This window comes from Lycium barbarum, chromosome 1 (assembly GCF_019175385.1).
Source record: "Lycium barbarum isolate Lr01 chromosome 1, ASM1917538v2, whole genome shotgun sequence".
In the NCBI taxonomy this organism is placed as follows: domain Eukaryota; kingdom Viridiplantae; phylum Streptophyta; class Magnoliopsida; order Solanales; family Solanaceae; genus Lycium; species Lycium barbarum.
Window position 1 is genome coordinate 131,584,504 of NC_083337.1, and position 64,771 is coordinate 131,649,274.

A 64,771-nucleotide genomic window follows, 5' to 3' on the forward strand; every position below is an offset into this window, starting at 1 on the left:
AAGTAGTCACTACACATATCGGATGGCATTGAAAGTATGGCTTGAGCTTCCTAGAGGCACTTACCAGTGCCAATGCCAACTTTTCCAAGTGGGGATAACGGATCTCCGCATCCCCTAAACTTCTACTCACATAATATATAGGGAATTGTGTACCTGATTCTTCTCGGACCAAAACACCACTTACCGCTACCTCGGAGACGACAAGGTAAAGAAAAAGTTGCTCGTCCATTTTTGGTGTGTGCAGTAGCGGCGGGCTGGACAAGTACCTTTTCAATTCTTGCAAAGCTCTTTGATACTCTGTTATCCAAACGAAGACATTCTTCTTCTTTATTAAGGAGAAAAAGCGGTAACTCTTATCCGAGGACCTCGATAAGAAACGACTCAGAGCCGCTATCCTTGTTATATCCCGTAATTTTATACGTCGAGTTATTCGCAAGAGAATCGACTCAAGTTAAAGATGGGATCATTTTCGGGCACGAAACAGAAATCTTTAATTTCCGGTCTCTATTAGAAAATGAATTGCTTATGAATTTTACTTAGTGTAAAAATATTAATGGAAAGTTGGGATTAATTTACCATGATTAGATTATTAAGTGGGGATTAGTGATTAATTAATCTAATTATCGAAAAGTTGGCCCCACGACACGTGGCGAGATTTGGTTGGACTTGAATAAAGATGGACACATGTCATGAAAATTGACACATGTCCACTTTGTAAAGATAATATATAAGTATAAGTGGATGACTAAGTCATCACATATTCCACAAATTAATCTTGCAAATTAGGTTTTAGAGAGAAGGGCTCTCAAGCCTAGAGAGAGAAAGAAGTTCCCGCGCGCACTATTCACGGGCGGCGTTACTGTTCACGGCGCACTATTCACGGCGGCGCTACTGTTCACGCCGCCACTGTTCACGGCCAGCCCGTTTTTGCCCCCTTCTACACAATTAATTGGAAAGATTTGAAGATTAAGAGGAGGAAAAAGATGGAGCTCATGGTAGCCATGGCAACTCACGACCATGGCTTTCTTGAAGACATTTCATGGTGAAAAATTAGAGCTTGTCTCTAAGGTAAGATTTAATTCTTTTCTACATGTTTTGGAGGTAGTTTAGACTTGTATAGCTTGGTAGATGTGTGTTGAATACAAACGGGTTATGTATGTTGATGTTGAATTATAAATTGAGTCGTGTAAGGGGGGTGTTTTGAGTAAGAATGAGGAATTGATTTTAGTAGCATTATGTAGGAATTAAATGGTTAAATTTAAAGTTGTGTTGTTTTATGGACATATTGCTATCCTTGCTAAATTGAAAGGATTGAGGGTATGATTATGTTCATATGATTATTGTTGTTGTTATCATGGGTTATGTGATGAGAATGAAGGAAATTAATGGTTAGAAACTTTATAGAGGTCGTGTGGGTGTGTGAAGAGGAGTGTGGCTGTGAGCCATAGTAATGAAAGAGAATGGTGAATTAAAATTTATTTAGCTTGTTAGAGGTGTCGTTGTGACATTGATGACGTAGATAAAGGGTTAACGAGATGAGTTGGTGTTGAAATTGGTTGTATGTTGTTATGAGAAATTATGTGATTTTTATATAATTTTTATGCAATTATGAAAGTAAGATGCTAAATGTGAACTATGGTTGTTATTAATGAATTTGGAAGAAAACAATGCGATTTGGTAGTTTCGTTGCAATTGTAGAAGTTTCGAATGGAATATGGAAATGGGCGGAATGGTTCGAATCCTTGGATATTGTTTAAAATGTTATTGAAATATGTTTGGGTAATCTTGAGTTAGTTAATGAATATGGAAAAAAATGTTGATATTAGTTGGATGGTGTGAAGTTAGAATGGAAGAGTTACATTATGTGGAAAGGAAGGGAAATTTTTTTGGATTGTTGGAAATGTTGTATGAATTGCTTAGAATGTCTTTAAGTATTGTTGGTATGGATTCGGGTTAGTATTTAAATATATAAGCATCGATGTTGGCTTGAAGGTAAGTCGTCGAGTTGAATTTATGAAAGTTGTTGAATGATGTAAAAGAGAGTTACTATTATTATTTTGCCTTTCGAATTGGTTATCAATGTTACTAGGTTGGTTATTGTGGTTGTTGTTGTTGATTTTGGACGAGTTAAATTCTCGGGTTGGCCTATTTACATGGGAAATGCTGCCCAAATTTCTGTAGAATTTAGAATTAGTTTGGAATAAATGGCTTAAGTACCTATGGCTAATGTTTGATATTCGTTGGCGTATTCATAGGCCTTGGGGAGCCCGAGACGTAGGTTGGGATTAACTTTAGTTGGGCAAACTTGGAGCGCGTACGAGGTATGTAAAGCAATCTTTCTTTCTTTTGGCATGCCTTAGTTTTGGATAGGCTAGATTACGAGCCTTTAGGAAAATCCTATGATTCGAAATCCGAGCATGATATGATCTATATATATTCCTTGGCACTCTTATGTTTGATTTGATAAAAGTATGAACCATTACGTCTTTGAAATAATCGCTTTCCGAACTTTGCATAAAAAGGTTTCACTTTAAAGAATTTCGTAATTTGTGAACGCCATATGTTTCACAGAAAGGCTCGGATTGCTTCAATATTTTTATAGAAGTTTATATGGCATATAATGAGTATATTTTCTATAGGCGGGCCCGACTCGGGTCAATGCCCGTCCGTGGATCCCGCGACTTTCCTTTATGTAATTCAGACGACTTTTGAAAGAATTTGGCATGATTAACATTTCGAATTTCAAGTATGGTCATTTACTTATATTTGAGTCTATGATAATGGTTTTATGCATATGGTTACTCATGACTCTGCTCGTGCATTCTGTTATATCTTTCGCCGGTTCCCGGGCCGGTTCTGTTATCGTGCGCACTTTGATATACTCCGGAGTTATGCTGTGTTTATGGTTCACCGAGCTACTCGCAAAAGAGGGTCGGGTTCCACCTATATTTGGTGTTATGCTGTGTATGGCGTTATGTGGTGATGTGATATGTGACGGGGATACGGAGATTTGAAACTTTCTGGTGTTATGCTGTGTTATGGCGTCATCGACGGGTGGGCGACCATATTCTTCTGTATCCTATGCATTACTTACATATTTTTGAAAGTAAGCAAATTTTGATATGTTGGATTTGCACTTATGTTTGGTACTTCCATTTCGTTTATGTCTCAGATTTGCTTTCTGTATATTCTACTTTGCATACTCAGTACATATTTCGTACTGACCCCCTTTCTTCGGGGGGCTGCGTTTCATGCCCGCAGGTACAGACGCACAGTTTGGTGATCTACCCATTTAGGACACCCTCTTCTGCTGTTTGGAGTGCTCTTCTCATTTCAGAGCACACATTTTGGTATATATTCGTTCGCTATGTATATATGTATTTGTTCAGGGGCACGGCGGGGCCTTGTCCCGCCATATGATTCGGTTTGTCTGTTTAGAGATCTGTAGACGTATTTGTGGGTGTGTGTGCCTACTTCTGTACGGATGTGTTTGCATGACTCTATTCGTTATGGCAGCCTTGTCGGCTCGCACATGTATATGTTGTTCTGTTGGCCCTGTGTGGCCTTTGTTGGTATTTGCTGTGTACAGGGTTATTTTGGATAGTCCGAAAAACAAAGGAAACTCTGCCGAAATTTTCTTTGAAAATCTTATAAATTTGAAACACCGCCTTGTCGACTTCTGTTATATACCTGGATGGGTTTGATATAATCTGAGGCAGTGTTTGATATTTGTGTCGGTATAAGTTATCTGTTTGCCACTCGGATTTGTGATTGTGTTCGGGTGCCCAATTCGGGCACTAGTCACGGCCCACGGGGTTGGGTCGTGACAGAAGTGGTATCAGAGCGGTTTGTCCTCGGAATGTCTACAGACCGTGTCTAGTAGAGTCTTGTTTATCGGTGTGTTGTGCACCACATCTATAAACATGAGGCTACAGGACATTTAGGATGTTACCTTTCTTTGGATCTTAGATCGTGCGATAGAGCCAGCCGTAGGAAATGAATTCCTTTTTTGTTACTAACCCTTGATTTCAGCCGAAGAACGGTATCGACAGAAGACAGTGACTGATGATATGGGAAGCTACACAGTACACAGGTAAGTAATGGTGCGAAAAAGGTGTATTGGGGAAGTTATTTGAAGTATGATTAAAAATGTAAAGTGAAGATCGAAAAGGGCAATAAATAGGAAAATGCCACCGGTGTCATTTGAGTTATGTATGTAAGGTAAGTCTCGACATCTGTATACTTTTACTTGAAATTGGGAGCCCTGTGCAGCTATGATACGATATAATGTATACATATATATATATATATATATATATATATATATATATATATATATATATATATATATGTTGGCCCTGTGAGGCATTGTTGGTATTTCCTGCGTCCAGGTTTTGGGATAGTAAGAAATACAGAGGAAATACTGCCAAAATTTTCCTAGAAATAAAAGGAGGATGAGATATGAAAAGCAGAATGAACCAAGAGAAGGAAAGACTACGACTAAGATTGGATATATTTTATACAAGGTGTACAAGAATATTGGTATGCTAAGAAAGAGACTACATGTGATAGCAATGAAAGAGATTCCCCCGAAATTTTTGTAAGACCCTATGGGACAAGTTTAACATTCGAGGACGAATGTTCTAAAGGGGGGGAGGATGTTATATCCCGTAATTTTATACGTCGAGTTATTCGCAAGAGAATCGACTCAAGTTAAAGACGGGATCATTTTCGGGCACGAAACAGAAATCTTTAATTTCCGGTCTCTATTAGAAAATGAATTGCTTATGAATTTTACTTAGTGTAAAAATATTAATGGAAAGTTGGGATTAATTTACCATGATTAGATTATTAAGTGGGGATTAGTGATTAATTAATCTAATTATCGAAAAGTTGGCCCCACGACACGTGGCGAGATTTGGTTGGACTTGAATAAAGATGGACACATGTCATGAAAATTGACACATGTCCACTTTGTAAAGATAATATATAAGTATAAGTGGATGACTAAGTCATCACATATTCCACAAATTAATCTTGCAAATTAGGTTTTAGAGAGAAGGGCTCTCAAGCCTAGAGAGAGAAAGAAGTTCCCGCGCACTATTCACGGGCGGCGTTACTGTTCACGGCGCACTATTCACGGCGGCGCTACTGTTCACGCTGCCACTGTTCACGGCCAGCCCGTTTTTGCCCCCTTCTACACAATTAATTGGAAAGATTTGAAGATTAAGAGGAGGAAAAAGATGGAGCTCATGGTAGCCATGGCAACTCACGGCCATGGCTTTCTTGAAGACATTTCATGGTGAAAAATTAGAGCTTGTCTCTAAGGTAAGATTTAATTCTTTTCTACATGTTTTGGAGGTAGTTTAGACTTGTATAGCTTGGTAGATGTGTGTTGAATACAAACGGGTTATGTATGTTGATGTTGAATTATAAATTGAGCCGTGTAAGGGGGGTGTTTTGAGTAAGAATGAGGAATTGATTTTAGTAGCATTATGTAGGAATTAAATGGTTAAATTTAAAGTTGTGTTGTTTTATGGACATATTGCTATCCTTGCTAAATTGAAAGGATTGAGGGTATGATTATGTTCATATGATTATTGTTGTTGTTATCATGGGTTATGTGATGAGAATGAAGGAAATTAATGGTTAGAAACTTTATAGAGGTCGTGTGGGTGTGTGAAGAGGAGTGTGGCTGTGAGCCATAGTAATGAAAGAGAATGGTGAATTAAAATTTATTTAGCTTGTTAGAGGTGTCGTTGTGACATTGATGACGTAGATAAAGGGTTAATGAGATGAGTTGGTGTTGAAATTGGTTGTATGTTGTTATGAGAAATTATGTGATTTTTATATAATTTTTATGCAATTATGAAAGTAAGATGCTAAATGTGAACTATGGTTGTTATTAATGAATTTGGAAGAAAACAATGCGATTTGGTAGTTTCGTTGCAATTGTAGAAGTTTCGAATGGAATATGGAAATGGGCGGAATGGTTCGAATCCTTGGATATTGTTTAAAATGTTATTGAAATATGTTTGGGTAATCTTGAGTTAGTTAATGAATATGGAAAAAAATGTTGATATTAGTTGGATGGTGTGAAGTTAGAATGGAAGAGTTACATTATGTGGAAAGGAAGGGAAATTTTTTGGATTGTTGGAAATGTTGTATGAATTGCTTAGAATGTCTTTAAGTATTGTTGGTATGGATTCGGGTTAGTATTTAAATATATAAGCATCGATGTTGGCTTGAAGGTAAGTCGTCGAGTTGAATTTATGAAAGTTGTTGAATGATGTAAAAGAGAGTTACTATTATTATTTTGCCTTTCGAATTGGTTATCAATGTTACTAGGTTGGTTATTGTGGTTGTTGTTGTTGATTTTGGAAGAGTTAAATTCTCGGGTTGGCCTATTTACAGGGGAAATGCTGCCCAAATTTCTGTAGAATTTAGAATTAGTTTGGAATAAATGGCTTAAGTACCTATGGCTAATGTTTGATATTCGTTGGCGTATTCATAGGCCTTGGGGAGCCCGAGACGTAGGTTGGGATTAACTTTAGTTGGGCAAACTTGGAGCGCGTACGAGGTATGTAAAGCAATCTTTCTTTCTTTTGGCATGCCTTAGTTTTGGATAGGCTAGATTACGAGCCTTTAGGAAAATCCTATGATTCGAAATCCGAGCATGATATGATCTATATATATTCCTTGGCACTCTTATGTTTGATTTGATAAAAGTATGAACCATTACGTCTTTGAAATAATCGCTTTCCTAACTTTGCATAAAAAGGTTTCACTTTAAAGAATTTCGTAATTTGTGAACGTCATATCTTTCACAGAAAGGCTCGGATTGCTTCAATATTTTTATAGAAGTTTATATGGCATATAATGAGTATATTTTCCATAGGCGGGCCCGACTCGGGTCAATGCCCGTCCGTGGGTCCCGCGACTTTCCTTTATGTAATTCGGACGACTTTTGAAAGAATTTGGCATGATTAACATTTCGAATTTCAAGTATGGTCATTTACTTATATTTGAGTCTATGATAATGGTTTTATGCATATGGTTACTCATGACTCTGCTCGTGCGTTCTGTTATATCTTTCGCCGGTTCCCGGGCCGGTTCTGTTATCGTGCGCACTTTGATATACTCCGGAGTTATGCTGTGTTTATGGTTCACCGAGCTACTCGCAAAAGAGGGTCGGGTTCCACCTATATTTGGTGTTATGCTGTGTATGGCGTTATGTGGTGATGTGATATGTGACGGGGATACGGAGATTTGAAACTTTCTGGTGTTATGCTGTGTTATGGCGTCATCGACGGGTGGGCGACCATATTCTTCTGTATCCTATGCATTACTTACATATTTTTGAAAGTAAGCAAATTTTGATATGTTGGATTTGCACTTATGTTTGGTACTTCCATTTCGTTTATGTCTCAGATTTGCTTTCTGTATATTCTACTTTGCATACTCAGTACATATTTCGTACTGACCCCCTTTCTTCGGGGGGCTGCGTTTCATGCCCGCAGGTACAGACGCACAGTTTGGTGATCTACCCATTTAGGACACCCTCTTCTGCTGTTTGGAGTGCTCTTCTCATTTCAGAGCACACATTTTGGTATATATTCGTTCGCTATGTATATATGTATTTGTTCAGGGGCACGGCGGGGCCTTTTCCCGCCATATGATTCGGTTTGTCTGTTTAGAGGTCTGTAGACGTATTTGTGGGTGTGTGTGCCTACTTCTGTACGGATGTGTTTGCATGACTCTATTCGTTATGGCAGCCTTGTCGGCTCGCACATGTATATGTTGTTCTGTTGGCCCTGTGTGGCCTTTGTTGGTATTTGCTGTGTACAGGGTTATTTTGGATAGTCCGAAAAACAAAGGAAACTCTGCCGAAATTTTCTTTGAAAATCTTATAAATTTGAAACACCGCCTTGTCGGCTTCTGTTATATACCTGGATGGGTTTGATATAATCTGAGGCAGTGTTTGATATTTGTGTCGGTATAAGTTATCTGTTTGCCACTCGGATTTGTGATTGTGTTCGGGTGCCCAATTCGGGCACTAGTCACGGCCCACGGGGTTGGGTCGTGACAATCCTTCCGGTAAGCCTCTACACTCCTTTGACGTTATTCACCACCTCGATATCCTCAATGGTTTTGATCTTATCCGGGTTGATTTCAATCCCTCGGTTTGACACCATGAAACCCAAAAAATTTCCAGAACAGATACCGAAGGCACATTTTTTCGGGTTAAGCTTCATGTTGTACTTGCGGAGTACATCGAAAGTTTCCTGCAAATGCTTTAAATGGTCCTCTGTTTCCAGGGACTTGACCACCATGTCGTCAATATAAACTTCTATTGTTTTCCCTATTTGTTCTTCGAAAATTCCGTTAACTTGGCGTTGGTAAGTTGCACCGGCATTTTTTAATCCGAAAGGCATGACATTGTAACAGTAAGTCCCATACCGGGTAATAAAGGATGTTTTCTCTCAATCCTCCGGGTGCATCCGGATTTGGTTATACCCAGAGTATGCATCGAGAAAACTTAACATCTCATGCCCGGCCGTCGCATCGATTATTCTATCGATGTGAGGCAATGGAAAAGAATCCTTCGGGCATGCTTTGTTTAGATCTTTATAATCAACGCACATTCGAAATTTATTACCCTTTTTCGGCACCACTACTACGTTAGCTAGCCAGTCCGGGTACTTTACCTCCCGGATAGAGCCTATTTTCAAAAGCTTCGTTACCTCATCCTTTACGAAGGTGTGTTTTGCCTCTGCCATGGGCCTTCTCTTCTGCTTCACCGGGGGGAAACTCCCGTCTCGGCTGAGCTTGTGAGTTGTTACCTCCGGTGGCACACCTGTCATATCTATATGGGACCATACAAAGCAATCGGCATTAGCTTAAAGGAATTTAATTAACTTGTTCCTGAGCTCCGAAGTTAACCCCGTGCCCAGGTATACCTTTCTATCCGGTAGATATTCGAACAAGATGATTTGCTCCAACTCCTCTACTGTTGACTTGGTTGCATCCGAGTCATCCAGCAGGACAAACGATCTGGGTACACCGAAATCATCCTCTTCATACCCCGGGTCCAACCCCTTCTGCTCCGTTGTCGAACCCGTGTACTTTAGTTGCTATTTGGAGTCCTTGCCCCCAGTTGACTCATCTTCTTTTTTATCCAGTTTTTTGGGAAGAGGCGATGCTCCTTCGACCGCGAACATCTCCCTTACAGCGGGTTGTTCGCCTCGGATGGTTTTTATCCCCTCCGGGGTCGGGAATTTCAGCAGCTGATGTAATGTCGATGGCACGGCCCTCATGCTATGTATCCAAGGTCTACCCAGCAATGCATTATACTTCATATCTCCTTCGATTACATAGAACACCGTTTGTTGGATAGTGCCATCAATGTTGACCGGCAAAGAGATCTCCCCCTTCGTGGTTTCACTCGCTATGTTGAACCCCCTGAGCACTCGGGTCACCGGTACGATCTGATCGTGTAGCCTTGGCTGTTCAACCACTCTCCACCGGATGATATTGGCCGAGCTACCTGGGTCAATAAAAATACGTTTAACTTGTGATTTAAAAATAAGAATAGAGATTACCAATGCATCATTGTGCGGTTGAATGATGCCTTCTACATCCTCGTTGTTGAAAGAGATGGAACCCTCAGGTAAGTAATCCCGGCTGCGCTTCTCACGCACAATAGAAACCTTCGTCCATTTCATCACCGGACCTCGAGGGGTATCGGTACCTCCGATTATCATGTTGATTATATGGTGAGGTTCTACTGGTTCGGCCCGTTTATGAGATTCCCTTTCCTTGTAGTGGCCTTTAGCCCGTTCACTTAGCAGTTCTCGGAGGTGGCCATTCTTCAGTAACCGAGCCACCTCCTCTCTTAGCTGGCGACAGTCTTTAATTCTGTGTCCGTGGGTTCCGTGATATTCACACATCACGCTCCGGTCCCGTTGGCCCGGGTCTGACCTTAGTGGTCTCGGCCATCTCGCTTCCCCGATACAACCAACAGCTGAGACGAGGTCCGAAGTGTTGATGTTGAAGTTGTACTCCGATATCCTTGGCAAGTCTTTGTTGCTGGCCGATCTTCCGGCATCGCTCCTAAATGAGAGACCTCGACTGTTCGACGAGCGCTCGGCCCGTTTATCACCCCGACCGGAGAATTGACTCGGGCCAACCCTTGATTTTTCCAACCTGAAGCTTGGCTTTTCCAAATGAGAGTATGGCCGATACCTTTCCCTCGATGGTCTGGACTCCGACTCGTAATTCTTTCGCGATCTCTCCGAGCATTTTCTCATATTCACGGGCCCCGGGGGAAGCTCGAGTTGATCATCTTCTACCCGAATCTTTGACTCGTATCTGTTATGGACATCCGCCCAGGTCACAGCCTTGTATTCCAGCAAGTTTTCTTTTAGTTTAAATGAGGCCGTTGAGCTCCGAGGATTGAGCCCTTTGGTAAAAGGTTGTGCAGCCCATTCCTCCGGAACCGGAGGGAGCTCCATTCGTTCCCTCTGGAATCGGTTGACAAATTCACGAAATAACTCATCATCCCTTTGGGCTATGCGAAAAATATCTGCCTTACGGGCCTGCACCTTTTTGGCATCGGCATGAGCTTTTATGAACGCATCGGCGAGCATTTCGATGGAAGTGATTGAATGCTCGGGCAGATGGTCGTACCAAGTCAATGCTCCCTTTGACAGAGTTTTCCCAAACTTTTTCAGCAACACGGATTCAATTTCATCCTCTTCAACATCATTGCCTTTTATAGCACAGGTGTATGAAGTCACATGTTCCTGAGGGTCCGTTGTGCCGTCATATTTCTGGATATCCGGCATTTTGAACCTCTTCGGGATTAATTTTGGAGCTGCACTCGGAGGAAAAGGCCTCTGAATGTACCTCTTCAAATCCGGTCCTTTCAGAATAAGCGGAGCCCCCGGGATTTGGTCCACTCAAGAGTTATATGTTTCCACCCTCTTCTCGGTCGAGTCTACCCGCTTCGCCAATGTTTCGAGCATTCTCATAACTTCGTTGGATGAACCAGCTCCGGACCCATTGCTCTTGACCATCCGCGTCTCGTCCCTTCTGAGTTCAGCAACACCTTTCGTCCTCTCCGGGGTCGTTTTATCACTTTTGCTTTGCAGCTGGGCTATTGCGACTCCTTGTTCGGTAATAGCTGCTCTCTGTTCCTGCAACATTTCAAAAATTAAACGTAAGTCAATATTATCATCTGGACAAAGTAATTGAATTGTGAGTATTTAAAGGATCGGTGGCCGGCGGGGCGGCGTTCTCCTGATTCACGGTGTTTTGCCGGTTGAGGCCCTCCCTCGAATTAACGGGGTTTGGATCGGCGGGATTTGCTGGTAATCCTCATGGCCCACTGTCTTTATTTTCAGCCACAGTCTCGTTGTTGTTGACGTGACCAGATTGTCCACTGTTAACCATTTGGTCCATTTTTTACGAACAAAAGATTTTTTCGATCCTAGCGAGTAAGTGATAGAAACCAAGGTCAAAGACCACTATCATCCTAGCCCAACGGTAGGCGCCAAACTGTTTATCCCGAATTTAGGTAATCAATTGAATTTGTGAGTGAGCTTTAATTTATTTGGTTGGAAGAGAATATATATATATGGATCTGCTGCGAGCAAATGAATAATAATCGATGATTTACACTAAATGTATATATTAAATAAAGTATGAATATTGTTTGATTGAATAAAGCTAAAGAAGAACACACTAAATCCGGACCAAAATCAGGGAATGAGAGGGAGATATTTTATATATTTTGCTATTACAATGTTCTAGATCTGAAGAAGCCAACCCCCAAAAGTAGGGAAATGTCCCCTATTTATAGTTTTTCCTTGTCGGCCTTATACAACATCAAGCCCATTTGAATAAAGGAAACCCTAAAAGGATAAGGTTGAGTCGTACGGTCTGACACCCGTACGACTGGCAGTACAATGTGGCAGAATGGTCTTGACGCGTGGCATTTATGTAACGGATTACCCGGACCAACGGCCACAATCTACCCGGCTATGGAAAAACCGGACCAAACGATTTCCTTCGTTTTCTTCGGATCAGCCACTCCTAGTGCGATACCTCCGGTCCGAAAGAAAGTCTTCATGCTCTTGCTTGTTTCTTTCTTCCCTCGATTCCCGGTCTCACCGGTCTAGAATAAGTCCGATTTTTACCGTATACACTAACAGTTTTTATACCTAGTCAAAATGTTACACCTCGGAAATTTCTCCGTGAACGTAAAATGAATTGACCAACGAAGAGTATGAGTGTACGATGTTTTACTTAGTAGGGAATGACTATTCATGAATTTTTGGAAATAAGAAAGTTGTAGAATTTCAATTCAGCAAGTGGTCGTAAAACAGAATACGGCCCGTAAAGTGATTTACGTACCGTATACTGCCATCGTCCTCCAACGTTCCAAAAATTTCAACTTTCCGTCCAAAGTTTAAATGGTAAAATACGACCCAGTTTATGGACCATAAACTGAAATACGGCCCGTAAACTGTGGCCGTAAACCATCATGACCTCCAGCAAACCTTTCTGTTTTTGATATGCTTAAATACGACCACGTTATATGTCCCGTAAACTAGTATACGGTCCGTAAACTGTGGTTTACGACCACTGTACACCCCGACGACTGTTCATTAAAAATCAGATTTTGTGATTATTATAAGTGACTTTCTCATTCATTTTCATTCATACTTCATCTATAACCTTCAAGAAATCTCTAGAACACTCCAAACACTTCAACCACAAGAATACCAAGGAAATCAATGATCATCAACACCAAATCTATGAAACAAAGTGTATGAAACCTAATTGGAAGTCATCTCATTCCAAAAGAGGTGAAGAAGGGTTTTGGTGCTAAAGAAGTGATTCCACTCTAGGCTTGTTCCACCACCATCTAAGGTAAGTTTTATGACTTTAGCATGTTGTTTAAGGTATTAAAAAGCTAAGATGCTTGAATTGTAGAAAGACATGGAAAATGGGTCATAAAATGTGAATAGTGCCATAGTTGAATGATAGTTGGATTGAATTATGAATGTTGATGAGTTGGGAGTATAAATATGTTATAAATGACGTGTAGACCATAAAATAGGTGTGATGTATGAGAAAATGTGATGGTGAGCAAAAACCCGTAAATGTGGAGAAATTGGAAAAAAATGGTGGAATGTGGTAAATGTAGATAAATGACGATTGTTGATACAATATTGTGAGTGTTGTTGTGAATGTTTGGTAGTTGAAATGAGACATGGGAAAAGTAGTAGAAACAAAGGAAGTTCTGCCAATTTTCTCTAGAAATAGTAGTGCGTTCTTATGGTTGATTGACTAATGTTAGTACGGATCCTCTTTTGAAGGTAGAGGCGTGACATCGAAGGGGAAAAAGCGAACGCTAGATTGCTTAAATGAAAAAGTTATGTAAGGCTAGTCCCTTCTTTCCAAGGCATGAATCCCATGATATGATATTCCTTCCTTCTTCCTGATTTTCCCTACGCATCAGAAACTATGAGTCTACGATTATAAAGAGCATCACAAGATAAAGAAAAGAGACATGTTACGAGCATGACGATGTTGATAATGAATCTAAGTCTAGAAGTCATAAATCTCGTGATATGATATTCCTACGAAGTTAATGATCCTTATATGATTCCTATGATAGTATTTTCCTTACCTCTCCATGACTTTCCTACTTTTCGGAAAACTAAGAGCCTATGTTTATGAATAGCCATATGGGATAAGATAAGAGGCATGTTACGAATGCAGTACTGACGATGATGAGTCTAAGTCTAAAGATACTAAGGCCTACAATATCATAGTTCTACAAGGCTGATGATCCATATTATGCTCCATTGATATTGTCCATTGACTACACTCACCTTATATGTTAATTCCTTCAAGGTGAGGCATAATGCTTATGAATGCTCCATAATGGACTCGGGGGTTCTCGACCTTATGTCACCCCGCCATTGTTATAGATTGTCTATAAGCCTTAATGCGTGTTCTATGACCAATGTTCCGTAAAGTTATGAGTCTATGTTTATAGAAGATTTCATATGAGATAAAGGTAAGAGATATGCTATATAAACGATAGTGGTAATGCTGAGCTTAAGCCTTAAGATTATGAAGACTAACATACGATAATTATATGAAATTCATGCTACGAATACGATGTGACTTTCATAAATTGTCTTTGAATTTAAATGTGTGCATTAATGAAAGGTTACGATAAGCTTATGAGATGTATACGAGGACCATGATAATAATGAGATATATTGATCCTTGTGTGATGCATGTGACATGGTCGAGCCACTATGTGGCCGAATATGGAAGATATGTATGGGATACTATCGAGCCACTACGTGGCCGAATACGGATACTGTCGAGCCACCATGTGGCCGAATACGGATACTGTCGAGCCACCATGTGGCCGAATACGGATATTGTCGAGCCCTAAGTGGCCGAATACGGATAACGTTTTATGTTTATGAGTAGATACAGTATTATGATGATGAATTATATGACGTGATGATGTATACGCTATGATGATTCATGTACGACGATTATGTATATGTGGTATATGTATGAAATGCATTCATCCTTTAAGGTCGCGCAGGTTTTGCCTTCACCTCATGACTTATGATTTCTCTATTATGTTTGTTTCATTCATGCCTTACATACTCAGTACAATATTCGTACTGACGCCCGTTTTCTTTAGACGCTGTGTTCATGCCCACAGGGAGACAGTGCATACCTTTAGGAGCTATCAGCAGATTTGCAGAAGCACTCCATTATTCCGGAGGTGTTAATCGGGCTTATACTTTTGTGTATATACATATGTATAAATATATTGGGCACGACGGGGTCTTGTCTCATCCATATGTCTAGTACTCTAGTAGAGGCTCGTAGGTACGTATGTGTGGGTTATATGGTCTCACAAGGTCACTATTGTATATACGTAGATATGTGTACATTATCTTTTGATAGCAAAAGGGCTTATGTATATAAAAGTATTTATGTGCTGTAATGAAAATGATTTTCTTATGATTATAAGTTTATGAACGGAAAAAAAAGAGGTTTAATGAGTATGATGAGTAGTAGAACGAGCGGTGCTCGGTGGTCAGCCCCGGGTACCCGTCACGGCCCCTAGCTGGGTCGTGACAAAATATTAATCAAAGTTACCATTTTAAACGAGCCAATATTTCAAAAATATGCAATAGATGGTACAACATGATCGCAAGTAATGAATGGAGTATAAAGTGACTCACCTTCTAACCTTAGTTTCCATAAAGCAAGGTTTCGACATTTAAAGCGGCATCGAAAACAAAGGAGTTTTGTAGAGTGGTTTGTTTTCTCCGGCCTTTGCATTGTAAAATGTAAATATCTCTTTTCTTTTCTTTGGTCGTCAAAGCAAACAATTATATAAATATAACCCCAGAATTAAAAAAAAAAAAAAAAAAAGGTTTCTCCCGCATGAATTTAGAGACTACAATGTTGCAAGCAATCTAGAGTATGATGAATTCATCAATTAAGCATTGGTCACTGACCATGTTTTTTTTTTTCAATACATTCCACTAGGCTTGTGAGCCTAGGGCTGATTTTATAAATTTTCTCAAAGCAACAAATTAAGGAGTCTTTACAAAGATTGACAAAGTGGCTAATAAAAATGCAAGAATTAAACTAAGGACCAACCTAAGTCTTATAGGATGACTTAAGTTGGAAATACAAATTGCTAAAATAAGAAAGTGGTAAAAGACTAAAACTTGAGTAGATGAACTGCTAATCCCATTTATTATTCATATGTGAATGTTGTTCTTCCTCTTGTCAACCAAAATATGTCCCAAGTTAGATCCATTGATGCATAAGTTGGCCAACACTCCAATATCAGTTGTATATCTTTGTATATCAGCAATGTAGTTGTGTATATCAGGGCCTGCAATCCTGTAGAAACTCATGAATGCACATGTATGTCCTTTGTCTATCAGTAACACAAGAGTTATCCTCCAAAACTCAGGTAGTATACTGCAATATACATATGATATACTGCTGGATACTAACTGCCTGAGATTTTGCATGCATGATCCCAACTTGCTACATGATGATTTGAGTGATCTTAACACTGAATTTGTTCCTTTCCTGCTTGAAACTATCTGCCATATATAACTTGAACATCTGATACAGCCACACCAGCTTCCATATAATGTCATCTCCTCTGCAGATTGAGCACAAAGTGCTAATACCACTGCATAAGGATTTGTCATCATATAGGAACTGATTGTCACTGTAAGGATTTGCCTTACTTCCCATAACAGCAATTCTGGAAATTCCTGACTACCTACCATCCTCAAGTGATCACTGTGCAGAATCATGGTATTCCCAAGAAATAGTCTTACAAAGCCATCTTGATTTCTTCTTGTCTCTCTGCTGTATGAGTCCAGTACCATCATCCAATCAACTTCTGATGTTCCCATATCATGTCCTATGTGAATAGGATCAATAGGACAAAGCATGTGATCAGCTTTGTTTATAACTTGAAATTTATCCTTAGAGTTCCAAGTTAGCCTCAGAAAGTTGATCTTCTGGTGAATGTAATCTAACAGATGGACCATGTCATCTCCTATGTGAATAGGATCAATGGTGCTAAGTATTTGAATAACTTGGGAAAAATGAAAATTCAACTCAGTATGTATTATATCCTTTCCAATTTTAATAGGATCAATGATACAAAAACCAGTAGAATTTCCAGAAAACTTGTAGACTTCCAGTTTCCATGCATAATGTGTACCTGCAAAATGGAAACAACTGTTAGTGTATGAGACCTCATCATGTTCTCCCCCAAAAGGACTTGAACATGATGAGTGATATTTATCAGTACAGGACCAACTCCAACTCAGATCTGCAGCTTCATCATCCATCGGCAATATCTTTTGACAGTTCTAATTCTCAAGTAGGGACACTGCAATTTGTCACTATTGAGAATCCTCCTTCCTGTTGAGTCTAGTTCTGCAAAAGAGGCTACATTCACTTCTCCATTATCCAGTGCATAATTAGCAAGATGATCTGCTAATTGGTTTCCTTCCCTCATTGTGTGCAGTACTTGAACATCTGCATTGTGCATTATATCCCAAATCTCCTCTACTGCATGAATAATATTCCATGGAGGCTTCCATTCTCTATCCAGAATCTTTTTCATCAGTAAAGAATCAGTTTCAAGAATAAAGGAGTACACATGTTTTGCCAGAGAAAATCTTGCAGCACTAAGCAAAGCCATTGCTTCAGATACTGTGTTAGTGGTTTCCTCCATTTCCTTGGCCCTTGCATAAACCAAGTCTCCATCAGAATTTCTTACACAAAAAGCATAAGCACTCCTGCCAGGATTCCCTCTAGTGGCCCCATCAGTATTGCACTTCCAAATTCCTGCAGCAGGTAAAGTCCACAGAACTTTTGTAATTTGTAGTTTTGGCACAACATTCTCCAGAATCTTCAACATTTCCAACCATCTATGAGGGACAGATCTTATGCTTGGTTTTCTTAATTTTACTAATTGTTGGATGTTGTTTGATGCTTGATATATCCCCCTGCTAGTAGAAACCTTATTTTCATGCTTGTCCCCATTTCTTTTCTTCCACAACTCCCACATGATTATAGAAGGGATAGCATAAAAAATAGGCTTCAGTCTAGCTAGTGTATCAGTAGTCCACCATTTTGTAATCACTTGATGCAAGTTCAAGTCTGCAATGTTGATACCAGCAGCAGCAGAGAAATAAGACCAAGCCCTTTGAGCAGTTTGGCATTTCAAAAAAATATGTGGTACTGATTCTTCTTTAGGTTCTGCACAGCAAAAACATTTTGATGGCATATGGTATACCCAGCTTCTAATCACATCATCCAGAGGTATTTTGAAGTGCCACACCCTCCACGTCAAGAAGGCTATTTTGAAAGGAAGGCCTTTCACCCAAATCTTCTTGTATGCATCCCTAGGCTGGCCTCTAGACCTTAAATATTCCCAAGCTGATTTCACAGAAAACTCACCCCTAGCTTCCAGTGTCCACCATGGCTTGTCAAGTTCATCAGGACTACTTGGAGGGTGTACTTCATGCAGTATATGTTCAGCAAGTTCCTCAGGTAAACAGTTCCTCAGAATATTTTCATTCCACCTGCCATCTATAACCACATCAGCAACATTATTGATGTTTTCATCACAGTAGAAATCAGGAGGAGTAAGAAAATAGAGTGGTCCCAATCCAGACCAATTGTCAAACCAAAATAAAGAAGAACCCATTCTAAGTTGCCACCAAATGAGATGATCAATTGCATCCCTTGCTCTCAACATTTTTCTCCAAACATGAGAGCCTCGTTTCCAAGGTACCAGAATTGGATTGTTCCTTTTTAGGTATTTGTTGCTCATAAATGAACTCCATAAAGAAGGCATGGTTCTGAAGTTCCACCAGAGTTTTGAAAACAAGGCCATAGACATATCCTCCAACCTTCTAAAACCAAGTCCACCTTCTTCCTTAGGCATACAGACCTTATGCCATTTAGCCCAGTGTCTGTTAACCTCACCAACAGAATTGCTCCAAAAGAATTGAGCAAATATCTTGTTTAACTTATTAATCACAAAGGAAGGAGCATCCATAGCAGATAGTAGATGGATTGGCATTGCCTGTAATACATGAGCCAACAAAGTGGCTCTTCCACCAAATGAAAGCAATTTGCCTTTCCATCCCTGAAGCTTGTTCCTTACTTTGGTGATCAGATCATAGTAAAAGGCCAAGCATGCTCTACTATAGTAAATAGGACAGCCTAAGTACATTAAAGGAAAAGCGTGTCTGCTGATGCCAGTAACTCTCTTAACTTTTAAAACAATTGCCTCATCAACCTTGTCATGTAAATATACTGAGCTTTTTTCCTTGTTTATCAGCTGACCAGATGCATTTTCATATTGAGTTAGGACATCCATTATTAAAGCCAAAGAGATCTCACAAGAAGATATAAATATTATGGTATCATCTGCATATGCTAGATGATTTATTTTTGGACTCCACTTAGGCAAACCAAAGCCAGTATACCACAGATTATCATGAACTGCATTCAAACCTCTTGACAATACTTCAGCAACAAGAATAAACAAGGTTGGTGATAAAGGATCACCTTGCTTGACCCCTCTGGTAGAATGGAAGAAACCATGTGGCTGACCATTTATAAGGACTGAATACCAATTGTTACCTATGAGCTCATGGATCAGACCTATGAATCTTTCACAAAACCCTATTTTCCTCAGTACTTTAGTAAGAAACAGCCATGACAGCCTATCATAGGCCTTTGTCATGTCTAGTTTCATGACCACATTTGGCACTACAGCAATTCCATTCTTCTTGCCTTTGTTAGTTCTCAGCCTTATATCAGTTATGATCTCTTGAGTTAGTAGAATGTTTTCTCCTATACTGCTGCCTCTCACAAAACCTGCCTGATTCTGAGAAATCAAGTCTGGTAACAGATGCACCATTCTTTCATGTATAACTCTAGAGATTACCTTGTTCACAAAGTTGCTCAAACTTATTGGTCTCATGTCACCAAAAGTTTGAACATCTTTCTTTTTAGGCAGAAGAACAAGGTGTGTGTGAGTTATGTATCTAGGCAAGTCAACACCTCTGAGAAAATCCCATACTATGTTGAATAAATCATCACCAACAACATTCCAGCATGTTTGAAAGAACAGACCTGTGAAACCATCAGGTCCTCCTGCACTAGTACTACTCAGACCAAAAACTGCCAGTTGCACTTCCTCTTTGGTAGGACCTGCAACCAAGTCCTCATTTTGTTCCCTTGTGATCATAGAAGGGACATGATGCAAGATATCAAATCTTGCAGGATCTCTATTTTCAGGTTGCTGATGGAATTGATCCTGGAAAAATCTCAAAGCCTCCTCTGCAATATCATTTTCATCATCTAACCATTGCCCTTGATTATTTTGAATCCTTTTCAGCTGAAGCATTTTCTTCCTACCATTAACATAATTGTGAAAGTATTTAGAATTCTTATCACCATCTTGGAACCACTCCATACCTGCCTTCTGTTTCCAGTATTCCTCTTCTAGAGCATATACTCTAGTCAGCTCAGCCTCCACCTGTCTCAACTTTTCTCTATTCTGCAGAGTTGGATTCTCCTCAAACAGACCTTCATGAACTTTGATCACTTCTTCAAGATTGGAGATTTGCTGGAAAAATGTCTCCAAATGTTGCTCTACTACATTGGGACAGTGCCTTCCTCATATTTTTCAACTTGGAATTGAATTTCATGAAGGCATTGCCTTCCACCTCAGTTATCCAGTTTGTTTTGACTATATCCATGAAAGTTTCATGTTTGGCCCAGAAATTGAGAAATTTGAAAGATTTTCTCACTTTTGGAACCTGGTCCTTGCATTCTATGAAAAGTGGGGAATGATCTGATCCTTGCTTGATCAGATGAGTTATCTGCAGGCCTGGAAATAGCTGCTGAAACTCAATATTTCCCAAGCACCTATCCAACCTTTTAAACACACAATCTCCATAACCTCTCCCATTCCACCAAGTGAACACACTGCCCTTGTAACCCAAGTCTGTAAGGTTACATGTATTTATGCAGTGTCTAAAGTCCTCCACTTCATTCAAAGACACTGGCAGGCCACCATACTTCTCCTCTTCATCACATATGACATTAAAGTCTCCACCAACAAGCCATGGCAATGTCATATCAGAAGCCAGATAATACAAAGAGTCCCAAAGTTCAATTCTTTCCATTCTGTCACATTTTGCATATACAAGTGTGACAATCATCTCTTCTTCGGAATTCACATTGTGCAGTTTTAGAGTAAGCTAGTGCACACTATCAATCATAACTGTGACTTGGTAATCTTCATTGACAAAAGCCCATATTTTCCCAGAGACATTACACAAAGCAGTGTCAATTCCTTAAGAATTGACCATGTTGGAGGTAGCGTTATGTAGTAAATTGCTTAAGAATTTTCTAGAAATGGATATTGCAACTAAATGTTTGATGAATGTGATTTGAAATAGAGGGATAGCGAGGGGAAAAGAAATGGATCGGATGGCTTTTAACTGATGCCAAATGAAATTGATGCGACCGTTCAGATTGGTAGTTTAAGTAGGACTTCAGTTAGGAGTTTTAGAGCACTTAATTAAGGGTTTTAAAAGTAAAATTCTAAGAAAATAGATAAATGCAAATGCTGGAGACATGCCACATCACCAAGCCTATGTCCTGATATATATTTTAAATTTTTTAGTTACACATATCTTTTACCATGTATTGGGATGAAGGGTGAAGTGTTGTATTTTGATGATCAAACTTACTTTAAGCAAATTTAAGAAAACAAGCGTCAAGTCTTCCTAACTTGACTTTGGACATCCTCTTTTTACCGTGGTACACATAGATCATATGAACATGTGAAAATCATCTATGTAGCTCAATCTATATACTCCTTGGGGTCTATTTTAGTTAGCGTGTTTTTATTTTACATGTCTCTTAAAAAATTATTAATAAGAAGAGCTTTTATTCATATCTTTAATAAGTACTCCTAGTAAATATTCATAAAAGTACAGCAAGGTTGAGATAATCTAAACAACTAGTATAACATTATGTGTATAAACTCTTCACATAGGTTTTCTACTTTAAGGATGTGTTTAGTATGATGGAAAATGTTTTTCTGGAAAATGATTTCTTGGAAAACAAGAGATTTTCTTATTTATTTTTTTGTGTTTGGTTGGATGTGGAAAAAAACTTTTTCCGGAAAACATTTCTAGTGTTTGGTTTGATGGAAATACCAATCCAACCCCCTAACCACACGCACCTCCAAACCTCCAACCCCCCCCCCCCCCTCCCGCGCCAAACCTTCCTTACTACCCCCACCCCGTATTTTGGAAAAGATGCTACTTTCACAAAGTGGCTATTTTATAAGATAATCAAATATGTGCATACCTTTGCATAGGGGTGTGCATGGACCGGGTTGATTCGGGTTATTCAAATACCAAACTAAACTAATTGCATCGGATTTTAAAATTTATAAACCAACAAAAGTCAGATTTTTCAATATCGGATTTTCTTGGTTTATTCGGGTTGCTCGGGTTTTTTGGATTTTTTCGGTAAAGTCTTTATACAAAACATATACTTGTACTTCAAATATTTCTCTAGTCCTAGTAAAATACGACTATCTAATAAAGATATTTTTGAAAATAACACAATATGAGATGAGAGATGACATTGTACAAAAATATTCAATAAAAAAGTTAACGAAATCATATAAAATAAAATGATCATAATCTAAAAAGCACCAATTCATGCTATAATAAATACGGATAATTTATAAGGCATATAGAAAATGATCATACTCTAAGTACTAAGTCATGCTAAAATAAGTACTGCTCATAAGTATTAATTACATGACTAGATAAGAAAAAGGTAAAATTAAGTTATGTATTTTTATTGTCTAAACTAATATAAAACTAAAGAACAAATGTCCAATATTATTGTCATTCCTAGTGTTAGAGTATTAGTATTGATTTGATTTTTGTTGGTTTCATTTGAATTACTAACATCCCGGGGCTATAAAACTCATTGGATCATTCAAAATTCTAAATCCAAATTTGAAATAATATGTTAAAAAAAAAAAAAACTATGAAAAAAATTAAGAAATATTTATTACATTATAAATAAATATTTTTGTATATAAAATATTTTTGAAATTATATACACGTAATGTCGGTTCGGTTTGGTTTGGTTCGATTTGACTTTTTTTAGTTAAAACCAAATCAAACCAATGGCGGTCGGGTTTTTCTTTTTAAGACCAAACCAAGTTGAACCAAACTACTAGTTGAATTTTTTTCTCGGTTTGATTCGGATTATCGGTTTGGTGCGGTTTGCCAATTTCCTCCGTACACCCTACCTTTGCAAGTGGCCTTTTTCTAAGACAACAACAAAAAAAGACTACTTTGCACTTTGAAAGACAACCCAAAAAAATAACTATGTTTTTAAACTAATAATTTTTTAAAAGTGACACAAAAAATGTTATTTTTGTAAATTGGCCATTTTTTTAAAAGTGACATAAAATGGCTATTTTTGCAAAAATATATTTCTTGAAAAACAACTGAAAATACAAATTTGCAAAAATATCAACCTTTTGTCTCTTTTCAAAAAAAGGACCACTTTACAAAAGTAGCCATTTTGTGTCACTTTTAAAAAATGGCTAGTTTACAAAAGTGGCCACTATCTTAGAAGGGACACATTGCAAAAATGGTTATTTTAGTACTTTCACAAAGAGGTTAGTTTTAAAAATCGCTACATTTGCAAAGAAATTAGTTTTAAAAAGTAACTACTTCACAAAATGACTATTTATAAAAATTGGCTACTTTTTAAAAGTGACTAATTTTACAAAGTGACTATTTTCTTAAGTGACTACTTTTGCAAAATGACTATTTTTGAAAAGTAGCTGCTTTTCGCAAGTAATGTTTTTAAAAAGTTGCTACTTTTGTAAAGTGATTACATTTGTAGAGTGGCTATTTTTTAAAGTCCCTACTTTCACAAAGTGCCTAGTTTTGTAAAGTTGAGAGATAGGGGGGAGGGGGTTGGTAGGGAGGTGAGAGGTAGGGGTTTGGGGTAGGTCGTGATAGGAGTAGGGGGTGCGGTAGGTGGTTATAGGGGTGGAGAGAGAGGTAGTGGGGGTGGGGTAGGAGGGGATGGTTAAGTGGTGGGGTGGGGCGGGGGTGTAGGGGTGGTTAGGTGATAGGGTGGGGGATAGTTTGGGTGGTGTATGGGGTGGGGAGTGGGGGTTCGGAAGTGTGGAAAGGCCGAGGAGTATGGGTTTGGGGTGTTGGGTGGGTGGAGAGGAGACAATGAACTTGCAATGTTATTTGTGAAACTTATTTTCCCTACTTATATTAAGGAAGTCATTTTCAAGGAACTTGTTTTCCTAGAGAACATTTTCCAAGACATTTTGACTAACCAAACATGAGGAAATTGGAAAGCCACCTGGTAATTGGAATTGGTGTAATAACTAAGGTAGTAATTACACACCTTGGTAATTACACAATATAGTAATTATGACGACCTGCTTGTTTGTCAGAACGTAATTACACGTGTATTGTTTGGTTGCACAAGTATACTTACACAATTTGACAAATATGTGCCTTTATAAAGATATTAAATTAGATATTAATTATCATATATTTGTAACTAATTGTGAAAAATAATTGAGTATATATTTCTCAAAGTAACTTTAATTTAAGTAATTACAAAAACTAAAAGCATGTATTTTGTAAAAATCATGGATGGCATGTTTGAGAAAAAGATTAATATTATAAATATAATGTCATGACATTATTCAAATGTTTGACAAAAAAACAATATATCAATTCTAATTGAAAAAAGAACAGCATACGATGTGAAATAACAAGTCAATTCTACTAAAATAAGTAATTGGAACCGAAAATATAACATAGATTCAAAAACTACTTCTTTTTTTTTTTTTAATATAATACTCTTATGTCAACTTCCAATATAACATAAAATAAATTCCAACATTACTTAAGTAAATAAATATAATTAAAAAGAAAAGGAAAATATAAGTCTATAACCTCATTTCAACAACGAAATTCTACTTTGATGTCATCACTTGTAATATGCCACGTTGTTAATGAATAATTTTTTCTAATATTAGGAGGCGTAGTTTCAAAAACTAAACTAATAATGTAGTTATCCCAAATGAAGAAAATAAAGAAAAATAAATAAAAAATTAAAATATACGAGCAATTACGTGGAATCACAAGAAGAAAATTTTGAAAAATGAAAGATAAATAATGTGAAAATAAAAAGGAAATTAAAATTCTATAAATAAAAAATAAATTGAAAAGGAAAGAAATTAGAATAAAAACAAAAAAGAAAGAAATTAAGAAGTAACCTTGTAATTACACACAATAACCCCCCCCCCCCCCCCCCCCCCCACAAAGAATTGAAGAGTGTAATTACTACCTTTCAATTACACTCAATTACATGCTGACCATGTAATTATTTGGCCGGACATTCATGTCAAACTGTGTAATTACACTCAATTGCAATTACTTCCTCTGTTCACTTTTACTTGTCCACTTTGGACTTTTCAAGTTGTTTAAGAAATAATAAATGAAATGCATAATTTGCCAATGTACCCATATTAATTGGTGCATATTTTTATTGGATTTCAAAAATGATTTGAAGTGAGTAATTGATACTATGGGTAAAACAGGAAAAAATAAATTGCCTTATCTTGATATGCTAAACGTGACAAGTAAAAGTGAAAATCTATTTATGAAATACTGAATAAGTAAAAGTGAACGGAGGGAGTACATGGGTGACTTTCGAAACAAGCCCTAAGTAATCAATATTGATTACTCACATGAGCTATTAATACCATGGATAAAATAGGGAAAAATACTTAATTATATTTTGATTTGATTTCTAAAATGATAGTAATTATTTTGGACCACTAATTTTTAGTAAACACGATAACTAAAATGGACCGAAGAGAGTATTAACGTCCTCAAGACGTTGATTCATGACTACATATACTACCTCCTAGATAGTGTCATAATTAAATCCTAATTATCGATTTCTATTGATTAACAACTTAACACTTTGACAATTTTGTGGGATACATTTAGTAAACAAAATTGGCCATTCATGTTGCATTTTAGTTACACAGGGTATGTTGTTGTTGTTAAATCTAGATGTTGGAGGGAGTGATTGGGAAAATGATGAATATTGATGTCCAATTTTGTCCATTCTTAACTCAATATATTTTAAGAATGTTGTTTTATTTAAACTTATCTAAAATGTATTTTCAGTTTTTTACATATATTACAAGTATTAGCACTTTATTTTCTAATTGTGCACCATAAATTTTTCTAAGCCAAATCCATCGACAGACACCTATGGTCGTCCACTTCTTTCACTTGAACATCTCAAGTGCCTTTTGTTCCTATTAAGCACTTAGACTACTCGAGTTTTGCTTCAATTAGGCACTTTTTGCTGAGTTGACAAGTAGCGTGGGTTTCACATCAAACAAGTGCGTGAAGGGTTTCAATTTTACTATTTTTTTATTTTTTTTAATCTCTTCCTCCTTCCACACTTCCTCCACCATAAATCACCACTCTGCCACTGCAATGCCACCAACATCCAACCTTCCCTTCTCTCTTAATAACATGGCCAACTTCTCAGCAATCCCTTTCTTTACTCCCACCATTTTTAGTTTCAAAATTAATGAAGAGGGGAGATGGTGAACAAATTATTGGCCAAATTGAGTTCAACAATGGAGATTTAAAGGGCAATGGTGGGTATGGACGGCAGCAGCAAATTGGTGTTTCTAATGGACAATGGTGGTTCTTATTCCAATTGATCCTTACGACCTAAATCTTTAATCCAATACTACTTCCACTAAATTTTACGGATTGATCATTTCAAGCAAGGATAACAGTGGCAGTAACTTCAAAATGCTCACTTAAAAAGAATATAACAAAAATTCAAGCAATATAACACCAACAAGAATGGCCAATTCATATGGACCTTCAATTAATTCCTCCCCTTTAAATTGAATAGGAACCTCTAAATTAGGTGTACAGCAATAAATTGTTTAAAGCTCGTGAATCCAGACTGGCGACCTCAAATGGTAAATCCCAAAACAGATGCGTCTCGCCTGAATTTAAAAAGGAGATGTCGCCGGATTCAGAGCTCATTTCGGGTGCTTGTGGTGGTTCTCATATGGTGGTTGTCAGAGAAGATGTGAGGCAGTAGTAGAGGATAGAAAGGAGAAGGAGGGTGGGGTAGGTGGGGCTGTGGTGGGTTTAGAAAATAGGTATTTTTTTTTATGATTTTGCTAAAAATAGTTTTTTCCTTTTCTTTTTTTCTTATAATTTATTTTTAAATTATTATTTTGCACCAAATGCCACACGTCCTCTTTTAATTAGTCATCATGCCACGTCACCACGAGTGTCTTTCACACACTTTGTAAATTAGTTAATTATCAAAAAAGTGCCTAATTAGAACAAAATTCGGATAGTCTAAGTGTTCCATAGGAACAAGGAGCACTTGAGGTGTTCAAGTGAAAGAAGTGGACGATCACAGGTGTCTGCCGATGGGTTTGGCCTAAATTTAATTATGAATCAGACTAGATGTCATGAATTGGCTACTTGACCACATTCAATAGGTCCTCTATAAAATATGAAGCGTGAATCGAAAAACCCAGCAAATTTATATACCCGCTCTCTCAGCTTACCCCTAGGACAAGTCTTTAAAAAATTAAAGTTCTAAATATATAACAGATTTAGACATCAATATATGGTCATGCAACTGAAATAGAAGTCATGAACATAATCACACAAAAGAATCATGATGATACTGATGCAAAAAAACTATTTATAACTGATATGAACTTTTATGGTACATTCATCCATGTATCTTACCTATTTTCGGAGCGTTGGTTGTCTTTTGGCAGACCCGTCTGGCGCGGTACGTCATTCATCTGTCTTATCTGGTACTAGTTCAATAACATATAGCTACTATTTGGACAAGATCTAGACACATTGTGCCAAGGATGTGTGTGATGCTGACAATGCGATAAATATTCTAAACAACGAAAGAAATCACATATACATCAAGAGTCCGCTAACTATTATATCAAATAATTTTGTTACACATCCTGGGACACTGACCTCGATGTTGAAACATGCACGCCCTCCATACAAACTAGATACTTTACATGCATACAAACAATGCATAAGTCATGCTCTCGAAGAAATGCAAGCAATTAATATAAGAGTTAAAAGTCTCACTTGCTTTAAATACAACAAGCTCTACTTCACTTGAATCGCTCAAAACTGCTCAAATGAATTCCAATGACCTCAATCTATTAAAAGCCATAAATAATGGACCCAGATTAATCTAAGAAGACTAATCTCATAATTTTAGAATACCAAAAATCAAAGTTAAATGTCGATCAACTAAAAAGTTACCCCTCGAATCAACAGATTAATTTCGAAACAAATTATATTGAGACATAACGCATAAGCTTGGAAATATAATTCTTTTGGAATCCAAGATAGAGAGCCCATTCTCCATTGTTTGTCAAAAATAATTAATGTCCCGAAAATTAGGATTTAAATGTCTGATGTCTCATGGCAATTGCGAAATATTCATTGCATTTGCGGACGAAGCTTAGGCTGAGGTCTCACATTTAAAACCTATACTTCACTTTTGCGTCTACCACTTTTTTGGACTTTGCTTCGATTTTAGGAAGTCAAGCCTGGTGCCTTGATCATAAATATGACTCATGTGGTTGCAAATGAGACGTACCGAAACCTAAAACACTCAAGAAATGTTGAAACGTAAAATGTACCAAAACACCCCTGGGCCCTTCAGATTTCATCCCAATATGGCCGCAAGTCCCGGAATACTAAGGTAATTGTAACGACCCGTTTAGTTATAATAGTGTATTGACCCATTTAACCTTGTTGACCCTTCCCCAAGTCCCATTAGTATGATCTATGACTTACTGAAGTCATTGGGTTGATTTCCGCAAGGTTCGAGTGTAAATTGAGTCATTGATGGAGAAGCTAGTTAAGTTAGCGAGTTAGAGTTGACCCTGGTCAACGCCGGGTTAGGATGATCCCGTGTCAATGTTTTGGAAGTTCCAACATGTTAATATGATGATTTTGAACTTGTCCACAAGTTTTGGTGAGGTTCCGAAGAGTTCCAGATGAGTTTGGGTTTTGTCGTGCTCGTATTCGATGTTTTCGCCATAGGTCTGTGGATAGAAACGGATCCATATTGATCAAATGACCTTTGTTTTGAGTGATTTTTGAACCATTAGATCCGATTAAAATTACAAAGCCATAGCAAAAAGAATCGTCACGTTTGGCCTCCGTATGAGGGAGTTATGCCCGTTTTCGTTCGAGCTGTTCCAACTGACGGTGGCAGCGACTAAAGGGTCACCATAGAGGGACCGCTGCAGCGACCAACGGGGGGGGGGGGGGGGCAAAAATCCCTATTTTAATACCCCAACTCCTACCCATTACCCCCAAGACCCCAAAGTCAGTTTTCAAGAGAGAGAGAGAGAGGCAAAATTCATTCCATTATTTGGTAAAAGCATGTTAGAGGGTAAGTCCCCATCTTTATTTGTTCCTTTTCCTTTCTTCTTCAAGTTTCATGATTATTTTAAGGTCCATCAATGATGGGTGAAAATCCTAGAACCCTAGAATTAGTAAACTCTTAAATAATTGGTGGGTTGTTGATTAATCATCTAGGAGTATAGATTATCACTTTCTAGGAAGGGAATTTGATTTCTTATGGTTGAAATTGCATATTGAGACTTAGGGTTCTAATAAAAATGGAAATTTTGTCCTAAAATCTGTATTAAAGGGTAAAATTGATTAGAAACCCATGAATTGAAGGTTAATGATTGTAGAGATAGAAGTTATAATAAATTCACCATTAAATCATGGTTTCACCAATTGAAAAGGGTAGAAGTAAGTGAGTCTTCTTCCCTAAATTATTGTTCTTGTTTAAATACATGGTTTGTTGCTTACTTAGCATCATATTGTTAGACTTTGATCGTTATGAGGCGCTTCGGAAATAGAAGACTCGGGTGGAGTAGTTCGTGGCTCTTGTTCTGCATTCCACGTAAGTTATGGCTTACTTTAGTTAGATTTTGATTAGCGAAGCATATGTATTGTGTAGAATTGATGGGAGAAAGCATGATTAGGTCTTCGAACATGGTGTTTTGGTTAGATATTAGCTAGGTTGATATGACTTCTGATTTTGTGGGCTCACCGCCATTACGTTATGTATTGAAATATGAGGTGTAGTTGTATTCATACTGCGGTGATTCGGGATGGATTTCTATTAGGTTGATTGTTGTTAAGGGTGGCTTGTTGCCCTGTTATTGTGATTGGACTTATTGCCTAAATTGTCGTGTTGTACTCAGTTCTCTCTTATTGTGACATATTATCGGAGAAAGGAAGGATAATGAGTTTCGGCTTGAATTGTGATATAAAATTATGACAGTGCGTAGATGGAAACTTGATGTATGATTTACTGTTGATGATAATATATAGAAAAGTGGAGCTTCTTGGTGATACGTGACAGAGTTGTGAGGCGTACTTGCTACATGTGGAAGTAAAGAGGGACATAGACTATTATGTTGGTTGAGACGGTTTGTATGATTCATTTCATGGCTGAGTTGATATAAGTCTTGATATGGCTTGTGACTTGTATCTTCGTTGTTGCTTTATTGTTTTGCATTGATTTACCACGTTTACACTCATTTATGCATTCATACACTCATACATGATGGAAATAGTTTGGAAGACTTGTGACATAATGTCTTGTGTTTGACATTGATATTGCTAATTGTTCATAGTCCATACATACTAGTGAATTGGAATACGTTGAGACATACATTGTGATGTGAAATTAGTGAAGAAGTTAATATAATCTTCTTGTTGCACTTGTGATACTATTTGATACATCGTACATGATGAATTGATCATTGAGAGTGATGTGACAGTGTTACTATGCATATGAAAAGGCACATTTGACCGGGGGTGAGGATGTGGTTGTGAGCTCGTAGTCCAAAGTTCATTCCGGAAACGAGTGGTACATGATGTGGATCCGGGTCCAAGGTTCTTTCAAGAGCGGAGGTTTATGCTAAGGTCCGATGAGTGAATCCGGAGCGAGTGGTACATAGACCCGTGGGTCCCCTGCAGGTCATGACTACTGAGCAATGACATCAGTTAGTATGTGTGTACAGTTCGAGTGATTGGCCAGTGCATGGCATTGCATTGCATTTCACATCATCATATTTTGCATTGCACATCATTACATTTTATTCTGCATTATTATATGCTCGTTTGTTTCTAATTTTGGTATGGATGTTGAATGCCTATTGTAATATAATGATGACCATTGACTGAGTTAAATTGTGGATTAGTGACCCTATCTGGGGAAGGAACTTGAACTTGTGATTATCAGGTGAGATTATTGAAACCTGACAGACTTGTGGGTTAGAAGCTTCATCTTAGGTTGTGACTCCATTATGGGATATTCTGTGACTTGGATTTGAGTGTTAAGTGTCTATCTGATATTACCTTGCTGCACCCTTTTTGAGTGCAGATTGTGTTCCAGAGATTTCATCCAGATTACATCTCTAGCTTGAAGCTAGTTTGCTCGATCAGATCCGAGGGTGAGCTTCTATCCATGCCATGCTACCTGAAGATCTCTCTTTCCAAATGTCTATTTTTATTCCAGACAATCTTTGTTATTATATTTGAGATAAACTTCATTCTTTAGACATTGTTAGTTAGAGTTCTTGTACGATGACTTTCAAATTTTGGGGGTGTAATAGTTAGAATTCCACACTTATATTATCTATTAATTATGACTTGCTTTATTTATTCATTCATTCACTTATCTTTTGACTGCTAATAAATGATTAAAGGAGTTAAAATTGGCTAGTGATTAATGGGTTAACGGTTAAGGGTTCGCCTACTAGTGATAATAAAGTAGGTGCCCGCACGATCGGTAATTAGGGTCGTGACAGTAACATAAACAAGCATTAAAACATGCAATAGAATACAAATGCTTAGAAAAGGTTGAATTTTTACAGCATATCAGCAATGACACACTTTTCATCACTGCTACTATCTCGACATTGTGATATCAACCACTATACGACTAATGTTCATGGATGCACTTTCATTATTGCTTTACCATGATTAAATTATTACTGCTATCATGTTGTCATTACTACTATTCTCGTTGAATCTCTATTTGCTATAATAGAAAAATAACGTATTTTAAGCGTAAAATAGCGCAGTATACTGGACTCATATCGAAGAACTGAGCCGAACAAGAAAAATCAAATCGAAAAATTACGAGTTAGCATTCGATATAAACACTCAAAATTGAAGACCAAAGTATTGAACGAAATTACTAAAAACCGAATCGAAGTGTCGGAGCATCAAACAATGTTGCAAATTAGACAAAGAAAGGGTATTAAAGTTTTAACATAATGAAGATCATACCAAATCATACAAATCCGACTTACTCGTGAACAATTTAACAAGATAGGTATTTTAATAATAACTAGTCTCTATAAACGTGCAGTTGCGCATTATTCCCAAACAATCTAATGGAATGCTTGAATATAATTAGTCGTCATACATATTTGCACACCAATTCCTACTCACTGCCTTATGTAATCAGTCATTGATTCTAAAGCTTCGTGCATAATTGTAGTAAAAGAAATATTATTAGAAAAAATAGTAAACAGTTAAGGATAGAAAAGGAGATCAATTTACTTAAATTAATATGATAATTGGTATGTTAATAAACGTACATTAATAAGATTAGGCCTTATTACATGAGTTAGTTGTAGTAGTAACAGAACTACTAAAGAATATTCCTAACGTTCTAGTAGTAATAGGGTTAAGTTTTTTATTTACTAAAATAGACAATAGAAATATGATAGAATTATGCTAAAAAGGTACAAAAGTTATTCAATATTTGAAGGGTATTTTGATCAACCAACATTTATATTCATGCTTTTAAAATAGTATAGATTTATAGATCTAAAAATTAATCAAAGAAAAGAATTTCACTAACAACAAGGAACTTCATCCACTTTTAGGATCTTTCTCTCTTCTTTTATATGTGCAAGAAAGAGCGTTGGTAAATCCATAATTGTAATGAGTAATGACCAAATTTAAAACTATTAATAACTATCCCACCCCTCACCCCAACGTATATGGAGCCCTTTGAACATGATATCAAATCAATGATTTTAAATCATGATGATTTGAAGTTGAAATTTTGTTTAAAAACGCAATTTGGATTTCTTAAGTTAGATTTATTCTCATAGACATCGACAAATTTCCGAATTCTTATATAATCTTACTAAATGAGCAAATCATAGTTCATAACAAAAATAAGACACCACTAGAAGACCTTTCTAAAAAATACAATATCAATTGATCGTACTTTAATTCAATAAAAAGGAAAAAATGAAAATGAGTTGTAGTGTAACTACTCTTAATATAATCCTCCTACATGGTATGAACAATCTCTTCATGTCGAGCACGCATTTCCCAATCAGATGACCGAGAAAATGAACCAACATTGTTACTTTTAATATTTTGTGAACACCTAATTTTTGACCGAACACAAGTTTTTACACCATTTTTAGCGTTTAAATATTTCTTTTAGGTTTAGTTAGATATTTTAATTTTTATCTCATTTTTTAGTAAGTTTTGCATTTAAAGATCGAAAGATACAAAAAATAGTCACATTTTAGGGTAAGTTTTGCCCTCATTTCCAAAGAATAGAAAATTTACAAAAAATATATTTTTCTTCTAATTTAGGTTTTAATAAATAATCTAGTGATTTTCCATTTTTCTTAGCTTAATTTTATCTTAGTTTAGTTATTTAAAGTTCTTTTTTATATATATTACAAAAAAAAAAAGGGAAAGGAAAGAAAATTACTAACCTAATACTAACCTGCAAACCCAAAAACCAATTCCCCGAACCCCTACAAATTCTCAGAAAAACAAAATACTCCCTCTTCCTCACGTCCTCTCTCCCCACTTTTTTTCTAACTACCCTCAAATCCCATCCCTTATCCGCTCACGTTTTTTTTCTTTCTCTTAACAAATCCTTATCCCAAAACCAATCCTCCCAATTCTTTTAAACCCCTCACCCCTTTAAACTCTCCCCAAACATTATCCTCTAACCTTCCACTCCCACACGTCCCTTTAATTATGCAGAACACCCACACACATACACTATAAATAAGGCAACACAACACACACGAACATAGAAAAAGGAAGAACAATAGAGAGTAGAGAAAAACACATCAGAAGCAGTAGAAAAAAAAAACACAGTAAGCAAAGAGAGCAAAATACACAGTAAAAAAATACATTGAGAGCAAAGAGACAAAAAAAATACCAATTTCGAAAAGGTTTGGTTTGAATGCTAAGTTGGAGTTCGAGGTTTCTGCTCACGGTTTTGCGTTTGTGGACCAGAAAGTTAGCACTGTTAACTTTGAAAATCGTTAGAGTATAGCCGTTTTCTTGTTGCGAATTAATCTACGCAAAGGTAACAGTCCATCTTCCTTGTATGATTAAATATCATGATTATATGAGACCTTATTTCAATATTATGAAGTTTGCAAATTTCATATGTGTCTAACTGTTCTTCTTTGATGTAAAATGTGAAGTATATTCAGATTTTTGTATTGTTAAATATGGTACAAAATCGGTATAGCATATGTGACTATTTCTTGCGTGTTAAATGGTTGGTTGAAATCCATGCTTAGTTAAAATAGAGAGGAATAAGTTTATAATGAAACTAACATCGATTCAACTAAGTTAGACCAAGTATATAGTATTTTGACTCACTGTTGGTTAACGTGTTCGGGTTTATAGGTCTTTATTATTGAAATATCTTTTCATGTGTTAGCATAATATAATTTTATTGGTTTAATATATTTTCTTAATTTATAGTTGTTTAAGGAAACAATTACTTAGATTAAATAGTTAGTCTTTTATTAAGCAAATAGAATTATACTATCATGATATGGCAAGACCCAAAAAATATATATATAAAAACGTGTTGTGGGGTTGGATTTGAAAAGAAAGGAACAATAGATAGTATCATGAATATAGCTTAGATTAATTTTTCTTTTAGAACGTGGAGTGATCTTTCTTAGATATCTAGGACGTGCATGACTACTGTTTGTATGGATATTTACTTAATGTGTGTAGGAGGAATAGATTTGCAAGCTTAATTTCTTGGTATTTAATATTGGAGAGTGGAAGCTTTGTAGTGTTTTTCCAATACCAAGTTTGAGATATTTAAATTTGGGGCAGGAAGAGGACAAAGAAGACATTGTAAGAAATATATCCATCATATATACTTGATTTTATTTTAAAGAAGAAATGGACAAAGAGTTTGCTGATGCCTCAAGACAAAGCTATTTTATAAATAATAAATTAAAGATGCTCATGCTGGCTGCACTTTGGCACTAGATGATTTTACAAGTTGAATCAATTAATCACAATATTTCAACTATTTAATGGATTTTATTTTACTTAATTAGTGGAGAAATACTTTAGCTATAAATTTTCTGTGTATCGAGATTGAGGTCGCAACTATGCGTCTTAGTAAAGACTAACAGGTAAACAATATTAAGCAAATCACAGGCATAGCTGATAAATACATTTTATCCAAGAATTAATTTTAGCCAGATATAAGTCGATAAAGCGACCGTGCTAGAACCACGGGACTTGGGGAATGCCTAATACCTTCTCCCCGGTCAACAGAATTCCTTACCCGATCTTTTGTTTCGCAGACCAATAAATAAAGAGTCAACTTTCCTTTTGATTAGGGATTCAATAAGGTGACTTAGAACACCAAAACTCAATTCCAAGTGGCGACTCTGTAATAAATAAATAATGCCTTCTCAAAATGTCACTTTAATTAGAAAAACCCTTTTTAAATAAAAACAAATCAAATTTATTTTTAAGAAAAAAAAGGGGTGTGACATATTTGATATAAATGGTTTGTAAACATGGTTGGTAAATATATCTACCAACTTATGGATCTTTTACAAAATATAAACTTATGAGTCAAGTTTTACATTTAGGGTCTATTTGGAAAGCCACCTGGTAATTGGAATTGGTGTAATTACCAGGGTAGTAATTACACAGCTTAGTAATTACACACTATTGTAATTACAACGGCCTGTTTGTTTATCATACTGTAATTACAATGTAATTACAAGCGTGATGTTTGGTTGCACAAGTGTAATTATACAGTTTGTTTAATTTAAAAATAAAATTTAATTATCAAAAATTTAAAATTAATATTAAAAAATATGTTCCTTGATAAATGATATTAAATTAGTTATTTAATACACATTGTTTCTTGAAAATATATTAATTAATCATCATATATTTGTAACTAATGTTGTAAAAAAATAATTGATATATATATTTCAAATTAATATTATTTTAATTTTAATTAATTATAAAACTTAAAAGCATGCTTTTTTTGTGAGAACATCACAGATGAGATGTTTGACAAAAAAATAATAATTTATAGATATAATGCCATAACATTATTCAAATGTTTGATCAAAAAATCTATCAACTGTAAGTGAAAAATAAACAACATGTAATGTGAAATAACAGGTCAATAGTACTAAAGCAAATAAATTAAAATGAGAAATATAACCTAAATAAAAAATTCAATAGAAAAAGTTTAACAAAATACTCTTATGTCAAATTCCAACATTACATTAATAAGTTCTAACGTAACTTAAGTAAATATAATTCAAAAGAAAGGAAAAATAAAGTCTATAACCTCATTCACAACGAAATTCTACTTTAATAATGTCACTCATTATATACCAAGTTTGTTAATGACTCATTCTTTCTAATATTAAGAGGTGTAGTTTCAAAATTAGAACAATAGCACGGTTATGTTAAATTAATAAAAAAAAAAAAATGCGAGCAATTACATAAAACTACAAGAAGTAAAGGTTGAGATTAAGAAGAAAGGAAATGATAGATCAATATTATAAAAGAAAATATATTTTAAAAAATAAAAATAATAAAAAAGTAAAAATAAAAAAGAAATTAAAATAATAGAAATAAAAAATAAATTAAAGAGAAAAGAAATTAAAATAAAACTAAAAAGAAAGAAACTAAAAAGTAACTCTGGAATTACATGGTGTAATTACACCATTCTCAGCCCCCCTTGAGAATTGGAGAGTGTAATTACATCCTCTTGATTAAACTCAATTCCCGCCTAACTGTGTAATTACGTAGGCCTCATTTGTTTTCATTAAGATTAAGACGTCTGAATCTGAATACACATCTGAATGATTGAGATGTTGTCTGAACACTGAATGATTAAGACTGTTTGTTTTTCAACATCTGAATGTGCATAATGTATTTATTTGCCCACAATAAATATATAATTCAAATAAAAAAGTAACTAATAATTTAATAAAAAAATATTATTTGATAAAAAAAAATGAAACAGTTATTTGTGCTAATAATGGTGAAGATGTGTTGTAGTGGGGATGGGTGAGTGGTTTTGGGAGGGGGAAGTGGAGGGTTGGGGAGTGGAGGTGAAGAGGAGGGGGGGTGTTGAAGGTGGTGATGGGGTGAAGGTGGGGAGTGGTGGTGGGTGGGGTTGGGGTGGGGTGGGTAATGGGTAGTGGGGGTAGGGTGGGGGTTGGTGATCAGGGTAAAGGTGGGGTGGGTGGTGAGGAGTGGCGGTGGGTGGGATTGGGGGTGGGGTGGGGTTGGGGGTTAAGGTAGAGCTAGTGGTATAAATTATCCAGACAAAAATACCTCTTAATGGAATTAAGACTTAATTCAAGATCTTAATGATTAAGACCTATTCAGACCTAATAAGTGCTTAGATCTTAATGTTAACGAATGCACTTAATGGCCTAACATCTGAACTATTCAGATTCAGACATCCATTAAGTGCAAACAAATGAGGCCTTAGTCAAACAAACAGATCAAACTGTGTAATTACACCTAATTCCAATTACTTGGGTGACTTTCCAAACGGGCCCTTAAAAAATTTGAAATCATGATTTAGAATCCAAATCATACCTTTTTTGAGAATTTGATATTTGAATCATGATATGAAGTTGAAGTTAAAATTTCGTAAAAATTGCATAAACAAATGCCGATTTAAAATCCAAATATGAAATCATGATTTTATATCGCATGGCCAAATCTATATATAATATAAAGCTAGGCATAAATAAGGTGATGTGACACCTTTCTATGGCCTCTATTGCTATTTATCTTTTTTCTCATTTTTTTTTTTTGCTTTTGCTCATTTGAAAAATTTAGGTTATAGGTTAAAAAAATTCAAAAAGTCATGTGCTCTTGATTGCAGCAATTAAGAATTACAATGGCTAATAGTTGATTAATATAAAATGAGTAACGGTATGGCACGTTCTTATAGACATGAATCAAATTAATGCTCTGAATACTCATATTTTACTTCATACTTTAGAATGAAGATATGGGCACGTTCTTGTAGACTTGAATCAAATTGAGGATATATCATTAAATGTGGTGATAGTGAAGGATTAATTATTCGACTCATCCTCATATTTTCCCTCTACATAAATAAGCTCCATGTCCTCTCTTTCGATAGCATATTCTAGCAACATTTTGAGTTTCTTTTATAATTTTTTAAAACTTTTTTTTATCAAGTTGTAGTCATTTCACGGAAATACAAAAATTAAATAAGTCAACGCTAAATCTGTGGCGAACTTCCCGCAGGACAACAAAGAAAGGAAAGAAGGCGGTGCCAATATAAGAATAGAGAGATGGACAAGAAATCTGTTTATAGAGATTTCGCTGTTGGTTAGTTTGAATATTGATATGAATTGCTTCTTTATGTTTCACTTTCATTTCAAAGGTGATTAACTAATATACAAGTTATGATTCAAAGTAACTTTTGTAAGCTTGTAGTCTTGATATGTGAAAATAATGATTATGAGACTTTGCACTTTGTTGTTTGGATATATAAATAGTATTCGCAATTGGTCAGATGAATTTGTTGGTTGTATATTTAAATTCATTATTTCTAAATTATTAACTTCATCTGATATTGTAGTTAAATGACCTTATTCATAATCTACCTTCTGAAGTAGTCTGAAGCTGATACTGTTGACACCCAATTTTGTCCCGCCTCTCTTCCAAAATACCTATTTATGTTTATAACATTTTATGGAAAATTAAAAAATATATATATATATATTATATTTTACTATAATTATTAGCCTTTTATCAAAGCTGGTGTTTCATTATTATATTACAGTTATTAATTATTATTATTATTATCATTTTTTTCGGCATTTTACCAGCTCATGCACGCGCATCGCATTTATCTTCGCATAATTAAATAATAGTATTTATTTCACTATGGATTTTCAAAAAATATTATTGCACGGCTATTACAACACCATTTTTTTTTATTATCTGAGCATTAATAATTGCATATTTTATATGGAATAATATTTTAACACAAGTTATTTAAATAGGTCTTTATCTAATTGTAGTAGCCCAATCAACTCATATTGTTTCCGGACCAATTCATGAAGAACCAGTCCACAATTTAATCTTATCTAACATCATTCTAATTTATCAGCCCAAATAATTAACCAACCAAACCAGCCCATACCCGTTTTAAAACCGTACCCGACCCGGATCGCACCAAAACAAAGGGAACCCTTTTAGGGTTTCCTTCGTCTTCTCCGTCATTCCCCTTTTCCACTTCTCCGCCTCCCCTCCCCTCTTCTCCTCTCCATCTCCGCCTCTCTTCCTCTCCGCCGTCTTCTCCACCTCCCCATCGTCGCCTCCACTACACCACCATCTCCCCACTCCTTCTCTACCACTCCCTTTCCCTTTACCCCTAAACCCTAGCCGCCACACACACACCCCCCACTGTTTTTCTCCATCCTACGCGTCTGACACCTCCACTATACCACGTCACCTCTGCCACCTCCACTTCCCACTACACCACGCCTCTGACACCCCCACTTCCATCTTCCCACCACGCTCACTGTCATCGTCATCTTCCTCTGTTCCCCGCTCCTCTTCTCCCTCGATTCCCTTTATCATTTTCTTTTCAACCCAAAAACCCTATAAAATGGGGTTGAATCGTCTCAGATCAAGGGGGGGATTTTTGATTCATGAAACTACCCCAAGGAAAAAGGGATTTCTCGATTCATGAAATCCCCAAGAACAAGTTTGTTTAGACGCAGAATCCCCTTACAAAAACGAGTTTCTTGAACCCCATAAATCCCCTACAAAATAGGGCTTTCGAATTGCAAAAAAGGGTTCTGAAAATCAAAGTTCTGAATCAAGTCTTTTTTTTGAAACCCTGAAAAGCTCTAAAATATGAGTCTTTTAGTCTCCTATAATTCTCCAAAATACGAGTTTCTATTAGCAGTTCAATCTTGTTTTATTGTCAAATCGAAATATCAAATCAATTTTATTCTCGTTTACTTTGGTGCTGCTGCGAGTCCGAGCATCGCAAGCTCGGGTTTGGCGGTGTTCGAGTGTAGATCGAAGATTCGCACCCACTTCGCTGCACCAGCAAAAGGTCAGCAATTTCCCCTCTTTCTTTGAAAATTCATTTTTTTTTTTGGTTTGATGTTTATATGAGTTATTCTCTGCAAATTAGTTAATCTCAGTTAATTCTACTCAGTTAGCTCCATGTCCGTTTAATGTATTAATCGTGTTGTCTGATTGGTAATTGATTTAAGATTCAAGCATCAAACCTAATCGTATGTTGGATTAGATGCCCATGTTAGTGTTAGTCTTTGCCATATGCTTGTTTCGATGATTAGTCTTAATGAGTGTGCTTTAGGTCCAATTTGATATGATGTTGTTAAGTGTCGGTTGCTGGTTTTTGTGCGATTCAGTTAGGTTATTTAATGCTAGTATTAGTTGGTATTGGTATGCATGACCAGTTGGTAGATATGCGTAAGTTTGGAATTTCATGTATCCGCTCCATGCGAACTATATTGTTCTTTCACCATCTCTGATTTAGTCATTGCTATAGTTTAAGTGGTGGTTCAGCTTGTTATTTTAAAGAAAGTTGTGTTAAGTATGTTGATTCTTTGCTCTTGAATGGCATTCATGCTAGCAAAATTACCTTTAGATTAGATAATTACCCAATTGGTATTCATGCGTATCATGTTTCTTAGCTGTTCAAAGTTCTCATCCTTTATTTGGGAATTGACTTCTTCTAGATTTCTGGGTTGATAGAGCAGTGAGATTCAGCATTTTAGAACCAGAATACTTTGCGCTCCTTTAGCTTGAAATTTGGAGTTTCCTTCTCCATACTATAAAGCCATAATCATGCTTCCTCTATTTGGCTCTGCTTAGTTCTTGTGTTGACCTCAACTGACCCTAGGAATTTGTAATTTCGTCAACATGATTAAAATTCGTGTCTATCAAAATCGGTAAGGTTCAACTTTGAGTTAATCTCCTTGTTGTTTTTTTTTTTAGTTTAACCAATGCATTATTCCCTTTCTATATATCTGATTCTTTTTTGGAAATCAGATGGTAATAGCCATAACGATTTAATTCACTTCTCAATAATCTTCTTTACTTGGGATATTTGCAACCCAAAGTGCTAGCCTTACTTGAGAAGATATGGACTGGTTAAGTTGAGACATAATCATCCCTTTCCTTATTCATATTGTGATCTAAGCATGCCCGTAGAGATGTGGAGGTGATTTGATGTGAAACATGTTATGTTTAATTTGATATGGATTTTGTACGAAAGTTTTAAAGTTGTATCGATTCGCTGGTGGGTTGGAGGATATAATTTGGCTTCACATTTGGGTCTGATTTTTGCCGAAGTTATATCCTTTCATGGGTTCTGTAAACTCCTGCATTCAGGATATATTTCCTATATGCCTTGTCTGCCCTGTAACTTGTTGGAAATCCTAGTCTTTGTAGTCATTTTTTGCGTATTCTTTACTGTCAGTGAAGCTGATGCCTAGTTCAATTTATAAGTGTTTTGGCTGGCATTTGCATTTGATGTGATGGTACTTGAAGTTCTTTCTTTGAGTTATGAATTTACATTATTAGTTATTTAGACTCATACTAATCCTTTTCTTTTATTTTTATGCATGACCATCGCATACGAGTCCGAGTGACTCGTCTTCTTCCGCATTCGGTGTTGGGCTAAAAACCCAACGCAATCTCCTCTCGGGTCAATCTACGTCTGCAGCAGATAAAAAAAAAAAATTCTGGGCTAAGCCCACACAGCAGCGGGCCACAGCAATACAATGATTCTGGGCCAAGCCCAGTTCCAACAGCAGCAGCCCAACCCTCAGCAATATAAAAGGGTGCTGGGCTGAAATTTAACGGCAAACAGATCCAGCAATCCCAAAACGGACTGGGTCCATTTGATATGATTCGCTCCCTTTTTTATTTCATTTCATGCATTTGATTTGTATTATGCAACTAACCTCTTTGATTTAGATGAACCTTAGCGCATTTAGTGGGTTAACTTTAGTATATTGGGTAGTAAACTTAGGAGAGAAACTCACAATTAACCTCCCATAAGTTTCATCTCCTCCTTTTTATGTTAAAGTTATTTACAGTATCTATTTCTAGAATGATTGATAGCCTGAATTCATATTTTTTGAGTTAAAGGAGTCATATTTTAACCTTATTGTCTTAATTTCAAAATATCACTAATACGCGGATATAAATTCAAACATATTATAAATAACCCTTCAAGTTCGGAGTTAATCACGTATATTTTCAGTCATGCATAGTTAAATGAGAAATGATAAAAGGATAAAGAAATTCTTATTAGCTACTTTCGTATACACTCTTAAATCATAGAAGAATCATCAATCTGTATTTATAAACCTTTTTCTTATACAACATTATTATATTTTCTTTCAGAACCTTAGCAACATTTTGTGAACTTTATTTTAAAGAATACTTAAAATCCTTTCTTTATGCAAAAAATATCTTTTACAAGTTTTATTTTTTAAATAGCATCTTATTTAAAGCCTTAGCAATATTTATAAAGTTTTATTTAAAATAAACACTCAAAATCCCCTCTTACACAAATTCTCACCATAACCAATTAACCTAAGTTTGGTCGGATAACTGTAAGTTAACGGATCTTAAAGGATGCCTAACCCCTTCCCTTTAGGATAATATAGAGCCCTTACCTAGAATCACACTGGTTAAGCAGACTACTAATTGAGGTTTAGTTTTAACTTTGCCTTAGTTAACATTCAGGTGTCCTAATTCACCGTTAAATTAATTAGGTGGCGACTCCTTAAAACAAAACAAAGGAATCACCAATATGTCATACTCCTAACCTAATTTTAATTCTACCCGGTTAAAATGGGGTGTGACAGCTTGGCGACTCCACTGGGGAACTTAGGCTCTAACCATAACAACTTAGGTTAATAAATAATTTGTGGGACATTTTGTTTGTTTTGCTTTATTTTCCTTATACTATTGCTTTATATGCTTTTAAATGTTTGTATTCCGTTCCTTATGTGCATTTTTCCTATGTAATATGTATATTACTGCTTTCCTTAAATTGGCATTCCGTTCATATTTCTTCCACTTCTGGAAACTCACACTATCACACGTACACGCGAGGTGTGTTTTGCGCACCCGCAAATTTTTTTTCGTAGAATCCAAATTTTAGGAGAGTTGGCGTATGCGCGGGGTGCCCGAGTAACGGGGACCGCGTAGCCTTCTCACTCGAGCAGTCAGCTCGGGAACCTTGTGTCTAGTAAACCCATTCTTAGTCTACTTAGGGTAGAGCGAAGCCAAAACCTTATAAGAACATGCATCATTTTAAACCTAGGAGTCTTAATACCCTTGGTGTATTAAGTCCATTAGTCAACCTTATCAAATGTCCAAATGAGTCTATGACTCTAAGTGACGCTTTCACTATTTATGTGCATTATTTGAAGGACAAACATGTGGAATATGTGGACCTAGTACTCTATAGATAAATATTTCAAGAAAATTGACCTTTTGTTGCAGGTTGTCATGGAGCATCCAAAATTAATGCCGGAGATTGAAGACAACCAAAGGAAATTAGTGGAGTGGAAATATTAGATATCTTAGGTTAATTTTGAGATGTATTATTTATTGGCATGTAATAATTTTTATTATTCTTGTAAATTACTTTTAGGAGGAGTTGTGGAATGATACGTAAAAGACATGTTTTGTCCTTCAAATATTCGTTAGGCCTACCTCTGGCATAAAGAGGTCCCTTGCATTATAAAACGCGATGTATTATGTGCAATAATGTGTTTATATGCAATAATATGTCATTCCCGTATACTGACTCATTTTCTTTTTTTCTATTTCTTATTTTTTCCTTTTTCTTTTCAAACTTATTTTCAAAACAAAAGGTTGACTTGTGCTAAAGGGGAACTGGCAGAGCATTCATATTTCACACGGTCCAGAGCCAAGAAATCAGATTCCAATCCATCACTAATCACCTGGTTAACCAAAAGGACTCGTTCTAAAATGGAACAAAGTTTGATCAATGCAACCACTTCATCTGAGCCATCTCTTAGTTTACCAATCACAAGTGACCCCACATCCTCCAAAGAATCAGAAACACATTTGGAGACCATTGCTCGTCTGGAGCGACGAGTTGCCGAACTAAGTCATATGGTACTTCACAACCGGTCATTTTCTCAAACACCGCCACATATGACTCCGTCCCAGGGAGTTCGTCAGACTTTGCCTGTGCCACCTCCATTTCCAAATTTGGACGAATTTAACCAAACAAATTATTTTACCACTTCTCAGCCAGTTCGCTCCGAACACCTCACTCAAAATGCTCCTTTTTTTATTTACAGCCACCTCTTCAAAAGCTCAGTTCATACCGCCGGCACATGATGTTACCAATACACATCAAGTTCCGCCAGTGTATACTTATACCACAGCTCCACCCATGACACAGATTCAAGGGCAATGTCGCACAGATGTTGATCATTATGCCGAAGTTGAAAATGAAGCACGGTCAGTTAATGATGAAATGATAAATAGAAAGCTCAAAAGTTTGGAGGATGCCATGAGAAGTTTGCGTGGACTGGGTAGTAATCAAAGCGTGAGATATGAAGAATTATGTGCATTCCCTGAGGTAGAATTGCCACCAGGTTACAAGATTCCAAAATTTGAGAAGTTTGATGGGTCGGGAAACCCTTTCTTTCATTTGAAAGTCTATTGTGAAAAGTTGATTGGCGTAGGAAAGAATGAAGGGATAAGAGTCAAACTATTCAATCAAAGTTTGAGTGGGAAAGCCTTGGAATGGTATTCCAAGCAAGATACAACCAAATGGCGTACTTGGGATGATTTGGCAAATGCTTTCGTGGATCATTACAAGTTTCATGTTGAGATTGCTCCTGACAGAATTTCGATTACAAAGTTGAAGAAGAAGACGATCGAATCATTCCGAGAATATGCTATACGGTGGAGGGAAGAAGCGTCTAGGGTACACCCACCCATGGAGGAAGCAGAAATGGTTACTTTCTTCATTCAAGCACTAGAACCGGAATACTATGAACGTTTGGTGACAATGGGCGGAAAGACTTTTGCAGAGGTGATCAAAGCCGGGGACATGATCGAAGATGGCATTAAGACAGGGAGAATAACAAATCTTGCGGCTTTACAGTCTACTAGTAGGGCCATACAAACTGGTACTCTCGGAAACGGAAAGAAAAAAGAGAAAGAAGCAGCATCGGTAATGGCTTTGGGAAACACATCATACCGCCATCAACAACCCCCACGATACCAGCCTAACGCTCACCACTCACAATATTTCCAATATTCTCCACATCCATACGACCAAGCTTTATCTTACCAACCTCAATCACCACAAATATCCTACCCTGTTTACAACACACAACCAGCATATCGAGCTCCACGACCACCAACATACCCAGCTCCACCATCACAATCTCATCATCCAAACAATGCATCCGCACCTCGCCCAAATATACCTTTCCGCAATTTTACACCGTTAGGAGAGCCATTGAGCGTTGTTTTTGAAAGACTGCAAGCTTCAGGTTTATTGTATCCTGTGGAAGGTAGAATTCCAGATCCATTACCTAGAGGTTTTGATCCCACTAAAACATGTGCATATCATTCGAGGGTAAAAGGCCATTCCACTGATCGTTGTTACTCATTAAAACACAAGGTTGAAGATCTTATTGAAGCAAAACAGATCATGGTCAAACAACCGGCACCAAACGTGGTTAACAATCCACTCCCGACCCATGATGGGGCCACGATAAATATGATTGGAATAGATGAAAATGATGACGATCCAGCCAAATTCATAGTGCTTGTGGATAGCGTGGAAGATCAAGGTCTTGTAGCCGTTGCTTCTCCGGCTATAGTGATAAGGGGTTTTGTACCTATCGAGATATTAGGAGCTTCATCAACACATGTGGAAGTAGTTCAAGCACCAAATCAGTTACCAGTGCTCGATACCAAAGCCGTACCATGGAATTATCAACAAGCTGTGATGGAATGTCGAGAAAAGGACACGATCACTGACAAGATTAAGATATCAGGAATGACAAGGTCTGGAAGATGTTATTCCCCAGAAGAGCTAGCCAGATTGGGGCAAGCTAAGGAAACCAAGGTACCTCCCAAAAGGGTCGTGACAGAATTCGAAGCAGAAGAATTTTTGAGGAAGATTAAGGCCAGTGAGTACTCAATTGTGGATCAGTTGAAAAAGACCAATGCCCAAATTCCTATTCTCTCTTTGCTTTTGAGTTCGGATGTGCACAGAAATGCACTCTTGAAGATTTTAAATGAAGCATATGTTCCAAGTGAAACAACTAGTGAGGCGTTAGCTAGGATGATCGAGCGCGTGCTTGACAGTCATCGAATCAGTTTCGATAATGAAGAACTGCCGCCAGAAGGATGCATGCATAACAAAGCGCTCTATATAATTGTCAAGTGTCGTAACATGTTTGTGGCTAAAGTGTTGATTGATGGGGGTTCTGGACTTAACATCTGTCCATTAACAAGTCTGAAGAAGATCGGATATAATGTTAGTGAGCTCAAGACAAGTGATGTGAATATTCGAGCATTTGATGGGGCTCAAAGGCGCCCTATTGGAGAAATAGAGTTGAAAGTGTTGATTGGTCCTGTTGAATTCATTATGGATTTTCAAGTACTGGATATTTCCACGACATACAACATGCTGTTAGGAAGACCGTGGATACATCTGGCTGGGGCTGTACCATCTACTTTGCACCAAACTGTCAAATTCGAGTGGGATCAGCAACAAATATGTATACATGGAGAAGGGGATACGTCTTTCTATCGAGAGCAATCCATCCCATTCATCGAGGCAGAAGGAGGGTTCGACGGAGCAGTTTACCACGCTTGGGAGGTTGTGAATGTCACTAAAGTGGGTGAAGTCTGTCAAACTCAAGAGTTTAAAAGGTCATGCGCCGCGATTATGGTTGCAAAAGAAATGCTGAGAAATGGGTACCGACCTGGATTTGGGCTAGGGAAGACATTAAATGGGCGGGTTGAGCCAGTCGTTCTCCCTACGCAACAGTTTACATTCGGTTTGGGATATGAGCCAACTGAGGAAGAAGTGAAGAAAGCACGAAAGAATAAAAGGAAGGAGGTTCCATTGCCAAAACCTATTCCTACCATTGATCAAACTTTCTCAAAACCTTCAGATCTGATTATTGAAGTTGCCTATGATGATATCGTGGAGGGAATCAAGAACCTGTTCATGGAAGATGAAGATGATCATGCTGTGATAATCAAAGACTTTGCTGAAATATTGACTTTATAGGCTGTTGAGCCAGGACCTGAGTTGCAGAATTGGACTTTTATCTTAGCCCCGGTCCGCCGGGAGTTTCAGTATTTTAAGTTTAAATTTCCTTTTTGTAGTAGGCCGGAGGCATCAACTAGAACATTTAGTTCCTTTTGTCATGTTGCCTCTATGTTTTGTTACGGCCTTTTTAAATTAAGACTTTGTCATTTGTTTGTAACGAACTACGTTTGGCCTGACTTCCTGTTGGATACGTAGGCAGCCCACATCGGGTTCGGCCACTCTTTTAAAATCATTTCAGTATCTTTGTTTATGGTTGGAACTACGTTTGGCCTGACTTCCTGTTGGATACGTAGGCAGCCCACATCGGGTTCGGCCACTTTTTCAAAATATTTCAGTGTTTTGTTGTATGGGTGGAACTACGTGTGGCCTGATTTCCTTTTGGATACGTAGGCAACCCACATAGGGCTCGGCCCCCCTTTTTATCAAAAAAAAAAACAAACAAACTCAAAAGTCTTTATTTTTATCACGAACTACGTCTGGCCTGATTCCTTTGGGATACGTAGGCAACCCGAGGCGGGTTCGGCCCTTCTATTTTTTAATTTTTAATATCTTCGGATTGTCCAAAACATTTTAGTTCCTATAAAATATATAAAGATTCTTATACAAGACTTGGTCTTCCCACCATTTAAATTCATGTGTCTTAGTATCTTGAAACTGGGATAAATTTTTGAAATCAGTCAAATCACTTTAAAAAATGTCATTACAACTCCCTCCCTTTTCGATTGTTTAGAACCAAGTTCCTCCAGGACTTGAAACTGGGACAAAATTTTAAAGTCGGTCAAATCACTTTCAAAAACTTTCATTATAAGTTCTTACCTTTCAATTGTCCAGAATCAAGCGTCTCCAGGACTGAAACTGGGACAAATTTTTAGAAGTAGCATAAAAGTGGTCTTAAACGTTTAACGATGTTAAATAAAAGTCCACCAATATATTTCTGGAAATGTGGATAAATTCAAAATCGAGTCTCCACAATCATTTTATCTATTAGAGTCACTAAATATTTCCTTTCAAAATCATCCAAATTTCATTACTTTTATTTTTCAAAATACATTTTGTATAACTGAAACTCCCCGGCAAAGCAAAATGTGTGGTGAAACATCGAAGAACGTGGATGCGACCGAGGCAAGAATCAATTCAAGGGCCAAGTTCCCCGACATGCACAAGTCAACCAATTTTCTTTTAAACTCACAATTTTTCTTTGATGAGACAGGTCCAATTAACATGAACATGGTGCATATATTAAATCACGGACATGATCAAAGAGTTAATTTTCTTCAAAATGGAAATATTCTTCAACGTGGATGCAAAGGTAGCTTATGCTGAACGGCGGACGTCGTTCCACTCGTCACGAAATTTCGATTGCAACAGTGGACACAAGTTTCATCTTCTCAACCAAGGGCTGTGAGTATAATTCTTTCAAACCCAGCTATTTATGTATTCTTATCACTAACAGTTGTTTTAGCTCGTGACATTCCTCGATGGATCAAGTACATATAATCATGGACACTAACCTTGATCACCTGTTATTGGTTAGAATTCCTCAATTTTGTCATCACTTCATACATGTTCAAATCGTTATCAAATTCTTTTAGAATGTGGTATTTTAATAAGGTAACAAAGTGGCAAAATTTTGCATCGTATATTAAATTGTGGGGATAATTATAGATTTAACTCCCGTCACAACGGGACATGGATTAGGATGTGGATATAAACGTGGATACCTTTCTACAATACTATTTTTTAAGTGGACGTGGACATACATTTTTTTTACATTGTGGATATGGACGTGGAAGTAGATTTATATTTGTACATTATAAAAACAAAATTGTGGAAGGGGATGTGGATTCATATGAACATTGTGGACGTGGAAGTGGATTTGTTTTTAAAGTTTGTGAAAGTGGAGGTGGATTTATTTTCTGGCACCGTGGAAAGTGGATGTGGATTTATTCTTTGTACCGTATAATACGGACGTGGAAGTGGATGTGGATTTATGTTTTGTACCATATAATACAGACGTAAAAGTGGATGTGGATTCACATTTTTTGTACCGTGAAATGCGGACGTGGATTTATATTTTTGCACTGTGGAAGTGGATGTGGATTTACATTTTTTTGTACCGTGAAATGCGGACGTGGATTTATATTTTTGCACTGTGGAAGTGGACGTGGATTTATTTTTCTACACTGTGGAAGTGGATGTGGATTTACATTTTTTGTACCGTGAAATGCGGACGTGGATTTATATTTTTGTACTGTGGAAGTGGACGTGGATTTATTTTTCTGCACTGTGGAAGTGGATGTGGATTTACATTTTTGTACCGCGAAATGCGGACGTGGATTTATATTTTTGCACTGTGGAAGTGGACGTGGATTTATTTTTCTGCACTGTGGAAGTGGATGTGGATTTACATTTTTGTACCGCGAAATACGGACGTGGATTTATATTTTTGCACTGTGGAAGTGGACGTAGATTTATTTTTCTGCACTGTGGAAGTGGATGTGGATTTACATTTTTGTACCGCGAAATGCGGACGTGGATTTATATTTTTGCACTGTGGAAGTGGACGTGGATTTATTTTTCTGCACTGTGGAAGTGGATGTGGATTTACATTTTTTGTACCGTGAAATGCGGACGTGGATTTATTTTTGCACTGTGGAAGTGGACGTAGATTTACTTTTCTACACTGTGGAAGTGGATGTGGATTTACATTTTTGTACCGTGAAATACGGACGTGGAAGTGGATGTGGATTTACATTTTTGTACCGTGAAATACGGACGTGGAAGTGGATGTGGATTTACATTTTTGTATCGTGGAAATGGACGTGGATTTATATTTCAGTACAGGCACCCACCTCCGAATGCGGGTATTTTATATTTCAGTTCAGGCGCCCACCTCCGAATACGGGTATCTTATATTTCAGTTCAGGCACCCACCTCCGAATGCGGGTATCTTATATTTCAGTTCAGGCACCCACCTCCGAATGCGGGTATTTTATATTTCAGTTCAGGCGCCCACCTCCGAATGCGGGTATTTTATATTTCAGTTCAGGCACCCACCTCCGAATGCGGGTATTTTATATTTCAGTTCAGGCACCCACCTCAGAATGCGGGTATTTTATATTTCAGTTCAGGCACCCACCTCCGAATGCGGGTATCTTATATTTCAGTTCAGGCACCCACCTCAGAATGCGGGTATTTTCAAATTCAATTTAGGGGTATTTCAAATTCAATTTTGGATTTAGCTCTCGTTAAAGTGGATCTCAATGTCGACTCAATTGGAAGCCGTAAATTTAATTCATCTCCAAAGTATATTGTGGATTCAACTTTCGAAACAGGGGTTACAAGTGTAAACTTTTCCAACCCTGTCTTATTTACACATATTATTTATTTATTGCTAACAATTGTTTTTAGCTTGTGGTTTTTGACAATATCAAAGTTGGCATCACACATCAACTCGTGGAACTTTTTCTTCGGCAGCGAACTGGGGCAATTTTGTCGGGAAGGATAATCAGACTTCCCGACACGGGTCAAAGATCTACCTCGAACACTCGTCTCTAATTACAAGTATTCTCTTATTCCAGCAATTCAATTTTCAGAATTCTCAAGGTTCTATCATAATACCCAGTGTTATCATAATTCAACACTGGGACAATATTTCGCAAGTTTCGCGCCAATTGGGGTTCAAGTGTCGTAATTGTCCCAGAACTACACTCGACCTGATTCTCGTACAGCCCGAGATATGTAGGCAACTCAGAGACCGGAGTTCGGTCATAATCCTCTCAAATTTCCTTTAGCCGGGACAAAATAGGCTACTGAGTCAACGTCTTTGCCCGACAACTCTTTCATCATTACCGGGCAAAGAGGGACAAGTTGTTGACACCTAATTTTGTCCCGCCTCTCTTCCAAAATACCTATTTATGTTTATAACATTTTATGGAAAATTAAAAAATATATATATTATATTTTACTATAATTATTAGCCTTTTATCAAAGCTGGTGTTTCATTATTATATTACAGTTATTAATTATTATTATTATATTATTATTATTATTATTATTATCATTTTTTTCGGCATTTTACCAGCTCATGCACGCGCATCGCATTTATCTTCGCATAATTAAATAATAGTATTTATTTCACTGTGGATTTTCAAAAAATATTATTGCACGGCTATTACAACACCATTTTTTTTTATTATCTGAGCATTAATAATTGCATATTTTATATGGAATAATATTTTAACACAAGTTATTTAAATAGGTCTTTATCTAATTGTAGTAGCCCAATCAACTCATATTGTTTCCGGACCAATTCATGAAGAACCAGTCCACAATTTAATCTTATCTAACATCATTCTAATTTATCAGCCCAAATAATTAACCAACCAAACCAGCCCATACCCGTTTTAAAACCGTACCCGACCCGGATCGCACCAAAACAAAGGGAACCCTTTTAGGGTTTCCTTCGTCTTCTCCGTCATTCCCCTTTTCCACTTCTCCGCCTCCCCTCCCCTCTTCTCCTCTCCATCTCCGCCTCTCTTCCTCTCCGCCGTCTTCTCCACCTCCCCATTGTCGCCTCCACTACACCACCATCTCCCCATCTCCTTCTCTGCCACTCCCTTTCCCTTTACCCCTAAACCCTAGCCGCCACACACACACACCCCACTGTTTTTCTCCATCCCACGCGTCTGACACCTCCACTATACCACGTCACCTCTGCCACCTCCACTTCCCACTACACCACGCCTCTGACACCCCCACTTCCATCTTCCCACCACGCTCACTGTCATCGTCATCTTCCTCTGTTCCCCGCTCCTCTTCTCCCTCGATTCCCTTTATCATTTTCTTTTCAACCCAAAAACCCTATAAAATGGGGTTGAATCGTCTCAGATCAAGGGGGGGATTTTTGATTCATGAAACTACCCCAAGGAAAAAGGGATTTCTCGATTCATGAAATCCCCAAGAACAAGTTTGTTTAGCCGCAGAATCCCCTTACAAAAACGAGTTTCTTGAACCCCATAAATCCCCTACAAAATAGGGCTTTCGAATTGCAAAAAAGGGTTCTGAAAATTAAAGTTCTGAATCAAGTCTTTTTTTTGAAACCCCGAAAAGCTCTAAAATATGAGTCTTTTAGTCGCCTATAATTCTCCAAAATACGAGTTTCTATTAGCAGTTCAATCTTGTTTTATTGTCAAATCGAAATATCAAATCAATTTTATTCTCGTTTACTTTGGTGCTGCTGCGAGTCCGAGCATCGCAAGCTCGGGTTTGGCGGTGTTCGAGTGTAGATCGAAGATTCGCACCCACTTCGCTGCACCAGCAAAAGGTCAGCAATTTCCCCTCTTTCTTTGAAAATTCATTTTTTTTTTGTTTGATGTTTATATGAGTTATTCTCTGCAAATTAGTTAATCTCAGTTAATTCTACTCAGTTAGCTTCATGTCCGTTTAATGTATTAATCGTGTTGTCTGATTGGTAATTGATTTAAGATTCAAGCATCAAACCTAATCGTATGTTGGATTAGATGCCCATGTTAGTGTTAATCTTTGCCATATGCTTGTTTCGATGATTAGTCTTAATGAGTGTGCTTTAGGTCCAATTTGATATGATGTTGTTAAGTGTCGGTTGCTGGTTATTGTGCGATTCAGTTAGGTTATTTAATGCTAGTATTAGTTGGTATTGGTATGCATGACCAGTTGGTAGATATGCGTAAGTTTGGAATTTCATGTATCCGCTCCATACGAACTATATTGTTCTTTCACCATCTCTGATTTAGTCATTGCTATAGTTTAAGTGGTGGTTCAGCTTGTTATTTTAAAGAAAGTTGTGTTAAGTATGTTGATTCTTTGCTCTTGAATGGCATTCATGCTAGCAAAATTACCTTTAGATTAGATAATTACCCAATTGGTATTCATGCGTATCATGTTTCATAGCTGTTCAAAGTTCTCATCCTTTATTTGGGAATTGACTTCTTCTAGATTTCTGGGTTGATAGAGCAGTGAGATTCAGCATTTTAGAACCAGAATACTTTGCGCTCCTTTAGCTTGAAATTTGGAGTTTCCTTCTCCATACTATAAAGCCATAAGCATGCTTCCTCTATTTGGCTCTGCTTAGTTCTTGTGTTGACCTCAACTGACCCTAGGAATTTGTAATTTCGTCAACATGATTAAAATTCGTGTCTATCAAAATCGGTAAGGTTCAACTTTGAGTTAATCTCCATGTTGTTTTTTTTTTTTTAGTTTAACCAATGCATTATTCCCTTTCTATATATCTGATTCTTTTTTGGAAATCAGATGGTAATAGCCATAACGATTTAATTCACTTCTCAATACTCTTCTTTACTTGGGATATTTGCAACCCAAAGTGCTAGCCTTACTTGAGAAGATATGGACTGGTTAAGTTGAGACATAATCATCCATTTCCTTATTCATATTGTGATCTAAGCATGCCCGTAGAGATGTGGAGGTGATTTGATGTGAAACATGTTATGTTTAATTTGATATGGATTTTGTACGAAAGTTTTAAAGTTGTATCGATTCGCTGGTGGGTTGGAGGATATAATTTGGCTTCACATTTGGGTCTGATTTTTGCCGAAGTTATATCCTTTCATGGGTTCTGTAAACTCCTGCATTCAGGATATATTTCCTATATGCCTTGTCTGCCCTGTAACTTGTTGGAAATCCTAGTCTTTGTAGTCATTTTTTGCGTATTCTTTACTGTCAGTGAAGCTGATGCCTAGTTCAATTTATAAGTGTTTTGGCTGGCATTTGCATTTGATGTGATGGTACTTGAAGTTCTTTCTTTGAGTTATGAATTTACATTATTAGTTATTTAGACTCATACTAATCCTTTTCCTTTTATTTTTATGCATGACCATCGCATACGAGTCCGAGTGACTCGTCTTCTTCCGCATTCGGTGTTGGGCTAAAAACCCAACGCAATCTCCTCTCGGGTCAATCTACGTCTGCAGCAGATAAAAAAAAAAATTCTGGGCTAAGCCCACACAGCAGCGGGCCACAGCAATACAATGATTCTGGGCCAAGCCCAGTTCCAACAGCAGCAGCCCAACCCTCAGCAATATAAAAGGGTGCTGGGCTGAAATTTAACGGCAAACAGATCCAGCAATCCCAAAACGGACTGGGTCCATTTGATATGATTCGCTCCCTTTTTTATTTCATTTCATGCATTTGATTTGTATTATGCAACTAACCTCTTTGATTTAGATGAACCTTAGCGCATTTAGTGGGTTAACTTTAGTATATTGGGTAGTAAACTTAGGAGAGAAACTCACAATTAACCTCCCATAAGTTTCATCTCCTCCTTTTTATGTTAAAGTTATTTACAGTATCTATTTCTAGAATGATTGATAGCCTGAATTCATATTTTTTGAGTTAAAGGAGTCATATTTTAACCTTATTGTCTTAATTTCAAAATATCACTAATACGCGGATATAAATTCAAACATATTATAAATAACCCTTCAAGTTCGGAGTTAATCACGTATATTTTCAGTCATGCATAGTTAAATGAGAAATGATAAAAGGATAAAGAAATTCTTATTAGCTACTTTCGTATACACTCTTAAATCATAGAAGAATCATCAATATGTATTTATAAACCTTTTTCTTATACAACATTATTATATTTTCTTTCAGAACCTTAGCAACATTTTGTGAACTTTATTTTAAAGAATACTTAAAATCCTTTCTTTATGCAAAAAATATCTTTTACAAGTTTTATTTTTTAAATAACATCTTATTTAAAGCCTTAGCAATATTTATAAAGTTTTATTTAAAATAAACACTCAAAATCCCCTCTTACACAAATTCTCACCATAACCAATTAACCTAAGTTTGGTCGGATAACCGTAAGCTAACGGATCTTAAAGGATGCCTAACCCCTTCCCTTTAGGATAATATAGAGCCCTTACCTAGAATCACACTGGTTAAGCAGACTACTAATTGAGGTTTAGTTTTAACTTTGCCTTAGTTAACATTCAGGTGTCCTAATTCACCGTTAAATTAATTAGGTGGCGACTCCTTAAAACAAAACAAAGGAATCACCAATATGTCATACTCCTAACCTAATTTTAATTCTACCCGGTTAAAATGGGGTGTGACAGATACAACACCATTGAGTGGGTTAAGGAAAGATTACAAGATACCATTGATGAAATTCTAAGAATGAGGAAGGTGATGTGGGACCTCTCATTGACCAAGAAACATATATATATATATATATATATATATATATATATATATATATATATATATATATATATATTTCTAAAAAGGGCCTTTTTTCCCCTTAATCCTCTAATTAGAAATGTCTAAATCCCAATTTCATGAGATTTTAGTTACATATTCTCCATTTGAGTTTCTCGTCTTTATTACGATCTTTAAAAGAAAATACAAGCTTTCAAATACTATTGTAAATTTCTTACTTCTCTTCCGTTCATACAACTAATGTTTATCAATTCATCGAATGTCTTAACAATTATTTTTCTGCAGCATTTTATAATGAGATATGATGAAATCCCACAAATTAAGGGACTTGCAGTAATTCAAAGAAATCACCATTTTCCCCCATTGTTTCTAACTATTGATTTTCTCACTCTCTTGCTATTGTATAAGATGACTTCTATCTCTTTCTTTTTGCAGCTTCTTCTTCTTCTTCTTCTTCTTCTTCTTCAAAATGGTATAATACCCAAAATATTACAGGCTTTAAAATCACCCCTAAAGCAACTTTAATCGTCTTCCCTCAACATTGAGACATAAGAAATGGACAAGAATTCTTGATGTTTCTTAATTCAAAAGTTCAGGTTTTGAATTGATGTCCTTTTATTGATTTCTCCTAAATTGTATTGATTTATTCTACAGATTTAATATAATTCGATTAATTTGCTGACATTCCTATGAGAAACACTTATGATATTAGAATTCATGTCCTATCGAGCATCTTATCCCTTTTTGAAATTGGTTTATTTTGTAGCTTTATTACATTAACTCACTTATTTTTAATTACTTCCGTGAAGTTTTCCTTACCGAATATTCCTTTTAAAAAGTATTAGTTCATCGTAGACTAATTTGTATTATGATAAATCTGTAAAATTTAGTTTTCTTTGAAATGATTACCTTAACAAGCGAAGACAGCTTGGAATTTTTTTTCTATAAAATTCATTTCTTTATTTAATATTTTTATGAATCTTTATTTAATTTTTCTCATCATATATATTGCATTGAAAGTTTAATACTGTTACATGCAAAAAAAATTTTATCACAATAATATTTTCTCATTTTATGTGATTTCTCTTAATATGAACTGTTCTCCCCCACTAAAATAATGTAGAATCTTTATTTATGATTTTCTTATTCAATTTTATCTATATTGAGTTAGATTGATTCTTTCATACTTAACCTACAATATCTTTCACACATTCTTTCCGTCAATATTTTATAGGGAAAATTTCATAAATATACGATTGAGTCATTTACATTGCAAAAAAATAGCCTAAAACTTACATTACAAAGCTCTAACCCAAAACTCTCCTCTTCTTCCCTCTCTCTCCACTACCTCCTTTTTTTTTTTTTTTTTTTTTTTTTGTTGGAGTTCGCCACTGCCTCTTTTTTTTTTTAATTTTTTTTATTGTTATTTTTTTTAATAGAGTATTATAATTCATATACCCATACACACCCATATACAATAGTATACAACATTATAATCCATATACTCATATACAATATTATACAAAAATTATAATCCATATACCCATATACATTCATATACACCTATATACAAATATTATACACCCATATACAATATTATAACCCTTATATCCATATACACCCGTATGCAATATTATACACCTATATGCATTCATATACAATATTATACACCCATATACAATATTATAACTCATATATCCATATACATCCATATACACTCATACATAATTATACATACTTATACAATTATATACACTTGTATATATGGTATTTAAAAATGTATCAACCTTGTATAGGTATGTATAAATAACGATAACACATTTTTACAATAAAGAAGAAGAAGCAGAAGAAGTAGTGAGAAATCCACTAAATATCGGTAAACAATGTATCAATCTTGTATAACAGTGTATAAGAGATGTTTATACACCCATATACACTATTATAGAAGAAGAGGAATTCCACTAACTACATGTAAACGATGTATCAATCTTGTATAATAGTGTATAAAGGTGTTTATACACACCTATACGCTATTATAAAATATTATACAAATGAATCGTATCAATGGAGCTTCACATGTTCTTCTTCTTCCTTGAACTTCTTTTGAAATTTAATTCAAATCTAACTTAAATCTGCCCCAAATCACTTCAAATTTAAGTTTTGAACTCTTGTTGATGTTTCCAATCAATTACAACAATACACAATGAAGTTTCCAAGCAAACCCAGCAACACTTATTTCAAAAATAATCTCAAATTTCACATCCGAGTTTAACTTTCAAACTCAAAATCTATGATACGGTTCAAACTTAAAGCTTAAGCTCTTCGATGGAGTTTTCTTTTTAATCAATCAAATTTCAATTATGAGAAACTTGAGCTCATCAATGGAGGTTTTCTGATTTTTTTTCAGTAGCATATGAGATTCAAGGAAAATTTTAAACAACTGGATAGTGGAGATCTTCCCAAAAAGACATGGGTACGGGGCGGGGGAGATGGCTGCAAATGAGATTTTGGAGTGAAGTCCTCTGAAGCTTAGATGCAACAACCGTAGCATTGTTGGGCTTAGAGAAGGAAAGAAAGTTTAAGTTACACGCAAAATGGGTCAAATAGTGTAAGAAAGTAAAATATGGGCCTAATTTGGTAGCATTGTTACCCCAATTGATATACAGTGTAAATAATCTTATTTTATACATAATTTTATGATTTGAATCATATTTTTAGAAAAATTATGACCGCGCGAAGCGCGGATAAGTACACTAGTGTCTACATAATTTGGTATACAGTACATTACTACGGGTTATTTACTGAGAACGGTCACTCTTTGTCCTTTGAAACACTGTTTAAAAGAAACACTAACGCGGCTGAGCTTTCATTAAATAAATGTAAAACGTTGGATAAGGAAGAGGAACAGAAGAGGCAGAGGAAGCGGAGGATGAGGGTATTTTAATCCAATTTTTTCTTTAAATTTAAGAAGGTTATTTCCGTATAAATGTCAAAATTGGGGATAATATTTTAAATAACAGTCCAAAAGCCCTAGTCCTTTTGGACAAAGAGTGGGTTAAAAATGGGTGAATTAATCTTCAAAAAATAAAGTAATTAAAATGACGCTAAAAACATTATTGATAAATTAAGAAAATTGAAGTATTGGGAACAACAAAATAAAAGTTTTTAAATAACCACGAGTTAGAAAAATGTATATCTAATAGAATAGTTAGTGGATAATGATATCAACCTAATTGGCAATATAATGAAAAACATATTAACAATGTAGAATTACTAAATAGATGATAATGCGATAAATAAAAATAACATAAAAGTTCTTTAACGACTATATATTTGTTTTCTTTAATTTCAAATGTTGTTAATTGGGCCTATTAGGTTGAGAAACCAAATGGTATTTGATATTTCGTAAACATAATAGTATAATTTATTTATTTATTGTGTTCAAATAAGCAATATCACAATTTGACATGATTAATGTCCTTTAATATCGTCAAACAACAATCCAAAAGCCTTTGTGCGAATTATCCATTTTTTCCTTGTCTCCGGGCCTAATGTAAATTAAAGCCCAACTCAACTGATTGGGGCCTCCAGCCCATCCAATTGCCACCCACGCACTCAATCATATAAATAAATCTCTTGCGCATAACAACTCCTGCTAGGGTTTAGGTTTCTACTTCACAAAAATTACCATCACTCCGCGCAGCCCCAATCCAAGAAATCGAAAATGGTGAAGGGACGCCAAGGAGAACGCGTCAGACTCTACGTTAGGGGAACTGTTCTTGGATACAAAAGGTAACTAACTAACCTTCTCTTTGTCTCGCAATATTCTGCTTAGTCATAAAATGGGTATTCATCCTCTCTTTTTAATCTTCTTTAGGTCGAAGTCGAACCAGTACCCAAACACATCGTTGGTTCAGATCGAAGGAGTGAACACTAAGGAAGAAGTGGACTGGTACCTTGGGAAGCGATTGGGGTACATTTACAAGGCTAAGACAAAGAAGAATAACTCACACTATCGTTGTATTTGGGGTAAAGTTTGTAGGCCCCATGGTAACAGCGGTGTTGTTAGAGCTAAGTTCACCTCCAATTTGCCTCCTAAGTCCATGGTACATACATTTTTGTTCATTAATTTATTCAGCTGTTTGTGGTAATGGGAGAGAAAAAGATTTATTTTTTCTAATATTTTGTTGCCTAATTTTTCAGGGAGCTAAGGTTAGGGTCTTCATGTACCCAAGCAACATTTAAGGTAACTTTTTTAGTCGTTTATGTTTTCATCGTAATGTTTAGATTTGATAAGTCATGTATTGATTGAGGTTTGTGCTTGTATGTTCTCTGTTTTGACACAATCTGCCCTGCTATAGTTCATTAATAAATAAAAGGTAGTCTGGGGGCTATCAACTTGCCAAGTCATATATTGATTGAGTTTTTTTGATTCCATGTTCTTCGTTTTGACACAATATGCCGTGCTATTGTTCATTAATAAATAAAAGGTAGTTTATGCCATGGAGGCTGGATTATCTTTCTATTGTGCCAATTTGAAGATACATTTTGGATACTTCCTTGTGTCTTTTCCTTCTTGTCTTGCATGAATAGGCAAGACAAGAATGATGACAAGGGTTAATTGAACAATCAAACACTTATGCTTCAATTTACACTATGTATAGTCTTTCTACATATTTGTGAAAATTGCATGTATTTTAGGATTAGCTGTTAGTATAAGATCCTTCCATGTGAAGCTGGTAGTTGCTAGCTATGTTGCTCGGACTCGGGTGCGGGTGTTGGATACGGGTACGGATCTAGATGTCGGACTCGGCATGATCTAAATTTTAAGATTCGTGGGTACGGATCCGAGTACGGATACGGGTGCGGGGATTCGGCAAAAAATAATTCAAAATTCTAATAATATAGCTAAAATAATATGCAAAAAATAATTCAGAACTCTTATGATAATTTTTTAATTTAAAAGTTCAATTGGGTATATGCAGGTCATTAGTGTTTTTTTTAATTATATAAAATATTTAAGGGACAAAATTTGGATGAAGTAATATTGTACTAAATAATGTGCACGTGGACTTATCCATATACCAAGTGTTTCAGAATTGCTACCCAAAAAAACTCGTTTTACACTTAAAGAACAAAAAGAAACTCAAGTCGTCTTCCCCAATTTGTTGACCTAGTCATCTTCCCCAATTTCTTCAAACTCTCTCCTTCCCAGCAACCATGAAAATCGAAATAGGAAGAATTATGGACCTATTCAATCCCTTTCCAATTGCTGCATATACGCAAGGCAAGTCCATCAATCTGCAATTGGTTTAACTCTCTGATTTCTTCGATTTGGCCTGCTATATGAAGCAAACAATGTTGAAGACATCTGAAACAGAGATACATAGACTAGTTGAAGGTATGCGATTCCATGTATTCAAATCTCTACTTTTTGTTATCTTGGGAAATCATAATCTCAAAAAATTCCCTAATTTGGTCATGAATTTTGGTCAAAGTATCCAATCTCCATTGACCGGATCTGACACGAATTTCGTACCCAAACCCGTGTCAGTGTTGTGTCGACACGGGTACGGCGGCAAAAGTGCCGGGTCCGAGCAACATAGGTTGCTAGTTAATAAATTATTTACTTGACTGCATACCTCAGTTATGAAAACTTGAGCTCCTAGATACAGGGAATGAACATATTAGTGCTATCTGAATCATATCTAGGATTCCTTACCATTTTTGATACTATGTTTGAGCTTGACAGTGTACAGAGACTCATTTGAATTATTAATCCCGAAAGAGGTCTATCTTGCTGTTGAAACAGCATAGTATTATATGGTAGATGTTTTTCTTATTTTGATTTGTTATATGAATGTGACTGATGTCTGATTATTTGAATGAAAGCCTTTAGTAGTTATTTTGGTCGGTCTTGTATGATTATTTGTACATATCCTACAACTTGATAATATGAAGTTTGCTTAACCTGGTCTTATTTGTTGCAGTGGAGCATTTAGAGGTCATGGATCTGGATTTGACATCGTTGGTTGCTTTGGATGGCCATAGTTTGCCACATCAATGTTTTCAATGATGATGAATCTTCATCCTTAAAAGTAGTTAGAGTTAAGTTTTGTAATGTGCTTTGTGGAGTTTCTCATCTTATCTTTTTGTTTTCATCAAGTCCGGTTAATACCAAGGATTAAACATCTGATTATATGTGGCTAGTTTTGCTCATGAAGCAGTGCGACTTTTTTGTATGACTATTAAGCTGTGTCTTTGCTTTAATCTTTTTACTTCTACCAAGTTTTATCTATTTGCTTTTTCCATAATAATTATTGCACCTGCTATATTTTGTTCATTATGCTGAAAGTGATTTTGGAATTGCCCGCTTTTGGTTGTGATTCATTAAAAAACTTTAGTTTGACTTGTCGTGGTGACATCTATAAATGAAAATCTGCAATAATAGAGATCTCTTATTTTGTCCAATTTATGATTCTATTATTGCTGTACGCCTTTTAATGTCAGCTGTTAACTGAAAGTTAGCAGGTGGAATAGTTGAGAGTTTTTACTGAAGTTGCTCTCTTTCCAACGTGGCTGTCTTATAGCTTGTTTGGTCAAGTTTTTAAAATTAATTTGTTTTGAAAAGTGTTTTTTTTAAATAATGCTTATAAAAAAATTACTTTTGGCGAAAAACAGTTTTTGTTAGGTCAATTAATTTTAAAAACATTTTTGAGCAGCTATTTGTGTTTGATTGAGCTTTTAAAAAGTGCTTTCAAATGTATTTTTCTTAAAAGTACTTCTGGACAGATTTTTTTTTTTAATTTTTGAAAAATTACTTCTGCTAACCTCAATAACAACAACATACCCAGTGAATCTCACATGGGGTCTGGAAAGGGTAGAGTGTATGCAGACCTTACTCCCAGGTAGGGAGACTATTTCTGGAAGACTCTCGGCTCAAGAAAAGGCATATGATAAATTATAGAGCAATAAAATTACTCGTAAAAAAGGATAAATGCGACTACCTACTAGTCTTCTATCCTAATATGAGTCTTTCATACTCTTCTATCTAAGGTTATGTCCTCGGTAAGCAGGAAATGCGCCATGTCCTGTCTAATCACCTCTCCTCAATACTTCTTCGGCCTACATCTACCTCTTCTTAAACTGTCGCTAGCCAGCCTCTCGCACTTTCACATTGGGGCATTTGCATCTCTCCGCATCACATGCCCAAATCATCTCAACCTCACTTCCCGCAACTTGTCTTCCACTAAGGCTACTCCAACCTTGTCTACTTCATTCCTAATCCTATCGCTCCTAGTGTGCCCACACATCCATCGCAGCATTCTCATTTCCGTCACTTTCATTTTCTGAACATGAGATTTCTTGACTGACCAACTCTCCGCCCCATACAACATAGTTGGTCTAACCAACACTTTGTGGTGGCACCTTCTTGTCACACACCACTTCGGAGGAAGCCTCCATTTCATCCACCCTGCTTCTGCTAACCTCAAGAAGCACTTCTTTTTTCTCAAAAGCTTGGTCAAACGCTTTTCTTTTTTTAAATAAGTATTTATTGGAAAAAAAAAGTATTTTTGGAGAAATATAAGGTGGGCATACAAGCTATTAGTTTTTGATGTGGATATATAATTTTATCCTTGTGCTCCAAGGCTTAATGCTTCTGATGGAGATGCCTCAAGCAGTGTTCTGGAAATTAAACATGTTCAGCAGTGATAAAGAGAACTGTTTCATTGATCTGAATAGTAGGTACTAAAGGCAGAAATGATAACTTTATATTGGTCACCAATACGCTTTGATCACTTGTAAATTGTTCCCTACAAAATGAAGCAGGAGTGGAAGTTCCCAGCTATTTGCGGAGGAAACTTAGTGCAACAGCCAGCTTACTTTATCAGAATATAAAAGAAAGAATGACCAATGAACAAAACTGTATATAGAGAACATCAAATCAAAGTAGCTATCTTTAACGCTAGAAGGGAATACTTCTCAGTTGAAGTAATCAAGATGATATAAAATATTGTTGATGATATAAATATTCTCAGCCAACTTTGTTATTTGCTTTTTTAAACTGATAATCAAGATGATATAAAAACATTGTTAATTTTATATAATAAAAACTACAAATCCTTAAAGAGGCCGTGCTACGAACATCATTATCCAATAAGTTATTATTAAAGAAAATTCGACCTCTTCTAAATTAGTGGAAGTTAAAATCTGATAGGCGATACACTTCTTTATAAAGGATCTAAAATTTTTAAAAGTAATTTACGGGGTACATCGTGTAAGCTATTTCTCCTATCGCGTCTAACTTTTTCTCATTGCCATTCCAATAAAATAAATGAAAAAGGCTCAAATATGCCATCGAACTATCGGAAATGACTCATTTATGCCACTCGTCATAGTTTGGCTCATTTATGACATCGAACTATCTGGAATGACTCATTCTTGTCATTTTTCAATAAAGTCAGTTTTACAATACTAGATATGACACTTGGTCACCAATTAAAGGTCCACGTCGTTTAATTAAACCAGCACAAATTAAATCCTAAATTAAACTAAAACCCAACCCACAAATCTGTGTTGGTTTAATTAAACGACATGGACTTCTAATTGGAGGCCAAGTGTCATATCTAGTATTGTAAAACCGACTTTATTGAAAAATGGCATGGATGAGCCATTTCTGATAGTTCGATGGCATAAATGAGCCAAACTATTGACGAGTGACATAAATGAGCCATTTTCGATAGTTCGATGACATATTTGGGCCTTTTCCGTAAAATAAATGAGATTGATAAATAAATATAGGAGTCTAGTGACAATCATTAGTGATTCGCTTGGGTGAAGTTCAATTGATCGAATGCAGAGAGATGAGCCTCTCATGGCTACATCCAACACTAGGACCTAGAAAGGTATAGGGTGGTCATATGATTATGCCAATTCAGTCAATAAAGTTACTGTAGATTTAGATGATTATGCCGTTTCAAGGGTATGCTTTGAGTGTCGAAACTTATTTCAGTAAGATGATGATGACTCC

At 36.4% G+C, this 64,771-nt stretch overlaps 2 protein-coding genes and 3 long non-coding RNA genes across 5 annotated transcripts; 4 read left to right on the forward strand and 1 right to left on the reverse strand.

The window, feature by feature from the left end:
• Positions 1-402: 402 nt before the first annotated feature.
• Positions 403-3,669, forward strand: LOC132602544 (uncharacterized). The gene is made up of 3 exons (XR_009567831.1): positions 403-1,068; positions 2,256-2,321; positions 3,262-3,669. It is a non-coding gene; the product is annotated as an uncharacterized LOC132602544 (long non-coding RNA).
• Positions 3,670-5,218: 1,549 nt separating this feature from the next.
• LOC132602618 (uncharacterized) lies at positions 5,219-8,043 on the forward strand. The gene is made up of 3 exons (XR_009567855.1): positions 5,219-5,328; positions 6,515-6,580; positions 7,521-8,043. It is a non-coding gene; the product is annotated as an uncharacterized LOC132602618 (long non-coding RNA).
• A 7,778-nt stretch (positions 8,044-15,821) lies between these two features.
• LOC132614205 (uncharacterized) lies at positions 15,822-20,804 on the reverse strand. Its single transcript, XM_060328608.1, has 3 exons — positions 20,343-20,804; positions 16,981-20,242; positions 15,822-16,810 (listed from the first exon to the last, which is right to left on the reverse strand). The coding sequence occupies exons 1-3, from the start codon at positions 20,802-20,804 to the stop codon at positions 15,822-15,824; spliced, it is 4,713 nt and encodes a 1,570-aa protein (XP_060184591.1).
• Positions 20,805-33,659: 12,855 nt separating this feature from the next.
• Positions 33,660-42,274, forward strand: LOC132637863 (uncharacterized). Its single transcript, XR_009581583.1, has 2 exons — positions 33,660-34,194; positions 38,415-42,274. It is a non-coding gene; the product is annotated as an uncharacterized LOC132637863 (long non-coding RNA).
• Positions 42,275-59,374: 17,100 nt separating this feature from the next.
• Positions 59,375-61,988, forward strand: LOC132637874 (large ribosomal subunit protein eL33y-like). The gene is made up of 4 exons (XM_060354898.1): positions 59,375-59,532; positions 59,618-59,846; positions 59,944-59,986; positions 61,731-61,988. Exons 1-3 carry the CDS (start codon positions 59,465-59,467, stop codon positions 59,983-59,985), a joined length of 339 nt encoding a protein of 112 aa, XP_060210881.1. The 5' UTR covers positions 59,375-59,464; the 3' UTR covers position 59,986; positions 61,731-61,988.
• Positions 61,989-64,771: the final 2,783 nt, after the last annotated feature.

What these genes read in the sequence shown, in the direction of transcription:
- LOC132614205 (XM_060328608.1), bottom strand. Translation starts at nt 20,804, where the DNA reads ATGGAAAGAATTGAACTTTGGGACTCTTTGTATTATCTGGCTTCTGAT. An exon ending in AAACAAACTGGATAACTGAG is followed by an intron (nt 20,243 to 20,342) that starts GTGGAAGGCAAT and finishes ACATTTTTCCAG; the next exon opens with CAAATCTCCAATCTTGAAGA. An exon ending in CAATAGTGACAAATTGCAGT is followed by an intron (nt 16,811 to 16,980) that starts GTCCCTACTTGA and finishes TCCATTTTGCAG; the next exon opens with GTACACATTATGCATGGAAA.
- LOC132637874 (XM_060354898.1), top strand. Translation starts at nt 59,465, where the DNA reads ATGGTGAAGGGACGCCAAGGAGAACGCGTCAGACTCTACGTTAGGGGA. An exon ending in ACTGTTCTTGGATACAAAAG is followed by an intron (nt 59,533 to 59,617) that starts GTAACTAACTAA and finishes AATCTTCTTTAG; the next exon opens with GTCGAAGTCGAACCAGTACC. An exon ending in ATTTGCCTCCTAAGTCCATG is followed by an intron (nt 59,847 to 59,943) that starts GTACATACATTT and finishes CTAATTTTTCAG; the next exon opens with GGAGCTAAGGTTAGGGTCTT.